The 71675-nt window shown below is 36.2% G+C and overlaps 7 protein-coding genes and 1 non-coding gene across 10 annotated transcripts; 5 read left to right on the top strand and 3 right to left on the bottom strand.

Annotated features, from left to right (window-relative positions):
* The first annotated feature begins 2446 nt into the window (after nt 1-2446).
* On the top strand, nt 2447-4596 carry LOC141707406 (putative xyloglucan endotransglucosylase/hydrolase protein 32). Its single transcript, XM_074510547.1, has 4 exons — nt 2447-2716; nt 2967-3067; nt 3220-3440; nt 3948-4596. Exons 1-4 carry the CDS (start codon nt 2518-2520, stop codon nt 4306-4308), a joined length of 882 nt encoding a protein of 293 aa, XP_074366648.1. The 5' UTR covers nt 2447-2517; the 3' UTR covers nt 4309-4596.
* Nucleotides 4597-5003: 407 nt separating this feature from the next.
* On the top strand, nt 5004-5090 carry TRNAY-GUA (transfer RNA tyrosine (anticodon GUA)). The gene is given in 2 exon segments: nt 5004-5040; nt 5055-5090. It is a non-coding gene; the product is annotated as a tRNA-Tyr (tRNA).
* Nucleotides 5091-12706: 7616 nt separating this feature from the next.
* LOC141707407 (uncharacterized) lies at nt 12707-23792 on the top strand. 3 transcript variants are annotated; one of them, XM_074510548.1, is made up of 6 exons: nt 12707-12947; nt 15103-15175; nt 21241-22222; nt 22321-22862; nt 22964-23149; nt 23231-23792. In XM_074510548.1, the coding sequence occupies exons 4-6, from the start codon at nt 22824-22826 to the stop codon at nt 23579-23581; spliced, it is 576 nt and encodes a 191-aa protein (XP_074366649.1). In that variant the 5' UTR covers nt 12707-12947; nt 15103-15175; nt 21241-22222; nt 22321-22823; the 3' UTR covers nt 23582-23792. The 3 variants fall into 3 exon arrangements, with proteins under 3 accessions (XP_074366649.1, XP_074366650.1, XP_074366652.1); XM_074510549.1 differs by lacking the exons at nt 12707-12947; nt 15103-15175 and adding an exon at nt 18165-19091; XM_074510551.1 differs by lacking the exons at nt 12707-12947; nt 15103-15175 and adding an exon at nt 19106-19903.
* Nucleotides 23793-24276: 484 nt separating this feature from the next.
* On the bottom strand, nt 24277-24681 carry LOC141689506 (uncharacterized). The gene has a single exon (XM_074493820.1). It carries the CDS (start codon nt 24679-24681, stop codon nt 24277-24279), a length of 405 nt encoding a protein of 134 aa, XP_074349921.1.
* Nucleotides 24682-26684: 2003 nt separating this feature from the next.
* LOC141689520 (uncharacterized) lies at nt 26685-27935 on the bottom strand. Its single transcript, XM_074493841.1, has 2 exons — nt 27348-27935; nt 26685-26900 (listed from the first exon to the last, which is right to left on the bottom strand). Exons 1-2 carry the CDS (start codon nt 27933-27935, stop codon nt 26685-26687), a joined length of 804 nt encoding a protein of 267 aa, XP_074349942.1.
* On the bottom strand, nt 27936-28397 carry LOC141689526 (uncharacterized). The gene has a single exon (XM_074493852.1). The coding sequence runs from the start codon at nt 28395-28397 to the stop codon at nt 27936-27938; it is 462 nt and encodes a 153-aa protein (XP_074349953.1).
* Nucleotides 28398-33342: 4945 nt separating this feature from the next.
* On the top strand, nt 33343-34859 carry LOC141689535 (uncharacterized). Its single transcript, XM_074493865.1, has 2 exons — nt 33343-34277; nt 34331-34859. Exons 1-2 carry the CDS (start codon nt 33343-33345, stop codon nt 34857-34859), a joined length of 1464 nt encoding a protein of 487 aa, XP_074349966.1.
* Nucleotides 34860-46828: 11969 nt separating this feature from the next.
* LOC141707408 (protein NUCLEAR FUSION DEFECTIVE 4-like) lies at nt 46829-48901 on the top strand. The gene has a single exon (XM_074510552.1). It carries the CDS (start codon nt 47057-47059, stop codon nt 48749-48751), a length of 1695 nt encoding a protein of 564 aa, XP_074366653.1. The 5' UTR covers nt 46829-47056; the 3' UTR covers nt 48752-48901.
* Nucleotides 48902-71675: the final 22774 nt, after the last annotated feature.

Raw genomic sequence — 71675 nt, forward strand, 5'->3', positions numbered from 1 at the left:
AACAATTGGATGGGACATCCAAAAAAGGAAAGTGTAAACAAATGGGAGTGACAGAGGGAGTAAAAGAATATATATATATAATATACTTATATTCCTATCGGGTCATCCCACTAAATATTTACAACCCAATACTTAATTAGATTATTGTTTGCTCTTTAGTTGGCCGCACAAACACTTCCCACAAGTACCAAGATTACATTACATCCTACTGTTTCTTATGTGATTAGAATAGTTAGTCTTGAACTCAATTCATGATCATTGTTTACAAATTTATTTTTTAAACTTAATAATAAATCATGATCAAATTTTGAAGCTGCTAGTTATGTCTTTTGCTTTGCACTTTTAAGTTATTTTTGTTTTGTAATTGAATTCCTAAAAAAGTTAAAATTTCCGGTGTGTAATTTCTAACTTGTATTATTGAAAAATATTGGTGAATTTGTGTTATAACATTCAGAATTTTGATTAAATTTAAGTTTTGTATTTTTATTTAAATCTGTCGAATTTTTAAAGTGTAAACCGCGGTGAACCGCACCACACCGCACCGTATTTTCGTGGTGTGGTTTATGCGGTTTTTAAGGGTACGCGGTGCGGGTGCGGTTTGAAAATTTGATCAAACCGCATATGCAGTTTGATTTGCGGTTTGAGAAAAAAACTGCACCGCCCGCACCGCGCTAACCCCAATTCACATATATAACTTATTATAACATTTCTTATAGCATTGAATGTCAAGGAAAACCTCCGGTGAATAGCATTACAAAATCGAGTTATACTGTCCGTCGGAATTACCTCTTTTTCATGTTGAATATTATTTTCCTGAAGTCATAAATGCAAGCTTCGTACTTAGTTGCTTATTCGAAAGTTTTTTTTTTACGATTTTTTTTATATGTTCATCGGGACAGAATAAGATAGGCAGGTATCAAATTTTGATTAATTATTTTTTAATATATATTTTTTGTTAATAAGTGAAATCATATTTTATTGGTTCACAAAAATTTGAATTATCAAATTTTGATACTTAGTTAACGTAAATTGACTTCTATTTTATTTAAATTTTATTTTTATTAGTTAGTATTTATCCAAGCGCTTATTTACCTTTAATTTGAATTTTTTTATCAATAATTAAGTAATATTAAATGAACTATATCGAGAAAGTTAATTATAAAATAATTATAAGATAATATTGATTAATATTAAATTATCTAAAATAACAAATATATGATTCATAAGATAATTAAAATTATACTCTTTATTAATAAGCGCAATTATGTTTTGTTATTGCACAAAAGTAAGTATATATAGAAATACCAAATTTTGGTATTAACTTAACACAAATTAACTTATGTTCTCTTTAAACTTTATTTTCTATTAGTTAAATTAGGTGCATAACTAGAATTATAATTAGATTTATAAGTCACATTAGTAAAAAAAAAATTATATGATGACATTCTACAATTACACTCCACTTCGATTTCATTTAATTACATAATTTAACAATATTCATTTTATTTAATTTGATTTATACTTTGCAGGGATTATTATGAAATTCTGTTTATACAAATAATAACTTGATATTACTTTTAATCTTACCGACTACTATACATGATACACCATTTGCATGCAAAAAAATAAATTAACCAATAAGAATAATTAAATTAATACAATAATTATTGTTACATTGTGATCACAGGTACATATTCGTTAAAATATCTTTGCTACTCCCTAGGTTTTTTTAATAGTCACTTAACTTTTTTTAACTCAATTTTAAATATTTAGACTGCATAATTAAGAAAATTATTTTTAAATTTTATTTTCTAAATAAAAAATTTACACTTTTATTTAAAAAAGAAAATTTTAAAAATAATAATTTTTATTATATAATCAATGCATTTTGTGTGCAAAAAATTTAAAATACAATTAAAATGAAAAGATGAGCTGCAAGATTTATGTTAACGTGGCATTCTGATTAATGAGTGCGAGTTTGACTTTGATTTGATGTTTAAACGATGGATCAAATTATGATAAACGATGAATTATTAGGGACAATATACATAGAATACGCATTGTCTAGCTATCAAAACGGACGAGTAGCTAAACAACAAACATACGTGGGACGCTTGGAGGGTAGACTTTGCTTATCTTAACATGGTAAAAAAGTTTATTATAAGAGTAGCGAGGTGATGACTTTTTACCTCTTTGTATTTTATATTTCCTTTTACATACATTGCTACCTTGACTGAATGATCTAAACAACAACCTTGTCTCATGCAATTTTTGACCTTTTAATTATTTATCGATATGCATGGTCTTACTTTGTCCATTTGTTTAACTTCCCTTAACCTCCTTATCACATTAGTATATCCATTGTAGGACCATTACATATATGCACCGGTATTCTTCTATATATACATCTTATGTGCTTCCATACTCTCTTCAACAAGTCATTTACTTCTATTTATCTTCTTTAGTCCAAACACATTGTATTTTTGGAGTTCACATTGTCTATTTATCTTGTTTTTCATGGCTCTCCTTAGCTTTTTTCTTGTGGTTTTTTTGTACTCATCTACAAGTTATGCTCAGGGTCCACCTTCACCTGGATATTACCCTAGTTCTAGGGTTCGTTCTATAGGTTTTAATCAAGGCTTTAGGAGTCGTTGGGGAGCTCAGCATCAAACTATAGACCATAACTCCTTGACTGTTTGGCTTGATAGAAGCTCCGGTCTCTCTCTCTCTCTCTCTCTCTCTCTCTCTCATACACACACACACAAACATGACTTGTTTCACTTTCAACTGGACTATAAACAACAGAAATTTTCCTTCGTAAATGCTGTGTAAATTTCCTGTAGTAAAAAACCTTATGTGTTGTAGTGGTTAATGCAACATTTGCATGTGTATTTTGTCATTCTTAGTTTAAATATTTGCTGAAACATATTGTAGATTTATTTTTTTTGCTCTATTTGTGAATGTAGGAAGCGGTTTCAAATCAATTAATTCGTACAAGTGGGGTTACTTTGGTGTTGCTATGAAGCTCCAACCAGGTTATACGGCAGGAGTTATAACATGTTTTTACGTAAGTAATAATCAAATACCTACTTTTTAACTGAATAAATTATGATGAAAGTGATTGATTGAAAATCATTTTATTATATAAATAAATTTGTTATTATTAAAAAATTGATTTGAGTGATGCACGGTTGTATTGATTAATATTGGTATGGTCAGTTATCTAACAATGAAGCCTACCCGGGAGATCATGATGAGATTGATCTTGAGTTCCTAGGAACAACACCAGGCAAGCCTTATACACTTCAAACTAATGTTTGGATGAAAGGAAGTGGAGATGGAAGTACTGTTACTGGAAGGGAGATGAAGTTTCATCTTTGGTTCGATCCAACGAAAGATTTTCACAACTATGCTATTCTATGGAACCCTTCTGAAATCATGTATTATATATTCTCTATCTGTCTTTTATCCATGGCCTCCAATTTTCTTCATGTCTATATAATACTAATTTATATCCTTGCATGCAAAAGATACACGTATACGTACATGTTAACATCTGTATGATAAAACAAAAGATTTAGCAGGTAAAGGGTAGATAGAATGTAAAATTGTTAGTTTAATCATATAATTATTTTAAGATGATATTATATTAATTAGTCAATCATGTATGGTCAAATTATTGTAGTTGTCCTAACTCCTATGGACCATACAGCTTTTGTTTCTTTTCCTTTTACAAGAGTGTAAATGACAGAAGAGAAAAACATATAAAATTCATGGCGAATCCCATGAAAATGTTATTAGATTCTGAAATCACTACTTGATATTGACCTGATACATGTCGCACCATACACATATCACTTCATTAGTCTGGCTTAGTTGCTTTCACTTTCAAATTATCAGGTGCTGACAAAATAATATTTGGTGCATGGTGTATGTGTTAAATGCAGATTTTTTGTAGATGATGTGCCTATTAGAAGATATGCAAGAAAATCTGATGAAACATTCCCATTGAAGCCTATGTGGGCTTATGGTTCAATTTGGGATGCTTCATCATGGGCCACTGAAGGAGGAAAGTATAAAGCAGATTATAGATATCAACCATTCGTAGGCAAGTACAATAACTTCAAGATTGCTGGATGTGGCGTTAATGCTCCTGCATCTTGCCGCCCCGCTTCCGCGTCTCCGGCAAGAACTGGTGGTCTTAGTCGCCAGCAGTATGCAGCAATGGCATGGGTGCAGAGGAATTATAAGGTGTATGATTATTGCCGAGATTCTAGTAGAGACCATAAGCATACACCTGAGTGTTAAAAAGGTTTGTGGGGGGATGTTAAATGTGTGGTGTATTTGTGAATGTTAAAAAGTGAGAGTGTGATTGGATGGCTTGAGATGGGGCCAGTTGCTACAAAATATGAGCAAGATTTAGTTTGATCGCCCAAGCCTCCGAAATTGTAAGAGAGTTATGTTTGTGTTATTTGTTGTTTGTCAAGTGGAGCATAAGTTGGTTTCCAAATGATTGGAGCATCTCATATGGAAAATGTATGAGAATATTGTCTAACCATAAAATATATAATATATAAATCTATATATTTATTATTACTTTCTTCTCAGAAATATTTTAAAAACTTTTATTATCATAATTACTTCAATGACATATTGACATTGGTTTTAGTGATTTTAACGAGGTAGCTAGAAAGATCATGTGTCTTTAGTGAAAATGTATATAAGTATTTCTTTTATTTTGGGAGGATCTTAAATATGGTTGTAGGGTAGGTTCAAAGAAAATACTAATATTTTACATTACAATTGGGATGTACATATGAAAAATATTTTAATTTTTTTAAAAAAACTACAAAGATAAGTTGAACCCACTTCACAAGTTTGTTTAATTAATGGGCTTAATATAAAACTTCAATAGAATGTACACCCAGAAACTAAAGTCCAAATGGCCAAATCATTTAATTTATTAAAAGAGTGAATACTATGAGTTTCAATTGCAACCATGTCCGACCTTAGCTCAGTTGGTAGAGCGGAGGACTGTAGTTGTTCCAATAGTAATCCTTAGGTCGCTGGTTCGAATCCGGCAGGTCGGATTATTTTATTTTTTAAGATTTTTTTAGCGAAAAACTTTATGCATAAAATAAATTCATTACTCTTTCAACTTTTTTTTTAAAAGATTTTTTCAACAAAAAACTTAATGCATAAAATAAATTCATTACTCTTTCAACTTTTAAAACTTAATACATAAAATAAATAGGCTTTATAATATATTATTCTTTCACTTGTTCAACTTTTATAGCTAACAATGTAATGTCATTGCACAATATGATTGTCAATACTAGCATAAAATAAATTAATTACTCTTTCAACTTTTAAAACTTAATATATAAAATAAATAGGCTTTATAATATCTTATTCTTTCACTTATTCAACTTTTATAGCTAATAATGCAATGTTATTGCACAATATGATTGTCAATACTAGCCTATCAGGGGTCCCAAAATAGTTTGGGGGTTTGACAAAAAAACATTTAAAATATTTGTACCAAAACATTGTTGTTGTCTTTTCATTTTTGTGATTTTCTGTTGTGCAGAAACCTCATTTTTACAACAATTCCTCTGTTTTTTGTGTTTGGTTTCTTGATCAACTCCAACATCTTAACAACCCTTTTTTAGGAATATTGAATGAGGTTGAGTTTAGATAAAAAGGAGTTTTCAAATGTCAGAGATTGAAAGACACTGATTGGGTTCGGTGGTGGTTCATTTTTGCTTATCAAACAAAACAAGCAAGTAATGATATTGAAAAGAAGAGGGGTGTGTATATATTTTTAAATCCTATTTGCTTATGAAACATAATTAAAATAAATGTTATAATCTTCTTTTTTAAGGATATTGTATTGGTAAATGCAGGCAGTTTTGGTTGAGCTGAGTTATTTTGGAGAAAAACTAGATTTAATGGTAGAAGAACATTCATTAAATAAGAATATTTAGGAGTAAACTTAATTTGTGTACAACGACCACCTGAGCTGCAAATTCTAACAGATACAAATATTCAACTGAACATAAACGATTAGTGTTATAACATTTTTTGGTATGTATGTTAAAAAATGTAATAATTTTACTTTTTAGAATAATAATTTAAAGAATATAGAATAGAGGATTCTCTCAAATGGTGTTATTGCAATTTGCAAATATGCATAGGTATAGAAAAAACTCAGCATTTGGTGACCTAACATTTGTCATATTTTAATTTGTGGACACACGTACATGTACACATACAGAATTTTATTTTATTATCCAGAAAATTTTTAAATGTACACTTGGCACATAGGTATTTGACAACGATCAGGGGAACCGTTTCAATAACTGGGGCATATCTCCTTTTTCCCAACGTGATTAATCTGTTTTTTTTTTCATTTACATAAATGATCACATGTTATTCATCTGCTTACAATTCATTATTTGAGGATAAAAAGAATCAAAGGGTCAAAAATTAAACGTGGCCTTAGTTAATTTATTCTTGTTTTTTGAGTTATCGGTTGCTCATAATTAAGTTTTGAAGGATATACTCCAAGGAGATTAGCTTCTTTAGGCTATGATAAGAGCACATTTTTCAAGCAAATTTCCCAGGCCTCTTGACAACACTCTTCCTCTTCTGGTCATGAGTTGGTCACCTCCTTGTAGCCTTTTCTGTCCCGGGCGGGGATATTGGCATCTGTAATAATTGGATTTTCATTTCCGTTAATAATGTCTTGTAGCACTGAGCTACGTACATTGTTCGATGTAGGGTCGTTGGTTAGTTCTTACTAAACGTAAGGATCATCGGAATTTTGTATAATCACGAGGCAGTACTGAAAGATCTTTCACGCAAAAACATGCACAGATCATCAAGGGGGGGGGGGGCTGACTTGCATTAGTACTCATTGTTATAGGCAATCTTTCTTGATTCTGGCTGCTGCATGCTTTGGTGCTAAGAACTAGAGAGAGGGACATATACAAGAAGTTCCTAGAAGAAACTTAGAGAAATGAAGGATAAGATTGTCAAGCAGATTATCCTCTTTAAACCATTTTGCCCAGCTGTCAGATATTGCCGGTCACACATATGTGATTATGCAAATGTTAGTGATGATGTTTTAGTTTAAAGCTCTAATCGGAAATTCCATGAGTGACTTTCACTTTAATCTTAAGTTAAGGCTACGATTCTTAGTAGTCTTATTTTGGAGATTCTCTTCATTCAATTTTATTATAATTAATATATATATATATATTTATTATATTATTTATATTTTGTGGTTTTACATGTGTGTATAAGAAAATGTGTGGTGTTTGTCTTTGATGCATTAAGAAATTATAAGTTGGAAGGCCAGTTTATTTGATTATAGTATTTCTACTATACTTGCTATGTAAATCTTGCTTTTATTTATGCGAGGAAAAATGTTTTTCTCGTTGTGCTCACTGCTCAGTCAGCTTACGCTTTAGTTTTATGACAATGGATTGTGAATACAGTATATGGTTTTTCAAGTTTTGGTCAACTTATACAACAACTTTCAATTGTGTATAGAATTGATGACTCTCAGAGTAAGTCACGTATTAGATTGTCCTCTTTCTTTCTGACTTTTCAGTAGGGTATCATTGGGCTGTTCACACCGAGCTGTTCGTGAACAAGCTCGACTCTTAGTTCGTTCGGCTCAGCTCGTTAACGAACTGGAGCTCGAACTCGAACAGAAAAATAAGTTCGTTAAGTAAATCGAGCTCGAGCCGAACAATTAACGAACTGGAGCTCGAGCTCGAACAGAAAAATGTGTTCGTTAAGCAAATTGAGCTCGAGCCGAGTTTTGGGTTGTTCGGCTCGTGCTTGGCTCGGCTCGGCTTGGCTCGAACTCGCTCGTTAAAATTCAAAAAAATTCTAATATATCCTAAATATTTTTATATAGGTATGATTTTTTTAAAAAAATCCGACTTCACTGTTTTTTTTTATCTTCCAACGATCATTTTGCATAGCATATGTGATATATTTTGACGTGATTAAGAAATTTTATATTTTAGTTTCTAATTTTAAAAAAGGGGCTTCATAATTATATTTTAGTTAAGATTTTTTTTAAAATATTTTTCATCGATCCAACTGTATGGATGTCATAAAATATATATTTTAATGATATAACCAAAGTTTTACATCAAAAACAATTTTATTTGATTTTCTTTTTTATGGTCAAGCATTAGTTTGACTATTAGCGTTAACTAGTGTTTAGTCCGAATTTGTTGTTTCGATTTTTTTAAAAATATTTTATATCGATCCAACCGTATGGATGTCATAAAACATATATTTTATTGATATAACCAAAGTTTTGAGATCAAAATAATTTTATTTGGTTTGCTATTTTAATAGTCAAATATTAGTTTGACTAGTCTTGGTAACTAATGTTTAGTCTTGTATTGGTGTCTCGATTTATTTAAAATTATTTCTAATTGATCCAACCGTATGAATGTCATAAAATATATATTTTACTTTTATAACCAAAGTTTTAGATCAAAATAATTTTTTTTGGTTTGCTATTTTAATAGTTAAACATTAGTTTGACTAGTCCTGGTAACTAATGTTTAGTCTTGTATTGGTGTCTCGGTTTATTTAAAATTATTTCTAATTAATCCAACTGTATGGATGTCAAAATAAATATATTTTAATGATATAACCAAATTTTCAGATCAAAATAATTTTATTTGGTTTGTTATTTTAACAGTCAAGTATTAGTTTGACTATTACCGTTAACTAGTGGTTAGTCCTGATTCGTTGTTTTGATTATTTTAAATATACTTTATATTGATCCAACCGTATGGATGTCATAATATATACATTTTATTGATATAACCAAAGTTACAGATCAAAATAATTTTATTTGGTTTGTTATTTTAACAATCAAGTATTAGTTTGACTAGTACTAGTAACTAGTGTTTAGTCCTGTATTAGTATCTCGACTTGTTTAAAATTAATTCGAATTGATCCAACCGTATGGATGTCAAAATAAATATATTTTAATGATATAACCAAATTTTCAGACCAAAATAATTTAATTTGGTTTGTTATTTTAACAGTCAAGTAGTAGTTTGACTATTACCACTAAATAGTGTTTAGTACTCTTATGTATCTTCCTCCCAGTTGTACAATAAGAGAGTTTTCTAGTTTCATCTCTAACGGTATTGGTTATAATTGGTTGGCCAAACCAGACTTGTAAAACAATATGTAAAATTTGTTGAATCGGTAAGACATTGTACTTCGATGGTATTAGCTATATTGGTTAGCTATATTTTAAAAAGATTATGTTATTAAAATTTTATGTTGTTATAAATATAATATATTACTTCAATATGATAATAAATGAATAATTTTTTTTTACAGATTTATTAGAGGTTTGTGGTGGTTCAACAATTATAGTCAACATCAAAAGATTGATTATATATATAGATAAGGGGAATATACCGTTGTAGATGGATTTTGGAGATGCTATTAGGATGCAATGGTTTCTGAAAAATTGCTAAACCGTGTAGTTTATGTTCAATTTATGTTTGCTTTTTTAGGAAGAAGATCATAGGTTTGCATGATCTACTATCTGATCACTACAAGTAAAAGGGGTCACTTACTGAAAAATCAAGAAAAAGAGAAGCCAAAAAGAAGCTATAGTTTTGATGAGGATGCGGACGTGGAAGAAGCTAAGCTGTCCGATGTGTTGAAGAATGTCCGATGTATTTACACTGTACACCTGGATGATTAACATCCTTTCGTAAATGTTGAGCTGATATAAATTCCAGAAACCTCCACCAGAGTCATTCAGAAACAGGGAGCTCAATTGTTTAGTTGAACTTAACCCCGAGAAAGGTTTCACTTCACCTTCTAAAATGCCGTTTGCTCAAGCTACCGGTGTACACGGTTTGGCCAACCCGACCAATCCAAACCGAACCGACCCTATTTCGGCCGAACCGAACCGATTTTTTTCAACCAGATATATAGTTGGGTTGAAAAAATGTCAACCCGATTTAATTGGGTTGGATATGATTTTCGATAATTTTAAACCAATCCAACCCAACCCGATTAAAATATATATGTACATGCTAATAAGTTAATCCAAAATTATGTTTAAGCCATTTACATAAATCCATATATCTCTAACTTTAAATGTAACTTATAACCTCCGTGTTCATAGTTCATTTCGTAATAACAATAGATGTTTGATTAGTGTTATATTTTTTGCATTTATGATTAATTCCAATATATAAAGTGTAAACAATATTATTAGTACTTTTGATGTCGAAAATTAGATGTTTAAGATTATTCAATATGAAGGATTGTAATATTATTTTGAACTATTTTCAAGTATTTTAAACTTTAAAACCTTATGTTTTATTATAATTTTTTATATTAATTTTGTATATCTATATATTATAAATTGCTGGATAACCCTTTCCTAATGTTCGGTATCCATATTTTGGTTCAGATATGATTTTTAACTTTAATTTGACCCAGTGGACTATCCATTTTTATGTTTGGTATCCATATTAGGTTCATAAAAGATCCATGTACTTATTATGACCCATTTTAATTATTATGACCCATTTTAATTATAGAAACTTTACAATACAATTTTAAATATGAATTGTGTTATTTATGGTAAGTTTTTTTTTAAAACCACTTATGGTAAGTTTTTAATACAAATTTGAAGTAAAATTTAAATTTTAACAGATCTATTTATAGAACTAATCTCATAAATATATAACATAAAAATAACATATGTAACGGAAGTAGTTCTTAAATAAATTTATCATATTATGTAGATGTAATACACTTATTATATAGATAATTTAATCTTTCATAATCATATTATTCAATTTAAATTATAAATTTATTTTATTAAATAATTTTTGAGCTCACCGTGTGCAAAGCACGGGCTATAAACTAGTTTAATAAACCGATCAAACCGATCCAAATCGAACCAAACCGAAGTATACAAATTGGTTTGGGTTACAAATTTAAACGGTTTGGGTTGGGTTGAAATTTTGATAACCCGAATTAATTGGATTGGGTTGCTAAATTCTCCCAACCCGCCCAACCCGATCCGTGTACACCCCTGGCTCAAGCATGTTAATTACTCTTACAGTTCGTTCTAAAATCACACATTTCCAGATGAAAACACTAATGCAGTTTGTGATTGATAAAATGTATATATACTCTAACAAGAAAAATGTAGTTGTGATGATTCTAATATTGAATCATATTTAAGTGAGGAACAACACTCTTCTATTGATACTATTTTTCCAACGCCTTTCATATAGGGCAACTAGTCTCTATTTATAGGGGATCCTTAATGGGCTTTTCCCTTTACAATTGGACCCCTATTGGGCCTCTTATTACAAGATTATATATTAAAGTCCCTATCTATAGCCCTTCTTTCTCTTTCTTTATTCTCAGGCCCAACATTTGTCCCCCACGAATATTATTGCAATATCTTTAGATTTGCTGCTATAGTTCCTTATTAAAACCTGTAAAAAATACAAAATAAAGACCAAAATAGAGAATAAGCTAAAAGATAACACATTAAGATTTTTTTTTATTATATATTTTTTTACATGCTTCCTTTTATTATTTTGTTGTCATCATTTAGTTGTATGTTTAGGGGGCGTGTAATGATTAGCAATCCAATGTGTATTGATTTTAAATATGAGAAGTCTTTTCACCTTCCCTCTCTTCTATCATATCAAACAGGTGCTACAATATTTTTTTTAAAAGGACCGTGCTTTTCTTCCGGCGTCTCCACTCCTGTAAGTCTTCTGTAACTTAAAGCTTTATTCTGATTAACTCTTTAACGTTTTAGTGTCGTAATCTTGGTTTGTATCCTTTGTTTTTGAGTCTTGGCTGTCCGCGTTAACATCTTTACAGTTCCTTCTTTATTCGATTCCATGGCTAAACCGACTTCTGCTTCATCCGATCTCTTTCGCAATCCCGAGAAGCGCCCTTTAGATGAGGGCGACGAAGAATCTGCCATAAACTTAGATAATCTTGAGATTTCCAATTTGAATTCGTGTAAATCCTTCGACTTTATGAATGAAGATGAGATCTTCTCTGGCGTCGAAGTAGCTTCGAAGGAATCTCCCCCGCTCAGCCCTCATACATTGGAGTATAGAGAGAGTTCTTCGCGAAAGCTTAGAACTTGGTCGTCTTGAGTTCCTCCAGGGTAGCAGCCTTGATTAAATAAGCCTTTTTACTAACCATAGATTAAATATGACCAAACTAGAGTCTTGGGTTGACTTAAACAATGGGTATAGATTATGTATCCCGACCTCCGAAGAGCGGATGTGGGTTATGCCAGAATTTGGTATGCACGGTATGTCACATCTCCTCCCAAATATTTAATTTTTATTATTTATAAAATTGAAATATTTGAAATTATTTTCGGTTTCTCGGAGAAATTATTTAATTACGTGATATCGACCCGAGAATGGATAACTGGGATTTTAAAGTCGAATGAGAGAATAAGACTTTGGAATAGGTTTGAATATTATTTTATGAAGTTTATGGGGTAGTAAATTATTTAGTATATAATTATAGAATAAAAGGAGAGTAAGTTATAATTGGTTATTTATTAAAATGAAAGGCACTTTGTTAAATATTATATAAATTATTGGGTTTTAAGATAATAATAAAAAAAACACGGCTTCCTCTTTATTTTTCCTGGGGCACGAGCAACTGTTATAGAGAGAAAAGAGAGGGAGAAACCATATATCAATAAATTCTCCATCATATCTTTTGATCCAAGCTTCAATTTCGCTTGGAAATCATCGGGTAGCTCGTGTCTTTAGCGTAATCGAGCTTTCGTTAGAGTTGGGGAAGAAGGTGCTAGGGTTTGATTTGGGGGAAATCTAATTTTGATGCTCTTACGAATTGAGATTCTAGTTGTAAGCAAGGTATGATCCTCTTTGATCATATATATATATGTGTGTGTGTGTGTCATAATGTTTATAGTTTGTTTCTTCTGATTTCTGTTCTGTTCTATTTTGTTGTGCTGGGGTAAATATCAGTTGTGCTGAGTGGTGATCCTATATTGAGATTGTTCTATTTGATTTCTTGTTTATTTGACCGCTAATTTCAAGTCATTTGAATAAACGGGTAAAAAGCTATCTCAATTTTAGTGAAAGTAGAGTAGCGCAGAAATTTCTGCGTGCTACCTCAAGGTGTTTATATTCGTTATGGGGTTGATGAACTCTTTTTGTTTTGAAATTTTTATGGAATCTTAATGGGAGAATTAAGATAATATCTGGAAAATTTTGTATTAAAAAAAGAACATCTTTTAGTTTATGAAAATTGTTTAAGTGATGTGTGCGTAGTGGTGTATTATAATAAATGTTTGTATGTCCTGTTTTGAGATGCAATTTTGGACACCTTAAAGAATGAATTACTTGATTGATAAAGAATAAATATTTTTCCAAATCATGTGATATAAAGGTCTGCCAAGTTTGGTGAATTATAATATTCAATTGTAGAATTTATAGCCATACAATTAACATTAATGTCTGCAGATTCAGATTTTCTGAAATGTTGCCCTGTTTTGGACGAATATTTTGAGGAGTTTAAACACCTAATTACTTGATGGCTAAAGAATAGAAATTGTAATTTTATGCCTGAAGTATATGTCCGCAAAATATTGTGATCACCAGGTATGTATAAGTTTAGATAGAGCTAATTGTTGAAGGCACGCCAATGTGGTTCTGATCAGCACATAAAGGTTGACTTCAAACCTATGGCATAAATTGTAAATTTCAGGTTATATAGTGTATGCTTGATATATTATCACCCATGGTTCTGAGTTTGCTCGAAAAAAAGAATTAGTTAATTTAAGTAAGTGTGTAATAAGTTATAATTTTTATAGTGAAGGGATATTTGGCAATCCAAAGTCTAGACAACCTAAATATAGTACTTGAGTACAATTCTAATGTAGTAGAAACATATATGCATTAAAATATACGGCCACTTGTGATCTTTTGTTAATGATTGTGTTACTAATATAATATCGCGGCATTTTTAAATGGTTTGTGACGAAAAGCTTTATAATGAAAATCTCCTGTTTAAGTTACATTACAAGAGCCAAGGTGAGTATAAATTTGAGATCTTTCGTACATATATGTGCTAAATTATATATTTCTCTTTATCTATAAATTTGAGATGATCACCTGAAAATGGTTATATGTAGTTAACACGTTTTCGTATACAAAGGTTAATATGCTATATGACCTCGACCATTATCAGTATATTATAGTATGTAAATTATATGGAATCAATTGTTATCGGGAATCATATGTGATTAGATGATAGATGACATGAATTTCAGATCATCGAATATATGTATGTGAATAGATAGTTGATATGTAATATACATGTCATGCATTTGCATACCGACTAAATAAAAGAGTTGTGACTGCCACTACTTTAGTATCGGAAATAAGAATTAATGGCCTAGCTAGCCATCAACGTGAAAATAAGGGAAAGTCCTGCGAGACTATAAACAAGAAAACACTGAGACCAAGATCCTAAAAGTATATAGACCTAATACGTGAGGTCATCGAATGATGAACCAAGATCTTAAAAGTCTATAGACCTAATACGTGAGGTCATCGAGAATGTGTATTAAAGGAAAAACCTTGGACCAAGATCCTAACAGTCCATAGACCTAATACATGAGGCCATCATATGATGGACCAAGATTCTAAAAGTCTATTAGACCTAATACGTGAGGCCAAAGAAATGAGTTCCGGGAGATGCTAAAGTGCAGTTGGTCAGTCACAACAAAGTAAAAGAAAATGAAGTCACGGGCATATGTCGTATTCATAGTAAAAGATTACTTGGGTTTATTGGATGATTATCTGAAATGATTATTATGTTAATTACAGGTATATTTATATGATATTATGAGTTTTACGAGTTAACATGTACACATACAAGTGTCTTTATAGAATGCGAAATACTAGATTATCACTTTAGAAATATGTAAATCTTACTAGAGTATATTATATGATGATATATGTACACTGGGTCGCGACTCATTAAAATCGCTCATGTTTTCAGGTTAAGTTGCATGGTCGGCCAGCTGGATCTTCAGAGTCTCTCGTCCTCAGCATTTGCACATATATATAATATGGTTGTGTTTTTATTTCCGCTATTAATATTTAATGTTGAGTTATCGTGTTGTATTGTCTAGTTGTTCACCTGATCGGTTAGGACAGGTTGAACTTGTGTTTTTTTTAAGGTTAGATTTGTTGATTTGCTGTTAAATGGATTGGGATGGATTTGGATTACAGGAGGATAGTCCGATTTACGAATACTACATGCCGAAATTTTCTAAAAATCCTTTGTATCAAAGTCTATATTATATAATAAATTCCAATAGTTGCAAGCATGTTTTGAATGCTAATTGTTATGTGTATAGTGAGTACATTTTCTAAAGTTTTCAGCTTTCGCATTACAAAAGAATTTGAAAGGGTCAATATCTACTCTTATTAAAAGAATTTTTTTATTCATGGTTATTATTCCCTAAAGTGATTTTGAGAAAATGACAAGTACACAAGGATATTCGCTTATTTTATTATATAAGGGCGTCACATTTTACTTGGTATCAGAGCAGGGATATGATCTCTAGGGAAGGTCGGGATACATATGCATAGTAGTATATATAGTTGAATACAACATACATGTGTCTACACAATTATCCATATATATATATTTGCATGACCATGATCATTTTGTATAAAGGAGGTAACGAGGAGCAGTTGGCCAAAGTCATAGTCATATTGTATTACATGTGTCAAGAATTCATTTGCATAACATGACATATATATATATAGTGATGAAAGAGAAGGTGCAAAGCTATACAGTCTTTACAATGTGATAATGCATAAAGAATGGAAGTTGCATCTTATATTGGTCCAGGAAATTGAAGCGCTTGAGGTAACTTTTAACTGCAAGATCCTTTGGTTTGATAAAGATGTGTATAAATTGTTATTTGATTATATATAAGGTATTTCGATATGTACCTAGTTTTAGTTACTTGATTTTAGAGTTTAAGAAAGTGAAAAAGTGTAGGTAATGATTTGAACATAACATGAGGAGATTTGGGAGATGACTAGGGTTTAGAAAAGACAGAGTTTTCTTATCATAAAGTATATTATCCTAAAGATTTTGATACATTATGGGTTTGTGAACAATGTATCTCGAGGAATGATTTTCATGAAGAATGATGGAAGAAATTATAGCATATAATATTTAATAAAGGATTTAACTTACTTAGAATAGTATGTGAAAATAGGTATTGAATATGTAAACTGCTTTTGAGAGTGATATTAAGAAAAGCAATGAGATTACAAATTACGGAATAGATTATGACTAGTGTAAATATAAACAAATTAAAGGATAGAGGGAGACAAACAATAGTAAAGACCTAGATTTATATAAATGTTTGAAAGTAGTTGTTCAGCAAATGGCATGAGGCTGTAAGGGGAGATAAGTTATAATTATCGACTAATAACAAATGGGTCAGAAAATATATGTTATGTGTGAATTTGACAAGAATTGTAATTATTCTATGAACTCTACTTGAATAGAACTTGATCAATGATATGACTGATAGAACTATTAGCAAAAGAATATATCCACCCCAAATGTTCTTGAAAATTAATTTGGGATTAGGTGGTAACCAGTTGGGGATTTCAAAAGAAGGTATCTCGGAAATTGCTTTTAAAAAACAACATGGTCATTTAAAATATCTTGTTTTGCCATTTAGATAAACCAATGCCCAAATGTAGTTATGACGCTTGTGAATAATCTATTTAATTTTATTTATTTTAAAAAGTTTGTTAACAGAAGACATACTCGTTTATTGGAGGAATTCACCTGATTATGAGTGACGATGGACAATGGCTTTATAAACCTTCTTTGGGAAACAATTATAGGCTAAAATTAGTTAGTGTGAGTTTAATTTGGAATTTTTGTTTTCAAATAAGGTCGTAGAAATATAATTTCTGAATGTTGGTTGACAATTGAGTATTTTGAGGAATACATTAGTTCTGATGTTAAGGTTGAACTATATTTGATCGATGAGTATATACAATGGTTAACAAAATTAATAATAATTGGAGATGTGTTAGTTGGAGATTTAGAAATATTAAAAGGCTAGGTATATGGCTAAGAATTTTAGGTGTTGCTCGAAGATGATTCCCATGATTTAAATATAAAGCATTGGAGAAAAGATTATTGTATGAGAATATATAATGCTTTCTGAGGAATAAGGCATATCCCTATGCAAATATGTTTTAACTTGAGGATGTTGATCGTTGATCTGAGATGTGAAGAGATTTAAATTATGAAATATGGATTTTGTCGGTTGAGGTTTTAGATTATACATGATTCGATATTTTAGAAACAATGGATATATGACAAGTGGAAATAATTAGAGGAATTAGAATTATATTTTTGAGGAATATGATTTGATTTATTAAATAATATGATTGCACTTCATAATAATATGATTTTGTTATTCGAGGATATGATTGTTATTTTTCGAAGATATTTAGGTAATTTGTTATAGTTTTTTTTTGTGAATACAAATATTTTACGAATATGGTCTATATAATGAAGTGGAAGAATTAAGTTGAAGTTTATGATTGATTGAACATAAGGCTTTAATTCAAATCTTGTATTGAGAATGTTGAGGATAATTGACTCGTTGGAAAGTGTTTAATTACAATTGGAAAGATTATTTAGGATTGGGATTGAATTATTGAGCATTGCCATTGTTTTACGACTTTGTGATCCTTGAGATTTGGAGTAAAACTTAGAGTCAATACGAATATAAAATATTAAATGAATTACGATTAAAGCAATGAGACACATCTGAAACTTGCTTTTTTCATTATTTCTGAATCACATCACCTCTTGTCATGATGATACATTTATAATACCTTTTCATCAATTTGGTACTCTATTTCTCTTTTGTGTTGATCCACATAACTCTTTTACACAATCCTATACATCCTTTAACTTTCATTACACAATATTAACCATATCAATTATATCTTAAATGATCTCTGAACCTTCTACGATCATACTATATTCTGGATTTCAATACTATGGATATTTGCATTTTCTTCCATATAATGGTTCGTACGATGCTATACCAATAATGCTACTAAAATGAATATTATAGGTAAATTTCGTCAAAGATATTCATCCCAAGAACCATTAAATGTAAATTAAAAAAACATGGTAAAAACTTGAGATATATGGAAGAACCTGTGAAAATTACTAGCTATGCATAAAACCAAACGGTTAGGAATAGAGATACTTTTGATAAAAAGGTTACTGATCGAAAAGAAAGCTACCGAGGAAAACTGAGAAGAACATGAAAGCAAGTATTCTTATGTGTTCAACAATACTGGTATGGAATTTCGAGGACGAAATTCTTTAAGGAGGGGAGAACTGTCACATCTCCTCCAAAATATTTAATTTTTATTATTTATATTTATAAAATTGAAATATTTGAAATTATTTTCGGTTTCTCGGAGAAATTATTTAATTATGCGATATCGACCCGAGAATGGATAACTGGGATTTTAAAGTCGAATGAGAGAATACGACTTTGGAATATGTTTGAATATTATTTTATGAAGTTTATGGGGTAGTAAATTATTTAGTATATAATTATAGAATAAAAGGAGAGTAAGTTATAAATGGTTATTTATTAAAATGAAAGGCACTTTGTTAAATATTATATAGATTATTGGGTTTTAAGATAATAATAAAAAAAACACGGATTCCTCTTTATTTTTCCTGGGGCACGAGCAACTGTTATAGCGAGAAAAGAGAGGGAGAAACCACATATCAATCAATTCTCCATCATATCTTTTGATCCAAGCTTCAATTTCGCTTGGAAATCATCGTATAGCTCGTGTCTTTAGCGTAATCGAGCTTTCGTTGGAGTTGGGGAAGAAGGTGCTAGGGTTTGATTTGGGGGAAATCTGATTTTGATGCTCTTACGAATTGAGATTCTAGTTGTAAGCAAGGTATGATCCTCTTTGATCATATATATATGTGTGTGTGTCATAATGTTTATAGTTTGTTTCCTCTGATTTCTGTTTTGTTCTATTTTGTTGTGCTGGGGTAAGTATCAGTTGTGCTGAGTGGTGATTCTATATTGAAATTGTTCTATTTGATTTCTTGTTTATTTGACCGCTAATTTCAAGTCATTTGAATAAACGGGTAAAAAGCTATCTCAATTTTAGTGAAAGTAGAGTAGCGCAGAAATTTCTGCGTGCTACCTCAAGGTGTTTATATTCGTTATGGGGTTGATGAACTCTTTTTGTTTTGAAATTTTTATGGAATCTTAATGGGAGAATTAAGATAATATCTGGAAAATTTGGTATTAAAAAAAGAACATCTTTTAGTTTATGAAAATTGTTTAAGTGATGTGTGCGTAGTGGTGTATTATACTAAATGTTTGTATGTCCTGTTTTGAGATGCAATTTTGGACACCTTAAAGAATGAATTACTTGATTGATAAAGAATAAATATTTTTCCAAATCATGTGATATAAAGGTCTGCCAAGTTTGGTGAATTATAATATTCAATTGTAGAAGTTATAGCCATACAATTAACATTAATGTCTGCAGATTCAGATTTTCTGAAATGTTGCCCTGTTTTGGACGAATATTTTGAGAAGTTTAAACACCTAATTACTTGATGGCTAAAGAATAGAAATTGTAATTTTATGCCTGAAGTATATGTTCGCAAAATATTGTGATCACCAGGTATGTAGAAGTTTAGATAGAGCTAATTGTTGAAGGCACGCCAATGTGGTTCTGATCAGCACATAAAGGTTGACTTCAAACCTATGGCATAAATTGTAAATTTCAGGTTATATAGTGTATTTTTGATATATTATCACCCATGATTCTGAGTTTGCTCGAAAAAAAGAATTAGTTAATTTAAGTAAGTGTGTAATAAGTTATGATTTTTATAGTGAATGGATATTTGGCAATCTAAAGTCTAGACAACCTAAATATAGTACTTGAGTACAATTCTAATGTAGTAGAAACATATATGCATTAAAATATACGGCCAGTTGTGATCTTTTGTTAATGATTGTGTTACTAATATAACATCGCGGCATTTTTAAATGGTTTGTGATGAAAAGCTTTATAATGAAAATCTCCTGTTTAAGTTATATTACAAGAGCCAAGGTGAGTATAAATTTGAGATCTTTCGTACATATATGTGCTAAATTATATATTTCTCTTTATCTATAAATTTGAGATGATCACCTGGAAATGGTTATATGTAGTTAACACGTATTCGTGTACAAATGTTAATATGCTATATGACCTCGACCATTATCAGTATATTATAGTATGTAAATTATATGGAATCAATTGTTATCGGGAATCATATGTGATTAGATGATAGATGACATGAATTTCAGATCATCGGATATATGTATGTGAATAGATAGTTGATATGTAATATACATGTCATGCATTTGCATACCGACTAAATAAAGGAGTTGTGACTGCCACTACTTTAATATCGGAAATAAGAATTAATGGCCTAGCTAGCCATCAACGTGAAAACAAGGGAAAGTCCTTCGAGACTATAAACAAGAAAACACCGAGACCAAGATCCTAAAAGTGTAGAGACCTAATACGTGAGGTCATCGAATGATGAACCAAGATCTTAAAAGTCTATAGACCTAATACGTGAGGTCATCGAGAATGTGTATTAAAGGAAAAACCTTGGACCAAGATCCTAACAGTCTATAGACCTAATACATGAGGCCATCATATGATGGACCAAGATTCTAAAAGTCTATTAGACCTAATACGTGAGGCCAAGGAAATGAGTTCCGAGAGATGCTAAAGTGAAGTTGGTCAGTCACAACAAAGTAAAAGAAAATGGAGTCACAGGCATATGTCGCATTCATAGTAAATGATTACTTGGGTTTATTGGATGATTATCTGAAATGATTATTATGTTAATTACAGGTATATTTATATGATATTATGAGTTTTACGAGTTAACATGTACACATACAAGTGTCTTTATAGAATGCGAAATACTAGATTATCACTTTAGAAATATGTAAATCTTACTAGAGTATATTATATGATGATATATGTTCACTGGGTTGCGACTCATTAAAATCGCTCATGTTTTCAGGTTAAGTTGCATGGTCGGCCAGCTGGATCTTCAGAGTCTCTCCTCCTCAACATTTGCACATATATATAATATGGTTGTGTTTTTATTTCCGCTATTAATATTTAATGTTGAGTTATCGTGTTGTATTGTCTAGTTGTTCACCTAATCGGTTAGGACAGGTTGAACTTGTGTTTTTTTAAGGTTAGATTTGTTGATTTGCTGTTAAATGGATTGGGATGGATTTGGATTACAGGCGGATAGTCCGATTTACGAATACTACATGCCGAAATTTTCTAAAAATCCTTTGTATTAAAGTCTATATTATATAATAAATTCCAATAGTAGCAAGCATGTTTTGAATGCTAATTGTTATGTGTATAGTGAGTACATTTTCTAAAGTTTTCAGCTTTCGCATTACAAAAGAATTTGAAAGGGTCAATATCTACTCTTATTAAAAGAATATTTTTATTCATGGTTATTATTCCCTAAAGTGATTTTGAGAAAATGACAGGTACACAAGGATATTCGCTTATGTTATTATATAAGGGCGTCACACGGTATCCCCTTAATTATGTTCGAGTATGGTCTTCGACTCCCGATATCTTCGACTCCCGATGCACCCCTTCCACTTAGCTATGTACGAGGCTATAGGGTGTGGGGTCGCCCAGTTGTCGCCTAACTCGGTAGCTCAGATTAGTGGTTTTATAGCTTTGTGTAACGAGAAGGAAATGATTCCTTCTGTGAAACTGTTTTTTTTTATTTATTGTGTTCGATACCATAACGGTCAGGTCTATTTCGATACCCAAAGTAAGCGACCTAAGATTGTAAGTGTGAATATCATCCTAAGTGGGTTTATATCGGGGGTAAGGATTTAGAATTTGTGAGGTCTTATCGTAAAGTAACTCAGTCTATGATAGTGAATATCTTGATAGATTTCAGGGGTCGAGACTCGTTTTTACGCATAACGATTTAAAGGACTCTAAGTTTCTTGAAGGGCATAACCGTAAGCTTTTTGCTACTTGTCCTTTTAAGTTTCCTCCTCTCCCTTTCTTTTTCTTTATATACTTCTGCTAATGTGATTTTATATGTGTTTTATTTCAGTTGCTGGAAGTTCCTTGAGAAAGCTTTTGGACCGTGGAGTTTCGGTGGAAATGGACAAGGCCATGATGATGTTGGTTAAGAAATCCAAGGCTGGAGCTGTCGATGCACCGAGGGTTGATGAGAATACTTCATCAAAAACAATTTCTATTGAGCTGCTGGATGAGAACGGTAACAAGGTGGTCGGGGGGTCTGAACGTGTCCCTTGTGAGGGGGTCGAGACACCTTCTCGGAAGAGGGCGAGGACTGTAGCTGTTGAGATTCCAGATGACACAGAAAAAGAGGCTCGTGAAGATGCTGCGGGGTCTGGCGTGAACAGGACTTTGACGATAATTGGGAATCGGAGGATTATACAGCCTATCGTTGACCCTGAGGTGAACAAGGAAGTTATTCGTGTTGAGATTCGCCCCACCGAGAGATGAGTTGGTGGCTCGACAGTTCCTCTTCGAACTTTCCGAGTTTTTAACCTGCCTCAAGATTCCAGTGCTTATGCTAAGAGATCCAGAATGGATCTCGTTGATCGATGTTTAGGGAGAGATGGAAGGGTATGCGTTTCTTTTTTAGATGCTTATTTAATCTATTTCTTAGATACTGTGATTATAGATCTCGTTGGTCGAAGCATTTATTATTGTTTATGTTTTGACAGTTTTTATCCGATATGGTGCACCTTCTTGAGGATTATAGAGCTGATGAGAGCGGAAACTCTTCTTCAAAGCTTGAAGAAGAGAGGGATATTTTAAAGGGTGAGAAAAAGAAGCTTGAAAATGATTTGATTGATGCCAGGAGTTGCATTGCCGAGATTTCGAAGGCAAACTCAGCTTTTCGAACTAAGGTGTGCGAATTACATATTTTTTCTCTTAAATTATCTTTAATTATATGCTCGTTTTATAACTACATATTTTGTTTAATGTAGATAAGTGAATTGGAGTTGACTAATGATTCCTTAAAAAAGGAATCAGAGGGTGTCGGGTCCCGACTGGTGAGCGCTGAAACTTCTCTTGGTGAGGAGAAGAAGAAGCGTGAGGCCCTGGAAGTTGAAGTCGTCGCTCTTCATGAGAAAAACGAAGCTTTGGAGACGGACAATTTGAACTTAAAACTGGAGGTAGAGAAGGGTGTGGAGGAAATAGCTGGGGCCCTCGGTAACGGGTATGGTCGATGCCTTAACCGTATGAAGATGGTTGGCTATGACGTCGAAGGACATGGTTTTGATGATTATATCCGAGACTTTGCTGAGGAGACTAGGGAGAAAGGTGCCGACCCCTGAAGGCGAGGGATGTCTCGTTTGTCTATGTATTTTTTAAACTGTCTCTTTTTTTAATTTGAGTACGTTATGTATTTGTTATGGATTTGTGTTGGCCAACTCATTTGAAGCAGATGCTCGGTTTATCTTGTTTTTGTATGCATAATTCTGACTTCAGTCTGAATTAGCCTTAAGGCTAACTGTTGATTTTTGAAGATATTGAAACTTGTTATTTCGTTCAACAGAGGGGTTCTTTAACTATGTAATGGTCATTATTGTCTTGCAATTGTGTTTGATTTTGTGATAGTATTGTTACGCTTGTTTATCTTTCCTTTCTTTTCTTTTTTCGTTGGTGTATTTGTTTACCGATTTTCCCTTATCTTGATATTCTAACTTTGCTTAAAAAGTGTGTTTGTTTCTTTTCTCTCTTTTTTTTATTTATAGTCTCGATAGATGATGGTTTTCCTTGTGCTGCAACCCTCGTTGCTGGATTTGATCCTTTGAACTTGTAGGACTTAGATCTCCTTTCTTAGGCTAATTAAACTTGTTTTTACACAAGAGCTTTTATACTTACGAAATACACAATATCTTCAACAAAATAGATTGCATTGATAATTTAGGGTGATGTCTTAGCGGGGATCTCATATCAACCCCTTTTCGCTAAAACTGCTTTTGCATAATTAAAGGTAGTTCTGATTCATACATTTCAAACAAACTGATTACTGATAAAACTTCTTCAAGTGAATTGCGTTCCATGCATTCTTGATGGGAGTTCCATCGAGTGTCGACAGACGATAGGTTCCTGGTGCAACAACCTCTGTTACTTGATAAGGTCCCTCCCACGGGGCTTTGAGCTTTCCTGTTATGGAGGGCTGGGATGTTGCTGACTCTCGGAGAACTAGATCTCCCACCAAGAATTCCTTAACCTTCACCTTCTTGTTGAAGTAAGATGTTATACGCGCTTGTTGCTGGAGGACTCTCTTAGATGCTTCATCCCTGATTTCTTCCATAAGGACATTGTGAAGTTGAATTCCTTCCTGTGATGCTTTGGAATCAAAGTATTCGACCCTCGGGGTATTGAGGGACACTTCGACTGGTGAGACCGCTTCTAAACCAAAGGCCATCTTAAAGGGAGATACTCCTGTTGAGCTCCTGGGGGTCGTTCTATAAGACCAGAGCACATTAGGCAGTTCCTCGACCCATGGCCTTGGCAACTCGTCGACCCTTTTTTGATCCCCTGTAGGATTATCCTGTTGGTTACTTCAACCTGTCCGTTGGCTTGGGGGTAGGCTACCGAAGATTTGATGTGCTTAATTTTGAGTTGTGAGAGTGTTTCTGTGAACTTATCCCCCACAAATTGAGTTCCGTTATCGGCTACAATGATTCTTGGTACCCCAAATCTGAACACAATGTATTCCATCAAAAACTCGATCATCTCTTTCTCGCGAATCTTAGCTAAAGGTCGGGCTTCGACCCATTTTGTTGCATAGTCGACGGCCACGATGATATATTGGGCTTGGTTCTTAGACTTTGGGAAAGGTCCCACGATGTATATGCCCCACTGAAAGAAAGGGCATGGGTTGGTTACTGGAATCATTTTTACTGATGGTTGATGTGACACCGACCCGTATAGTTGACATGACTTACACTTCCGCACAAAATTTTCACAATCACTTCGCATTGTAGGCCAAAAAAGACCCTGCCTCACTATTTTGAGGGCTAGGTTTTTACCCCCTAAATGATCTCCACAGATACCCGTATGGACTTCAACCATCGACAGGCGAGTGTCTTCTGGGCCTATGCATAGGAATAACAGGTCTACAAGTCCCCGACGGTATAGCTTGTTTTCTAGCACACAATAGTTTTTTGCCTTGTATGATATGGATCTAGCTTCATTTTAATCTTGCGGCAGCTTGTTCTGCAAAATATATTCCAAAAAGGGTTGACGCCAATCCGCCATAAAGGATATATCATCGACTCTCAACATGTTGGGGAATGGAGAGTCTAAGTCAATGGATGGGACCTTTCTTTCCTCGACATAAATTGCCTCAGACGTTGTCAAAACAGATGAGGCTAATTTAGATAGTGCGTCGGCCCATTGGTTGTCCTTCCTGCAAATATTCTTGATTGTCCATGACTGAACTTTCTCCAACAAGGACATGGCCAATTTTAAATATGTCGACATTCGAGCGTCGTGCGCTTTGAACTCACCCTGTAACTGTTTTGCTACAAGTTGTGAATCCCCAAATATCTCTAAAATCTTTACCTCTAGTTCAATTGCCAGTCGCAATCCTGCTAACAAAGCCTCGTACTCAGCTACATTGTTTGTTACTGGAAATGAGAATTTTAAGGCCTGTTGTATTTTGAAACCTTCTGGACTGATTAAAATGACACCTGCACCCCCTGATGATGATGCTGATGAGCCGTCGACGTAAAGAACCCAAGCCTTTTGTGGAAACGATGTTTCTTCAATTATAGGATTGTCAAATTGACATTCTGCAACAAAGTCTGATAAGACTTGAGACTTTACTGCATTCCGGGGTGAATATTCAATGTGGAATTGGCTTAGTTCGACCGTCCAAGCAGCAAGACGCCCTGTCATGTCGGGCTTATGTAAGATACGTTTCAGGGGTTGATCAGTCATGAATTTTATCATACGGCCTTGGAAGTAGTGTCGGAGTTTCCTGCTTGCTACCACGAGAGCATAAATTAATTTTTCAATATGGGGGTAACGAGTTTCAGCGTCTTTCAGTGTGTGACTGACGTAGTAGACTGGAGCTTCCCGTTCTTCGACATCTTTAACCAATACAGAAGCTACTGATCCATCGGAGGCCGAGATGTGTACTTTCAAAGTCTCACGAGGCAATGCTCTTGCTAAGACTGGGGGGCTTGTTAAAAATGCTTTTATAGCTTCAAAGCTTTCTTTACATTGATCGTCCCATATCAACTTTTTGTTTCTTGATGCTTCTTTGATGACCTTAAAGAAAGAACTGCACTTTTTGGAGGCTTGTGGTATGAAGCGTCGAAGAGCCGCTATGTAACCCGTAAGACGTTGAACCTCTTTGATGGTCGACGAATCTTTCATTTCAGATATTGCTCTGATCTGTGAGGGGCCGGCTTCGATCCCTCATTGGGAAACAAGAAAACCTAGGAATTTCCCAGATGTTAAGCCAAAAGAGCACTTTAACAGATTCAATCTCATGTTACTGCGCCTGACATTCTCAAAAGTCTCTCGAAGGTCACTGCAATGATTATTTGAAGATTTTGATTTCGCTATCATATCGTCGACGTACACCTCAAGGTTTCCACCCAATTGTTTCTTAAATATTTCATCCATCATGCACTGAAATGTTACACCAACATAAATTAACCCAAAAGGCATGTTTCGATATGCAAAGACCCCTCGATGTGTGATAAACGCTGTTTGCTCCTAATCTTGATCATCCATCCTGATTTGGTTATATCCTGAGAAGGCGTCCATGAAAGACAGCAGTTCGTGGCCGGCCGTGGCGTCGATAAGTTGATCTATATTCGACAAAGGGTAATAATCCTTCGGACATGCTCTGTTAAGGTCTGAATAATCAACACACATTCGCCATTTCCCATTACTTTTCTTCACCAGGACAACATTAGTAATCCATGTTGGAAATTTTACCGGCTCGATGAAATGTGCCATTAAAATCCGATCAAGCTCCTCCTCTATTGCTCGTCATTTTTCTTCTGAGAACGTGCACCTCTTTTGCTTGATTGGGTTTCTCTGTCGGTCGACATGTAAGGAGTGTCTTGCTACGTCAACGGGGATTCCTGGCATATCGGAAGGCGACCATGCGAAAATATCCAAAAATTCTCGGAGTAACTTTGTTAATTCCTCCTTTATCTCGATGTCTAGATCTTTTCCCACATTAACTGTTTTATCCGGCGAATTTTTAACTATCGACACCTCGACAGTCTCACCGACGGGAGAGAACGAGGGTTCCCTCGGGATATCGATGATGTTATCGGGGTCCATCTGGACAACCTCGTTAAATGTTTGAGAATCGCAATCTTGCTTTTTGGGTACAACAGTAGTAAAGTAGCATTGTCTCGAGACCGCTTGGTAACCGCACATCTCCCCCACTCTAAACTCAGTTGGGAATTTCATCTTCAAATGGGGTATTGACGTGATGGCTTTAAGTGCCGATATAGTCATTCGGCCTAGAATGGCATTATGACTTGAGTTTGCACTAATTACATGAAATTTAACTATCTTCCATACTTGACAAGGCATTGTGCCAAAAAGAACCGGGAGATCAATTGTGCCAACAACCTTTACCTCATTACCCGTGAAGCCATATAGAGGCGAATGGGTATTTTCTAATTTTCGTTCCCCTGTATCCATTCACGCTAAGGCATGATAATATAGAATGTCAACAGAACTGCCATTATCGACAAGGATTTTTTTTACTGTATTGGTGCCTATTTTTGCTGTGATGACCAGCGCATCTTGATGTCCTCTTATGATGTTTGGAGAGTAATCTTCATCTGAGAAGGATATGACAAGAGGTGGAGATGGTTTATATCTCTTGGGATATGATGGGTTAACATTACACACCTCTCGGGCGTAGGACTTACGAGAATTGTTAGACATACCTCCAGCGGCGTAACCACCGAAGATCACGTCGACTATTCTGTCATCTTTCCTTTGCTGATTTTGGCCCTGTCCTTCGATGTAATGGACGAAATGGCCTCTTCTGATTTTGGATTCGATGAGATTGCTTAACTGATAGCATTGTTCTGTAGTGTGTCTCGTATCTTCGTGGTAGTCACAATACCGAGAGCTTGGCGGGCGACCCGGCTTCATCGGCCTCAGGGGTCGAAAGTCGGGTTCTGTCTTTAGAATTGCCAAGATTGTTTCTTTGTCGACTGTAAGCTTAGTAAACTCTTTGTCTTTTCTGTCACGGGGCTGCCATTTTCTATCTGATACGGTCTGTCACTGGTATTCTCGACCTCTCGGGCTTTGATATTTCTCTTTTCCAGTATCCCTCCTCGGCGATGAACGTCGAGGAGATTTGGAATCGTATCTTCGAGACTTCGGAGTCCGAGGGCTATGAGTTCTTATCCTGTCGTACTTGTATCTAGAGCGTCGAGGAGACCTTATGCTTCCCACAGCCTCCTGGAGCGTCATCCGATGCTCGACAATCTGGAAAGCCGCGTGGAGATATTGCGGATGTTTTTCAATGAGCTCTTCTAGCAGAATGCCATGTCTGCTTCCATCGATGCCTACTGCTAAATAGTTTACTGCCAAAGGTTCCTCCAGGTCTGTTATTTCAGATATAGCTTGACGAAAGCATCCTAAATAGCTTCTCAAGGATTCGTTAGGTCTTTGACGCATCGTGATCAAAGATGCCGTGATCTTGCCCCCTTTGTAGTTGCTTGAAAACCTCGTCTGAAATTTAGTTTTCAATGTAGTCCAGGAGTCGATCGATCTAGATGGGAGATTGTTGTACCAACGTAAGGCTGTTCCCTGTAGACATGTAGAGAAGAATTGGCAACGAGCGACTTCTGAGTGTCCGTAGAACGCCATTCGACCATTGAAAGTATTGTGAAAGCCTGATGGGTCTGTTGATCCATCGAATTGGTCGAGCGCGGGGGTTTTTAAAGTCCTGTCTATCTTTGCTTTTTCGATACTTCGAGATAAGGGGCTTTCCACCGGGGATTCAAATCTCGATTGCATTTTAACTAGGTCACGAAGTTGAGCCATATCTTCCTGTATCTTAAGAAACTCCTCTTGTGATATCGAGTCTGTTGACATCGACCCTTGCGGGGTACCGCCTGAAGAAACTGTCTTTGGGCGTCGAGGCCTGGAATATATAGATTCTGTGAATACTTCCTCCTCATCATAGTAGTAATCTTCATCGTCCTCTAACAGCTCTACATATCCCATCTCTTCATCACCCCCTTCTTTAATTGATGCCTGCTTCAACTCCTGTTGTAAACGATGGATTTCTTTTATTTTTTCTAGCTTTGCTTCTAGTCTTTTAGTTTCAGCTTCTAACAACTTAAGCTCTTCATCTGAACCATCCGTGCCCTCTATTTCCTGCTCCCGTAAAAGTTTTTTCTGTCTCAATTTCTGCAAATATAACCTAGCATCACTGGAGAGGACTTGCTTTCCTTTCTCCGTTAAAACACGGGAACGGGTATCTTTAGTGATCCTCCTTTTACGCTTAACATGTGGTTTCTGCAACTGAGAGCCTTCAGGTGGGGGATTATCCTCCACTGAAAACAGCCTTCTTGGCCTGAGGGTCGACGGTTCTTTTTCTTTTCCTGTTGGATTGATTTGCTCTGATTTTTGGACAGTTTGAATTTATGCCGTGTTTCCGCATTTCTCTGGATCTTCTTCCTCAATTATCATGTTGGAGTATCAAATTTCAGAGCTCCTTCTGAAAGGAATATGTCCTAAGTCCAATCATGTATGAGGATTTAGGAATAACTTTTATGTAATCTGTTTTGATTTCATTGATATTAATAAAAGACTTGTTTTGTTTTTATTACGGGCTCTATCTATTTAAGTGTTTAAATAAGATATACCATAGTTTAGAGTAAAGCTTTTTATGGACTATGATGAGATCATAATAGTGAGACCTAAAAAGATGATAACTCTAAACTTAAATAGTTCCTGGTCATAGGATTACTAACTGGTAATTAATAATCCGCAAAGATCGGTACATACTATGCTTGCTTTATTATAAAGGATGTCTGTTCTCATAGACATTTGTGTGGTGACACTATAGCTAGTATGTAGGTGCTTATTATAGAATAAGTTCACTAAACATGACTCGCCCAGCTGAACAACTGATGGAGTTCACTCACGTGTCAGCAGTTGTTCACATAGTGATAGTTGTACAAGTATCCTTAGACTTGAGGTCATCATAGTCATCTTGTGTACACTGAACTATGCTTTGGTTTAGTTCTTAGTCTCCAGGGATAATTATTAGGGCTCTTCTGGGTATAGGAATTTGTACACGAAGATAGTGTATGATCAATAAAGGATCTACCCCTTCCAGTGAAGGAAGCGAATGTTCAAGGCTGATCCATTTATGCTAGTTCAGGAATCTCTGGCCAGAGTAAATGTAATTAGAAAGGAGTTTCTAATTTGCATAGAACTACGCATAGTAAATGGTAAGCAAAGTGATTGAATTAGATAGGCTTGACACGAGATCCATGCCTTGTATTTAATCGGGACATTGTAGGGTAGAAGGAGTTTATTGTACGGTAACTATTCACTGAATAGGTTCTTGGTATTCTAAGCAGTGAATTCATATTATCCGGATAGTCGCGATATGCTGAGAAGTATCCCTCACGATGTAGAATAAATGTGATTAATTAATTAATCATATTTAATAAATTAGAGAATTTATATAAATAATGATAATATAGTTTTATTATTATTTATTTCTACTACCGGCTTAACATTGAACCTACAGGGTCACACCATAAAAAGAGAATGATTTAATGGTGGAGGAATTAATTAATAATGGCTAATAATTATTTATTTATGATATAAATAATTAATTGGCAAATTTAATAATTGATTAAATGAGATTTAATTGATTATAAATTAATTAAGAAAAGTTCTTAATATTATTAATTAAAGGATTTAATTTTTGGAAATTAAATCAAGAGAGAGAATTATTTCTAAAGTGTTTAGAAAAAGGATTAATGATTAAAAGGTGTTTTAATTATTAATGAGAATAATAAATGGGATAATAATAATATTATTTATGGGAAAATATCAGCTGAAAATTTTGCCTATAAATACACTATTATAGACCCTAATTTTATTCTAACCCACATCGAACCCGAAAACCCAAAAAGTTTGGAAAACCCAATTCTCTCCACCTCCTTCCTCCTCCTTAACATCGTTTTCTTGGTGGATACCGGTGGAGTGCTTCACACTTGAGGAGCAACTGCTAAGGATCTCTGATCGTTGTCTCCGAATTATTTTTAAAGGTTAGATTCGATCCCTCGAATTTTTATTCATGATCTGTATGCTTTTATTTGGATTTTATATGTGTAAAAGTGTTTTGCCATGTCCCCGCTGCGTTAAAAATCCAACACCTTCTAGCGCCAAATGTCATAAAATATATATTTTATTGATATAACCAAAATTTTAGATCAAAATAATTTTACTTGTTTTGATATTTTAATAGTCAAACATTAGTTTGACTTGTCTTGGTAACTAATGTTTAGTCTTGTATTGGTGTCTCGATTTATTTAAAATTATTTCTAATTTATCCAACCGTATGGATGTCAAAATAAATATATTTTAATGATATAACCAAATTTTCAGATCAAAATAATTTTATTTGGTTTGTTATTTTAACAGTCAAGTATTAGTTTGACTATTACCGTTAACTAGTGGTTAGTCCTGATTCGTTGTTTTGATTATTTTAAAAATACTTTATATTGATCCAACCGTATGGATGTCATAATATATACATTTTATTGATATAACCAAACTTACAGATCAAAATAATTTTATTTGGTTTGCTATTTTAACAATCACACATTAGTTTGACTAGTACTAGTAACTAGTGTTTAGTCATGTATTAGTATCTCGACTTGTTTAAAATTATTTCGAATTGATCCAACCGTATGGATGTCAAAATAAATATATTTTAATGATATAACCAAATTTTCAGACCAAAATAATTTAATTTGGTTTGTTATTTTAACAGTCAAGTAGTAGTTTGACTATTACCACTAAATAGTGTTTAGTACTCTTATGTATCTTCCTCCCAATTGTACAATAAGAGAGTTTTCTAGTTTCATCTCCAACGGTATTGGTTATAATTGGTTGGACAAACCGGACTTGTAAAATAATATGTAAAATTTGTTGAATCGGTAAGACATTGTACTTCGATGGTATTAGCTATATTGGTTAGCTATATTTAAAAAATATTATGTTATTAAAATTTTATGTTATTATAAATAGAATATATTACTTCAATATGATAATAAATGAATAATTTTTTTTACAGATTTGTTAGAGGTTTGTGGTGGTTCAACAATTATAGCCAACATCAAAAGATTGACTATATTTATAGACAAGGGGAATGTACCGTTGTAGATGGATTTTGGAGATGCTCTTAGGATGCAATGGTTTCTAAATAATTGCTAAACCGTGTAGTTTATGTTCGGTTTATGTTTGCTTTTTCAGGAAGAAGATCATAGGTTTGCATGATCTACTATTTGATCACTACAAGTAAAAGGGGTCACTTACTGAAAAATCAAGAAAAAGAGAAGCCAAAAAGAAGCTATAGTTTTTGTTGGTTATTGGCCCAACCAGGCCCATTGAACGAAGGCCCAATAAGCAGTTAAGATACTGGGCCGAAGGACCTCCATGCCCGAGAAACGAAGGCCCACGAAAGTCCAGGCCGAGGCCCATGACTTGCAGACCGTTGGACAGAACAAGGGACATAACGCCCCCATTTCACTCCCTCCTTAATGATTGGTAACGGCTGAAATTCAAAGCAGAATTGGGTATAAAAACCCTTGTGAAGTAAGACAAAAAAGAAAGACACATTCTCGTAAACACTCCGCTTTTCTTGTATTATTACCGTACTTTTACAGCCAGATTCTGATTCTCACACCGGAGGTGAATCGGGGGTACAAACCCTCGCATTCTCTTCACTTTCAGGTACGGCCGAAGCCACCTCGAAGGCAGCCGAAGCCTGTTCAAGTTACCGAAAGCATCTGGGCGTAACATTTTGCGTCGTCTGTGGGAAGAGAGACAATTCCCCAAGATGAGCGAGTTCAATGGGAAGGGAGACCCCGAGGACCACTGTGAAAAGTATGAACTCCTGATGGTTGGGATGGGCCACAATGATATCATGCTGTGTAAAATGTTCAATACTTATCTCAAAGGGTCTGCTTCGATGTGGTACAAATCCCTGAAACCTCGGTCCATCGGGTCTTACGAGCAGTTAAAGAGGAAGTTTTTAAAGTACTACTCGCACCTATGTCAAAAGGCGAAGGATACCGAAGCCTTGGTCCACTGTCGACAGAGGGCGAATGAAGAGCTGGGAGATTATCTCGCTCGGTTCAAGGAAGAAGCGGGGATGGTCACTAACCTGGACAAAATCAAAGCAACGGGCTTCCTAACGGCGGGGCTAGACCCCTATAAAGGTAAAAAGCTTCGCTCATCTCTTTACGATTTTCCCCCAAAATCCCTGAATGATATATATGTAAGAGGCGAGAACATTCGCCGAAAGATGGAAAGTATTGGAGGATATAAAGATTCAAGAAGGGACGACCGATCAAAGCGAGCCGATAAATATGAGGGCCCAAGATCAGGATCTGACCGGAGGGATAGCAAGAAAGAAGGAAGGAAAGAAACAGATCGTGGGGCCGAACGGCGTCGAGATAGAGATTCGGCCGTGTTCACTCCTTTGAATGCGCCGATCTCCAAGATTCTCCATGAGATAAAGGGCAAGCCAGGGTTTGTTCGCCCCGCCAAGATAAAGGTCCCGAACCACAAGAAAAACCCCGATAAGTACTGCGACTATCACAGGGACAAGGGGCATAACACCGATGAATGCTATCACCTCAAAAAGCTCATCGAGCGCATGATCAAAGACGGAGAGCTTAATCAGTTCGTCCAAGATCTGAGAGATAGGTTGGGGCCGAAGAAGAACCAAGAGGAGGAAGTAGAGGCCGACGAGCCAGAGCGAAGGGACAGGTAAGGGGCGAAGTAAAAACTATATCTGGGGGAAGCATTCTGGATAAGGATAGCAAGACAGCAAAGAAGAAGTATGCCCGACAGGTGTACAATCTGTATCAATTCGGACAGGCAAAGCCCCACATGCCCATGACCTTCAACACTGAAGATTACGAGGACGTCATTCGCCCGCACGAGGACCCTCTAATTATCAATCCCATCATCGGGCAGAACAAGATATGGAAAGTGATGGTGGATACAGGCAGCTCGACCAATATACTGTTCCATAAAACCTACTGCAAGATGAACTTGGCGGGAGAGCAACTAGAGCCCTGTAACGAGGCTCCCCTTTATGCCATCGGAGGATATCCTATTCAGTTCGAAGGAACGATTACTCTTCCGGTCCTCCTGGGCAAGTTGCCGTATACCGTCGAAAAGCTGGTGAAGTTCTATGTGGTTCGGATTGAAAGCTCGTACAATACAATATTTGGCAAGCCCTTCTTATCAACCTTTGAAGCAGTGGAGTCTATACCCCACCTCAAACTCAAGTTCCCCACTGAAAAAGGGATAGGAGAAATGAGGGGCGATCAGAAAACCGCCTGAATCATAATGCTCGAAGACCTTGAGAAGGATCAGGAATATGAAGGACCAGATGGAACCGGGAAGAGGAAGCGGGCAGAATCTGAACCCAGCGGAAGCCGTGAAACGTTGAATATCGAGCTGGAAAAATTTGGGGCCGATCTCTCGATCCCAATTGTCGAACCCACAGCAGAGACCGAAGAAGTGGAATTGTACGCGGGCCATTCGGGAAAGATGATTCAAATTGGAAAAAACATGGGGGCGGATCTGAAGGCAAAGGTAATAGCTGTCATCCGACAATACCATGATGTGTTCACCTGGGGGCCGGAAGATATGCCCGGATTGGATCCCCAAACGGTAACGCACTGCTTGAATGTGCAGCCCGAGGCCAAGCCGGTAAAGCAGAAGAAGAGGACATTTGCAGTCAAACGACAGAAGGTAATAGAAGCCGAAGTTAAAAAATTGTTAGAAGCCAAATTTATTGAAGAAATCGAGTATCCCGACTGGCTAGCCAATGTGGTGGTTGTGAAGAAGTCGAATGGGAAATGGAGAATGTGCGTGGATTACACGGATCTCAATAAGGCATGTTCGAATGATCACTACCCCTCGCCTAACATCGATCAACTGATAGACGCAACGGCAGGATATGAGGTACTTAGTTTTTTGGACGTTTTTTCTGGTTATCATCAAATTGCTATGAATGATAGGGATGTGCCCAAGACAGCATTCATAACTCCGAAGGGGACTTATGCTTATATTAAAATGCCCTTCGGACTGAAGAACGCTGGAGCCACATTCCAGCGAATGGTGAACAAGGTCTTTAAAGAGCAGATCGGGAGGAACATGGAAGCATACATGGATGATATGATAGTAAAATCACTATTCCGAGATCATGCCGAAGACTTAAAGGAATGCTTCGAAACGCTCCGAAAGAACAACATGAGGATCAATCCGAACAAATGTACCTTCGGAGTCTCTAGTGGAAAGTTTCTCGGGTACATGGTCAGCGCCCGGGGAATAGAGGCGAACCCAGAGAAGATCGAAGCAGTTATCAATATGGAACCTCCCAAATGCATCAGAGATATACAAAAATTGACAGGCCGGCTCGCCGCTCTTCGGCGTTTCATTTCTCGGTCAGCCGAGAAAGCACTTCCCTTCTTCGCCGTGCTCAAAGGGTCAAAGAATTTTGAGTGGGGGCCCGAATGCCAAAGGGCGTTCGAAGAAGTAAAAGAATATTTGACAAAGGCACCACTCTTGATGAGGCCCGATCCGAAGGAAACTCTTCAGCTTTATCTAGCTGTGTCCGACAGAACTCTGGGGGCCGTCCTTGTGAAAAACTATGAAGGTAATCAACATCCTGTGTTCTACGTGTCCCATGTCCTCAAGGACGCAGAGACAAGGTACCCCAATGCCGAAAAATTCGCATATGGGTTGGTTATGGCCTCTCGAAAATTGCGGCATTATTTCCAAGGCCGGACTGTCGAAGTTGTCACCAGCCAACCTTTGAAGAAGATTTTGACTAGGCCCGAAGCCTCTGGGAGAGTCGTAGCATGGTCCATCGAACTCGGGGAATTTGATCTCGTATACGTTCCCCGAACGGCAATTAAGGCCCAGGCTTTGGCCGACTTCACGGTTGAATGCACATTCTCGGGCCCGAAGGATCTTTTACCTGATGAACAATTAATCCGGATCCCAAGAAAGTGGAAGCTTTTTGTAGATGGGTCGGTAGCCGGAAAAAAGTGCGGGGCTGGCTTGATCCTCTCCAGCCCCGAAGGATTTGAGATATGCCAAGCCATAAGGTTCGACTTCCCTTTGACAAATAATGAGGACAAATATGAGGCCCTCCTCGCAGGGATGAAGTTGGTCCGAAGCCTTGAGGCAAAACACCTAAGGGCCTTCAGCGACTTCATGTTGGTCGTGAAACACTTCACATAGGAATATGAGCAAAGGGATCCCCGAACGAAAGCCTATGTTGCCAAGGTACGTGATGCTTCTTTATCATTTGAAACCTTTGAACTAAGTCAAATTGGCAGAGAGAACAATTCTAGGGCAGATGCCCTTTCCAGGCTAGCTTCGGCCGAGACACAGAACTTAACTGGTTCTATTTACCTCACCAAAGCCAAGATGCCTTCGATCGAAAAGAAAGAATGTCTTGAAATCCACCAGGGGAGCGACTGGATGACCCCCCTCAGGAACTTTCTGGAGAAAAGCATTCTACCACCCGACCGAAAGGAGGCGCTGAAAATTAAATACAAAGCATCGAACTATACAGTAATCAATGGGCGGATGTATCGCCGATCAGTCAGTCAACCCCTTCTACGCTGTTCGAACAACGAAGAACAGCAACAAGCTCTGGAGGCAGTGCACGAAGGAATTTGCGTCGAGCACCTGGATGGTCGGTCGCTCGCCTTTAAAATTCTCCGACAGGGATTCTTCTGGCCCACTCTGAGGGCCGACGTCAGCGACTATGCAAAAAGGTGTGTACAGTGCCAGCTGTTCGCCACCGTCCCGAAACAGCCCCCAGAAGAAATGACCTCTGTACTAAGCCCTATTCCATTCGCCGTATGGGCCGTGGACATAGTTGGCATACTGCCCACTAGCACGAAGTAAGCGAAGTACTTCATAATCGCCATCGACTACATGACCAAATGGGTCGAAGCCCGTCCTCTGTCATCCATCACCGAAGAAACCGCGAAAAAGTTCTTCCTGGAACAGGTCATCCTCCGATTTGGAATTCCAAAAACATGCATCTCAGATAATGGAACTCAGTTTATTGGAAACAAATTCTGCAAGTTTCCGCACCATTTCGGAATTGAACAGAAATTTAGCTCAGTCGCCCACCCGCAAGGAAATGGGGCAATCGAGGCGGCAAACAAAGTGATATTCCGAGGAATAAAAAAGAGGCTGGGCGAGGCCAAAGGAAGATGGGCGGAAGAACTCCCTTGGATCTTATGGGTCTACCGAACCACCCCTAGCACATCAACGGGAGAAACTCCTTTTAGAATGGCCTATGGAACCGAGGCCCTAGTTCCTGTCGAAGTGGGCTTGGAATCGTACCGAACTGAAACCTACAATGTGGAAACTAATAGCTTCGGGTTGAAGGCGAATGTAGACTTACTGGAGGAAGAAAGAGAAGCTGCACATCAAAGAAACATGAGGTATTTACTACAAACGGCACAACATTACGACTCCAACGTGAAGAAAAGGTCTTTCGGAGTCGGAGACCTAGTCCTAAGGGAGTTGGCCGCATCTATGCCGGCCAAACAAGGAAAGCTTCAGCCCAACTGGGATGGGCCTTATAAGATGATCGAGGTCATTCGCCCGGGAACGTACAAGCTTGAAATGTTGTCCGGCGAGGCAATCAAAAACACTTGGCATGCGAGTCGCCTTCGAAAATTTTATCAGTAAGAAATTTCTTTAAAAGTTTGTATTTGAATTCTATTCGAAAAATGTAAACAATTCGGCTAAATAAAGAAGCATATTATGTCACATTTCTTTATTTGCACATGCCGCGGCCGGCCGAGTATTATCTGAGGGCGATCCTGAAAAAGATAAACCATTCGGCCGCCACCCTTATCCAATTTGATAATTAAACATGTAACAAAATGGGCAATGGATAAACACGAATTAAGGGCCTTAAGGGGCCATCCTGGAATAACGCCCTATCATTCGTCTTCCCTTAATCATTTGATATTAAAAAGGCCTAGGGAACCCTTGTCCCGGGGCAATCAAAAGAAGAACATGGTCCTTCGGCCTCAAACAGGTATTCAAAATTAAACTAAAAACCAGGTCTAGGGGCAATCCCGAAGAAGACCTCCTCTGGGACGAACGAACCATGACATGCTGATCTAGGGGCAATCACTGAAAGATCAGCATCCTTGTTCCTTCGCCTACATCCAGTAAAAAGGATTAACAGCCCGAAGTCAACTTCGGCATTTAACCCTTGGGGCCGTAGGGGATAATAAGGCAGCAATTCGATAAAATCGTTAAGGCGAATAAATAAGACGAAGATACGATTCATTTTATTAAAATTAAATTGTTAAGGCAGATAAAGCCGAAGATACAATTCACTTTATTAAAATTGTTAGGGCAGATAAAGCCGATGATACAATTCGATAAGATCGTTAAGGCGAATGAATAAGCCGAAGATACGATTCATTTTATTCACAATTATTAAAATTGTTAAGGCGAATGAAGCCAAAAATACAATTCATTTCATTAAAATCGTTAAGGCATCAATAATGCCGAAGTGGCGATTCGTTTTAATTGTTAAGGCGAATGAAGCCAAAGATACAACTATTAAATGCAGTAAGACAATGTTGACGAAAGACGAAAGATGCATTAAAATATAAAAACCCGAAGGCTAGTTAAATTACAAAAGCTCGAAGGCAGGAGTACCAATTACAAAATGAGTACCGATTACAAAAAATAATAATACAAGAAGATGAACGAAGAATGCCGCTGCAAGAGTTGGGTACGACCATGGAAACACCAACGGCAAACTTCGCAACAAGATCATTTTGCGTCATGTCAAGCACCTCAGTGCTGAAGGCTTAGGCTTGAGGGTCTTCATCCAAAAGCTATTCGTCTTCGCCGGAGGAGACAGGAGGGACTTCGACTGCTGGCCGGCCGATAGGATCCTCCAGGCTGTCGTTCAGCAACTGCTTATAATCCCAGTTCAAGCCATGGGCCCTCTCCAGGACATAGTCAGCGCCGAACTAAAAGCAGCGCTCCTCCGTCCGGTCCAGCTGCTTCTGCTTTTTCCGAAGCTCCTTTCAGGACCTCTTCAGCTGGACGTTCCGGTGGGAGATCCTCCGGTTCGCCTTCTCCGGTTCAGTCTCCAACCGAGATCTATCCTCCTTCAACGCGGTGGCCTCGACCTCGTTCTAGGCTTTCACCCTTACGAGTTCCTCCTCGGCCGCCGTGGCCCTCCTCTCCAACTCCTTCACCTCAGCCATTCGAGTCTCCATGTCCTTAACTTTATCCTCCACAGCTGCGACCCAAGGAGCAGCCTACAAAAAGACAAGACAAGAAATATTACTAAAAGGAGCCGAAGGGAAAAAGATGGACGAAAAATAAAAAGGAGAGATTAAAAAATGTACCAGGGACAGGAAGGACAGAAGCTCCGTGCAGGCCTCGGTAGCAGAGGCCGAAGCAAAGGTCGGAAGATCGACCGGAAGCTGGAGGCCATGGCATAGGTCCTAAGCCACCTCCTTTGTGGATTGCCGGGCTAGATACACAATGTGGTCGGACGTGAGCACGCCCCACCCTAGGAGATAAGATCGCGCAATCCCCTCCTTGCTCCGGGTCCTCTTGGAAGGGTTTCCCTCTCCCATGTACTCCAGGTCGTCCCCCTCCTCGGCCTCAGAAGCCGCATGAGATTGGCGAGGCGACGGAGCCCTCTCGGCCTGAGCCCTCTCGTCTGTGCCCTCCGAAGGATCTGGCATAGCCCCCTGATCGGTGACCTTCTTCGCCGCCTCCTCAGCCGCCCTCTTTTTGGCCGCCCTAGCCTTTTTCCTCTCGATCAAAGCCTCTCTCGAAGACACTGAAATACAAAGGGGAAACAAGTTAGTCCGAGTGTATATAATCGAATGCATAACAAGGAAAAATAAATACACAGGTGATGGGATAAAACTAGTGAAAGAAAAAATAAAGGAAGAAGTTTTGTTACCCCACCCCACAAGCTGAAGAGCCAGTCCTTGTCCCGAAACTCTCCGGGACCCAGCTTCTTCACGTTGACGTCTAATAACGCCGTGTAATTCTCCTTCTCCTCCAAGGTCAGACTCGACATAAGAAGCAGAGAGGGATTCACATCTCGCCAAACCGACATGGCCGCCAACTTTGGACCACTCACATAATACCAATGAGTGTGAGTGAATTTATTGTTCGAATTGGTCGCCGTCCAATCAGGTCGCCCTGCTCGACGGGCGATGGTGTAGAAACCGGGACTCTTCGGATTCTTCCGAAAGTCGTAATGATACCAGAATAGACGAGTGTTGGGTGCGATCCCGGCGTGAAGACATCTATTCTGGAAATAGTTAATATGGATGAACCCATTTGGGTCCATCTGTCCGAGGGTGATGCCCATCTGGAAGAAAAGGTGCTTGATCAACTTCAACGGAGGCACCCGCAAGCCACACTTGAAGGCCGCTTCCGAAACCCCTACGGCGCAGCCTCCATATCCATCTGGCACCCCGGGAGTATCGTAGATCCTTTCGCCCTCCCTTGGTGCATACAGCCAACAAAACCCTCGAGGGACGGAATAATCCTCGTTCATCTGAACTACGCGTCCCTTCGTCAGTTCTGATCGATTATTGGCTGCAAGATAGTCGGCAGCCGAACCAAAAAGGGCCCGTCCAGTCCGCTCGGGGCGAATGGAAGACGTTCCCTCCAAGCTGTTCGACAAGGGGTCCCAAGAATCTGGGGGGCGGTTTGCTCGGTCCATGTCCCTGTATCAGGAACAGAGAGACATTAGTCCATGTACTCAGATTAGCAGACAGAAAAGAAAAAATAAAAAACCGAGTACACGTCCCAGGACCGAACAAACCAGAACCCCGGAGGCGGTTTTCGAAGGCTGCTCCTGGGGCAAGCCATCCCGAAGGATGTTCTTGCCTACAGAACCTTTCGCAAACATCTCAGACTCCGGACCACATGTTTACGCCCTGGGTCGGCTCCCGAAAGACGTTCTAAAACCAAGAAATCCCGAAGAACGTTCTTGGTCAGAAAACACCCTGCATGCCATTTTTAAACCCATGGGGCCCCCTCAAATTGGTAAAACCCGGTGAAACTTCTATTACCTACCCAGAAATTCCCAAAAACCCCAAAAAACACAATGGCACACGCACAAAACCCAGAAAAACCCCATGAACCCAGAACAAAACCTCTAAGTCCACATGCAAACATCCTAAAACACAGGAAACCGGCATGCAAATTCAAAACTGGAAAACAAGAAAAAGGACTTACTTATCTGGAGATGTTCTTGGATTGAAATGGGATGATCTGGGAAGACGGAGTTGCTGTTGCCCGTGATTGGAAGATTCACCGCAATTTGTCACTGTGTATGGAGAAACTAAAAGTGATGAAAAGAAAAGAAAATGCACAAATGGGCTTATATAGGCGCCTAAAATGAATTCAGAAAAGCGACGTTTGAGGGTTTTTGAAATAGACGTCCCAGATCAAAACGGTTGATATTCAACGGCTGGGATTGAGCCATGGAACGACGTGCCAACAGCTGTCACATTAATGCACTGCAAGTCCCCACAAGTTTGCCACGTGTACGACCGAAGATCGAGGCGGAACTGAAGCGATCGCCCTAGGGTTTCTTTGCCCCAATATGGGCCGAAACCGGTGTCCGTCGGCCAGCCCGAAGGCCCAGCCGAAGGACAGGGACATGTTGGTTATTGGCCCAACCAGGCCCATTGAACGAAGGCCCAATAAGCAGTTAAGATACTGGGCCGAAGGACCTCCAGGCCCGAGAAACGAAGGCCCACGAAAGTCCAGGCCGCGGCCCACGACTTGCAGACCGTTGGACAAAACAAGGGACATAACGCCCCCATTTCACTCCCTCCTTAATGATTGGTAACGGCTGACATTCAAAGCAGAATTGGGTATAAAAACCCTTGTGAAGTAAGACAAAAAAGACAGACACATTCTCGTAAACACTCCGCTTTTCTTGTATTATTACCCTACTTTTACAGCCAGATTCTGATTCTCACACCGGAGGTGAATCGGGGGTACAAACCCTCGCATTCTCTTCACTTTCAGGTACGGCCGAAGCCACCTCGAAGGCAGTCGAAGCCTGTTCAAGTTTCCGAAAGGATCTAGCCGTAACAGTTTTGATGAGGATGCGGACGTGGGAGAAGCTAAGCTGTCCGATGTGTTGAAGAATGTCCGATATATTTACACTGTACACCTGGATGATTAACATCCTTTCGTAAATGTTGAGCTGATATAAATTCCAGAAACCTCCACCAGAGTCATTCAGAAACAGGGAGCTCAATTGTTTAGTTGAAGTTAACCCCGAGAAAGGTTTCACTTCACCTTCTAAAATGCCGTTTGCTCAAGCATGTTAATTATTCTTACAGTTCGTTCTAAAATCACACATTTCCAGATGAAAACACTAATGCAGTTTGTGATTGATAAAATGTATATATACTCTAACAAGAAAAATGTAGTTGCTTGACAAAGATCTGTAGTAATGAGTTTGCTATTTTGTTGCAGGATAAAACTTCCTTGAAAGATTACTGGTAGACGAATGGCTTTTGAAGTTAGCTCTAGTTAAAGGTCATCTAGAAGAATCCATGGCGATATGGACATTTAATACAAGGAAACATACTACTATTTGTTTTAGATGAACGATCCAAGTCTTGTAGTGCTAAGCGTGCCTGACTTTTGGTGTGCTATTTTATCTCGGGAAAATAATGTAAATAGTTACAATGTTTAATACAACTGTAGTTGGTTTTTGACTAAAACATTGTATATGATGAGGATTGATTGTAATTTTTAGGCCTGTGTCTGTCATTGTGACTTTCCAGACTGATTTATCTATTAGAATTTAGAATTGAGTGGAGGCCAAAAGCTCTTGAATTTCTATCGTTTCCTAATTAATACACCATCAAAACTTTCTTCCACTGTGAAGCTTGGGGGTAAGCTCCTTTGGCTAAAAGATGGGACTCAATGAACTCAACACTGATTCCACCGAGAATAAATCGGTTTAGTTTGGTTCGGTTCATTGCCCTTAACAGGACAATGAGGCTCAAATTTTGTTGGCAAGTTTACATATCAATACTTCTGCAGCATCTTGAAAAAGCACAAAGATTTCATGTGAAGATTGCACAATCCTGCAAGCACGTCACACTGATATGTTGATTTATTTTACAGGATCAAAAGCTTAATTGCTGTTGAAAATTTGCTTACCAAGGTCTTAGCTAAGCTTTATAAACAAATATCTTCAAAGGATTATTAAAGGTATGTTTCCGTTCCTACTTTTAGTAAAGGTCATACATCATGAGCATGGTCCAGAAATGTCTGATGTTACATACGAATTTCCTAAGCCACTTGTGATGACATTAGTTCTACGTCTGTCATGTATGGATCACCTTTCATTGCCCTTCGGTCACCCTTATCATTGCCTTTCCAATTCCTGGATCAGTCTATGTTGCTGTTGTTCGTCACAAGGCGCACAGCTTCCACTAATTTTTGCCACATTTCTCAGTGTTGTTTGGGCTAAATATTATTCTACACTATACAGTTGCGGGAAATTGGCTAGCCTACCTATATGTGAATGTAAAGCTTATAGGGCCTCTGTATGATACATAAGCATTTAAAAGAGCATGCAAAGCAAGGAATCAAAAAATTATATCAAGTTGAATTTTAATGCTGTTAAGTTACCAGATTTCCTAAAATCTTTAAATTTTGAATGGAGATTCTTTTCAATATACTTATAAGCTAATAAGCCAGTGTCCGTTCTTAAAGTAAGTCTAATAAATCTCAGGATGAGTGAGAATCGGACTTAGGATCTGCTACGACAGAAGATAAGACCATTTAGACCTTGTTTATGAGTTAATCATTCAGTTACTGCGAATTTAAGAGATGGCGAAGAAATATGTTATCAGGTTTTACGTCTGTCATGTATCGGTCACCCTTTCATTGTCATTCCAATTACTGGATCAGAGTATGTTGCACCAATACTGATTACTGGTTCATCATTAGGCGCACAGCTTCCACTAATTTTTGCCACATTTCACAAGTGTTTAGGTTTAATTACCATTCTACACTAAACAATGGTCTAGTCTACATACCAACTTCACTTTAATTCAACTTGTCTCCCAGTATCCTCACCATGGTCTATATTTATCATAGACGGTGGTGGATCTAGGCTTTCTTTAGACATTTGTTAGTCTTTCTAGGATATAATTTGTTAATAAATAGTTTCTTCACGTGTACCTATAGCTAATTAAAAACAAAAAGATAGCAAGTTGCTAACAAGATGCAAAATGAGTAATAATCAAGTTGCATTATGAAAATCACATTGCGCCATTGAAACTGTTAAAGTAACATTATTCTACTAAGTACAGTTTACTAAAATGGGTGAACAGTTATGTTTCAGAAGAGCATCCGATGAATCTAACAACTGTTAGTTCATAATTAAATGTCTTAATTAATCGGTAATGATTCTCCTCCTAGTCTCTTCAAAACTAATATATTTTGAATTTTAACAGGTTAAGCACCAGGCTACTGCTCTGATAGTTCAGTTCATACAAAATTGTAATTATGCAACTTATTTCCAGAATCAGGTTTCAGACCTTCATAGATTGAGTAAAAATACGCCAAGTTGACACGAAGACACGAGATGATGTGATTGTTTTTCTGCCTAATGATTAGATGGTTAGGTATCTGCGAGGAAGAATTACACTTAGCTTGTAAAAATTCTTGCTTTGGATATGAAGCCTTGGCTTAAGTGACAGTTTTGAATTTGGATAGAATACGTGTTAGTAAACATGAGTCCGAGATTCAGATTGTTTTGGTTTAGTAAACATGTTAATTCGTCCAAGTTAATTTCAAATTTCATTAACTTAAACATGTCGGTAATCAAGTCAGATTCCTTGCTAGATTGCCAGTGTCCCAACTTTCAAGTAGGAAATATAATGAGTCTCGGATTTCGCAAAACTGTTGCATACTCTATCCTTCTAATGGGTCGTTGGCTACATAAAATCACATGGTTAACAGATACTACTTGTACAGTGACTCGGTGAGTCAACTATTAGTGGAATCTATAAAACAAAGGTAGGTCTAGTTTACCACATTGCAGGACCTGAAAGTAGCGCCACGCTTTGTGTGATTTGATTCCACTTGCCATTGTTGATGTTAAGTTCAGAAGATACAGATGAATTATTAATTGTAGGTAGCAAATATAATCAGAATAAATCCTTCTGTTTCTAGAGTAAAATTTGATGATTGCGAATTGATGGATGGGGTCGCACTCTACTGAAGAACTGGCATTACACCAAGTTAAGTGATCAAACATATAATGATACCAATGAGTGATGAGAATAATTCTTCACAGCCAAGAAACTGGATGAGACAGTATCACAATGAGGGGTCTGAGGTTTAATTTTACAAATGCTAATGATTCATGTGTTTAGAAGTTTATCTATGTCTTCTGTGAATGGAGATTAGAGTTTTTTATAATGGCATTTGATATATCACATTTTTAAAATTATGCCCTTTAGCAGGAGGGAGAGATAAATTCAAAATTCTAATCAACATCGTCACTATGCTATCAATAAATCCTCGAGTAAAATGCTTGTTATAACTTAGGTACCGGTGCCATAGTTCAGAAAACTGAGCAATCATAGTTCAATGGTTGGGTAAAAATGGGTGTGAATGGAACAAAGGAATCATTATTGTGATGAGATGGTGCCTAGGACCACCTGGTGACCGCAGATCTGTTGGAAGTCAATTTCGAATTAATTTGGAAAGGGAGTTTCATCCTTACCTAAAACTGCACACGCATATCCTTAACTCTTTTACATGTCTAGAAGACTATGGAAACAAAAAGGCTACTTACTTTGCGATGCGATAGGAGTTTGCGTGTAGCCCCACTCCCCCAAGCTATATAGGAAATCAAATAGCAGGCACCAACGGTTAACCGGGCTCATTAACCATAAATCAAACGTCCCTTATAATCAATTCAATAACACCTATTACTGATATTCTAGGATTATTAGCCTAACCGAAAATAGATGTGCAATCAAGCAAGTGGAGTGATAGTACTTTAAATAATGCCCCCTCCCCAAGGAGAATGCAGGATGTGTGACTAGGGAGTGGAGGATGTGTGACCGCATAGGCACTAATTTATAAGGGGCTCATTTCAATGTCGCCCCTTTTTATTTTTAAAAATATAATTCCGATTCATGAGTTCTGAACCCTCAAACCGTCTTTAATAGGAAAATTGAAAGAAGAATTGAATTATTAATCTCAAAACAAGGCAGTACCTCATGACAGGGGTTTCAAAAATTTTAAGACAGGCCCTTTGTCGTTGCCCATCATTTTAATGAAAAGGATTCTAAACTTTACCCCTAAACACTTCAAAAAGGTGCTAGATTTCAGCCACACACAGATATATCATGTGGTGCTTAATGAGCTTTTCAATTTTCTATATATAAGAGGAGGTCATGCTGGTTAGACTGTAACTTATCTTCTTGTGACACACTAGAAACATGACTCTAGAGCTAACAATGACAGAAAACTTAAGTTCAGCTGCTAAAGGTAGCATCCTTGAGTTTGCATTGCACGTTTTTCGTGGTCGATGGCTCTCGCTTTTTGCATCTTTTACAATCATGGCTGGTGTAGGAGGTACTTACATATTTGGGATTTACTCCAAGGAGATTAAAGCTTCTTTGGGATATGATCAGAGCACGCTCAATCTTATTGGATTCTTCAAGGATCTCGGCTCAAATGTTGGGATTTTCTCTGGCCTAATCGCTGAGGTAACGCCAACTTGGTTCCTTCTGATAATTGGTTCGTCTCTGAATTTTGTTGGTTACTTTGTGATATGGCTTGCTGTTACCGGCAAGATAGCCAAGCCAAAAGTGTGGCAGATGTGTACTTATATGTGCATTGCAGCCAATTCCCTTAACTTTGCAAATACTGGAGTTCTTGTCACCTGTGTGAAGAACTTCCCTGAGAATCGTGGCGTACTGCTAGGCCTCTTGAAGGGGTTTGCAGGACTAAGTGGAGCTATCATGACTCAGATTTACTTGGCTTTCTATGGCAATGACCCTCAGTCTCTTATCTTTCTTATTGCATGGCTCCCGGCTGCAGTTTCAATGGCTTTTGTTTATACGATTCGAACTATAAGCGCTGGTAGACAGCCAAATGAGGTCAGAGTTCTGTATCAGTTTTTTTATGTATCACTTGTGTTAGCATTGTTTCTGATGGCCATGACCATAACTCAGAAACTAGTAACTTTTCCAGCAGTTGCTTATGATGCAAGTGCCACTATAGTTTGTGGTCTGCTCTTTTTCCCTCTGTTTATCGTTTTTCGAGAAGAGCTATCTCTCTGGAATCAAAAGAAAATTCCCAGTAATGATGTGAAGATTGAGATACCAGCACAATACACTACAAGATCAGAAGAAGTACCAAGAATTTCGTGTTTTTCTGAGATATGCAATAAACCACCAAGAGGGGAAGATTACACAATCCTTCAAGCACTATTTAGTGTAGACATGCTAATTTTGCTTATCTCAACAGCTTGTGGAATCGGCTCAAACTTGACTGCCATAGATAACTTGGGTCAAATCGGAGAGTCACTGGGATATCCAATGAAAAACGTGAACTCATTCGTGTCTCTAGTAAGCATATGGAACTACTTTGGAAGAATATTTGCTGGTCTGATCTCCGAGAAACTTCTAGTTAAATACAAATTTCCCAGGCCTCTTATGACAACACTATTCCTCTTCTTGTCATGTGTTGGTCACCTCCTTATAGCCTTTCCTGTCCCAGGATCAGTGTACGTAGCATCTGTAATCATTGGATTTTCATTTGGAGCACAGTTTCCCTTGCTCAATGCCATAATATCTGAAATATTTGGGCTAAAGCACTACGCTACATTGTTCAATGTGGGGCAGTTGGCAAGTCCTGTTGGTTCGTACTTACTAAACGTAAGGATCACCGGAGTTTTGTATGATCACGAGGCACTAAAAGATCTTTCACGAAAAAACATGCACCGATCATCAAGCGGGGAACTGACTTGCATTGGTACTCATTGTTACAGGCAATCATTCATAATTCTAGCTGCTGCTGCATGTTTTGGGGCTTTTGCTTCCTTCATTTTGGTGCTAAGAACTAGAGAGTTCTATAAGGGGGACATATACAAGAAGTTCCGAGAAGAAACTGAGGCAACTGAAGGATAAGATTGTGAAGCAGATTATCCTCTTTCGAATGTTGTGCTCAGTTGTCTGATCTTGTCACTCACAAATATGTGTTTATGCAGTATTAGTGATCGTAATATAAGTTTAAAGCTATGATTAAAGTTCTTAAGGCTACGATTTTTAGAGGTTTTCTATTGCTAATCTGAATTTCTAAAGTTATAAATAAGATTAGGACAAAGTGCAGTAGCTTTCTATGCAGAGAAGTAAGGATGAGTCATGACATGATCTTTAAGACTTTAACTACCCAAAAATAACGAGTCACGTACACAATGGAAAGTTTGGCGTCATGTAAAATTTACCATATTTAAGAGATTTAATTTAAATGATTCAATTCTGCAGACTTTGTACATTATTTATAAATGCATAATGCACAAGCAGATAATGAAACAAATTGCAGTCACGGATGATCGAAATGTTGTTGAATTTACAAAAATAATCAAAAAATATTTATTTCAGTTATAAACAAAGGTTCAAAGTAAATATATTTGACAAAAAAAATAGGTTCAAAGTAGAACTTTGTTATAGTTATTATTTTTTCATTCTTATGATACCATTTTTTTAACAGACTGCACTTATCTGTAATACCCGTCTATCCATCTATATATTATAAATTGCGGGATAAAACTTTTCTAATATTTAGTATCCAATATGGCTATGATATAATTTTTAACTTTAATTTGACCCAATGGACTATCCATTTTTAGGTTTGGTATCCATATTAGGTTTATAAAAGATCCATATATTTATTATGACCCGTTTTAATTATAGAAATTTTGCGATACAATTATAAATATGAATTGTGTTACTTACGGTAAGTTTTAAATACAAATTTGAAGTAAACTTTTAATTTTAAAGATCTATTTATAGAAATAATCTCATAAAATATATAACATAAAAATAACTTATGTAACAAAATTAGTTCTTAAATAAATTTATCATAATATGTAGATGTAATACACTTATTATATAAATAAATTAATCTTTCAGAATTATATTATTCAATTTTAATTATAAATTTATTTATTTATTTTATTAAATAATTTTTGAAATACCCGTGTGCAAAGTACGGGCTATAAACTAGTATATTATAAATTGCTTCCTAAGGTTTGGTATCCATATTTTAGCTCGGATATAATTTTTAACTTTAATTTGATCCAGTTTGGTATTCATATTAGGTTTATAAAAGATTCATATATTTATTATGACCCATTTTAATTATAGAAACTTTGCAATACAATTATAAATATGAATTGTGTTACTTATGGTAAGTTTTTAATACAAATTTGAAGTAAATTTTAAATTTTGACAAATCTATTTATAGAAATAATCTCATAAAATATATAAAATAAAGTAACTTATGTAACGAAAGTAGTTCTTAAATAAATTTATCATAATATGTAGATACAATACACTTATTATATAAATAACTTAATCTTTCAGAATTATATTATTCAATTTTAATTATAAATTTATTTATTTATTTTATTAAATAATTTTTGAAATACCCGTGTGCAAAGCACAGGCTATAAACTAGTATTTATAAATTGCAGGATAACCCGTTCCTAAGGTTTGGTATCCATATTTTGGTTCAGATATAATTTTTAATTTTAATTTGACCCAGCGGACTATCCATTTTTAGGTTTGGTATTCATATTAGATTTATAAAAGATCCATATATTTATTTTGACCTATTTTAATTATAGAAACTTTACAATACAATTTTAAATATGAATTGTGTTACTTATGGTAAGTTTTTAATACAAATTTGAAGTAAACTTTAAATTTTGACAGATCTATTTATAGAAATAATCTCATAAAATATATAACATAAAAATAACTTATGTAACGAAAGTAGTTCTTAAATAAATTTATCATAATATGCATATGCAATACACTTATTATATAGATAACTTAATCTTTCTGAATTATATTATTCAATTTTAATTATAAATTTATTTATTTATTTTATTGAATAATTTTTTAAATACCCGTGTGCAAAGCACGCGCTATAAACTAGTATATTATAAATTGCTGAATAACCCTTTCCTAAGGTTTGATATCCATATTTTGGCTCGGATATAATTTTTAACTTTAATTTGACCCAGTGGACTATCCATTTTGGTTTTGTATCCATATTAAGTTTATAAAAGATCTATGTACTTATTATAACTCATTTTAATTATAGAAACTTTGCAATATAATTTTAAATATGAATTGTGCTACTTATGGTAAGTTTTTAATACAAATTTGAAGTAAAGTTTAAATTTTAATAGATCTATTTATAGAAATAATCTCATAAAATATATAATATAAAAATAACATATGTAACGAAAGTAGTTCTTAAATAAATTTATCATAATATGTAAATGCAATACACTTATTATCTAGATAATTTAATCTTTCATAATCATATTATTCAATTTGAATTATAAATTTATTTATTTATTTTATTAAATAATTTTTGAGATTCCCGTGTGCGTAGCACGGGCTATAAACTAGTTACTATATAATTTGCTATATATATGGACTATCCAGTTAAATTTAATTGACCCATCTTAATTAATATGGTTATTATTTGAATTTTAAAAATAAAGCTATCTATGGAAAACAATTTTGAACAAATCGAATCATGCATGATTTGCTCCAATTTGTTACATCATTTTTTCTCTCTTTTTCCAAATCATCATGCCCCTCTCTCTCCCCTCAATCGACAGATTACAATGGAGTTACACTACTTCTGAAATTAAAAACTTTGCTTGGAGTTTACAATGCAATCTCAAGGTATTGCTTCTAAACCTTGGTGGCTCCAGAACTGTTTGGTTAGATTGTTTGATATTTTCCCTTGGTGGCTTCAGAACTGTTTGGTTAGATTGTTTGATGTTTTCATAATAGAAACGGTACATGACATTCTTTTGATTATGTTCAATTTCAGGATTCAAGCGTGTTCGTGGACGTAAAATTGAGAAAACCTTGAATCCATCTGATGTGTCGGGTGAACAAGGTATTAATTCTCATGTTGATGCAGCATGTAAATATTTCCCTATTTATTTTTAACTGATTTATTGATTTTGTCGAACCAGATACAAAACGTCACGTTCGTGGGAGAAATGCCAATTCTATTCTGTTAGGAATATGTTGTGTACTTGATGATAAACTAAACAAAACACCTTAGTAGATTTAACTTAGTGAATTTTGTAGCACCCGACGGATGATCAATTATAGTCCCGACGGATGATTCAATATAGTCCCGACGGATGACTAATTGATATCCATTGGGTGAGTAGCTTATGTAACAATAAGTCATGCAGCACATTTCTGCAAACAACTTTGTATAGTTTCTGTAGTAGCTTATGAGTCATGGAGACTGCTAGTAGATGTGCAGAATAGGTTGATTAAATATAAATATAAGATGTCTTGTAATTCTGCACAAATGATATAGAGTCAAGTGATAAATGGCTACCCGACGAATGATTAACAAAGTTACCCGACGGATGATAACAAAGCAACCCGACGGATAACAAGCATGTACCCGACGGATGATCAATTCAAACATCTGTTGACATTGACAACACAGTCACATGCGTTGGGTGTTTGCAAAAGTAATGTGGCAGTCTGTTTAACAGGAAATGAAGAACAAAGAAGTATTACCGTTTCCATGCAATTTAGGAAGATTTTCAAAGATGTTGGAATAGAGTAGTGAAGCAGCATGGAGTTTGACTAGATATTTTTATTTTATTATCATGTCTTATTACCATGTAAACTTGGTGGTATATAAACCAAGTGTAGCTAGTAGAACAAATAACTAAGCAAACACTTTTTGAAGAGAAATAGAAAAAGCTGTAACTGTTAAGAATTTCTCTGCAGTTTTGTTTGTTCACTTGTAAAACAGCTGTGAGACAATTTGTTCTTCACAGAGTTCTTAATTCGATATATATATATATATATATATATATATATATATATATATATATATATATGGTGGATACTTTCAAATCCACCAGAAAGTTTTAAAGACTTGTGTTTTTATTACTTTGTGTTTTTGATTTATTTAACTTGTGATTCCGCACCTTGCAAATCAAAACACTTATATATATATTTTGAGTTAGAACATTTTATAGTTCAAGAACAAGTTTACTAGAATTACATTCAACCCCCCTTCTGTAATTCTTGCTGCATTGTTAGGGACTAACAATTGGTATCAGAGCAAGCTTTTGAAGCACAAAGAGTTTAAAGATCACAACAAACAACAAGATGAACAAGAAGGATGTTGGAGTCAAGATTCCTTTCCTGGACAAAAATAATTACCATCACTGGAAGGTAAAGATGCATCTTCATTTACTTTCTCAAGATGAGGCCTATGTGGATTGCATAGAGAGAGGTCCTCATGTACCAATGAGAGCTGCAACTGGAAATGAGCCATCAGTTCCCAAGCCAACGCATGAATGGTTAGATCCTGATATTAAACAAGTCAGGAAAGACAAGAAGGCCATGAATATTCTGTTCAATGGAGTTGATGGTGACATGTTTGATAACATCATTAATAGCAAGGAAGTTTTAGATACCATTCAAATAATCTGTGATGGCACTGAACAAGTTAGAGAAAACAAGATGCGGTTACTAATTCAGCAATATGAGCATTTCCACTGTGAAGAAGGTGAAACTCTCACTGATATCTTTAGTAGATTTCAAAAGCTACTAAATGCTCTGAAACTGCATGGAAGAGTCTACCAAACCAAAGATTCTAACCTCAAATTCCTGAGATCCCTTCCAAAAGAATGGAAACCAATGACAGTCTCCTTGAGAAATTCACAAGAATACAAGGAGTTTACACTAGAGAGACTGTATGGCATTCTAAAGACTTATGAGCTTGAAATAGAGTAAGATGAAAGAATGGAGAAACGGAGGAAGAAAGGAGGGTCCATTGCACTGGTTTCTGAGTTAGAGAAAGAGAAGGAGATGAAGATGGAAGTTGTTGAATCTACATCAAAGGTCTGTGAAAGCAAGGGAAAAGGGTTGGTAGTTGATAATGAAGATCCATTGAGTCAAGATGACATGGATGATATTGATGAACACTTAGCATTCTTAACCAGGAGGTTTTCCAAGCTCAAGTTCAAAAAGAACTTTGGAGCTGCTAAGCCAAATAGAAATATGGTGGATAAATCAAAATTCAAATGTTTCAAATGTGGTTTAGCTGGTCATTTTGCAAATGAATGCAGAAAGTCAGATTCCAAGAAAAATTTTGAGCCTGTTGATTATAAACAGAATTATTGTTAGGTCCCAATATGTTTGTAGAAGGGGGGGTTGAATACAAACTATATCGTTTAATCGAATATAATGCGGAATAAAAAAGTGAAACAAAATTCAAGTTAAATAAAACTATTATTAAACTTAAAAGGTGTTACAACAATGGTATCGTTTACAAGGGATTAATCTCAAATTAATTATCACAAATCTAGAATAAATTTGACATGAACTTTTTCTATTTTTGTAATAAAAAGATCAAATGCTAAAAGCAATTTGAGATTAAGTTCTAGGGATTTTGATCCGCTAGATAGTTACACAAGAACAATATAATGATTTCTAGTGGTTTGGATTTAACTGGAATAACTAGAAATTAATGGTCTTGAAATTTGCAGTTGCAGATGAAATATTTTTGGGCGGCTGCTTCTGTGTTCTTGGTTGGTTAAAGATTATTGAATAAATCTGCTGCTTCTGTCTTTTATAATTCAATCAACAGAATCCACTTGAACTGGCATGACAATCCCATAGCTGGTAGAACTTTCGGTGAGACAATCTGTTGTACTACCATGACAATCAGTATGACTATCTCCTGAACTAGCAAGACAATCGGCATGACAATTGATTGAACTAGCAAGACAATCCCATAGCTGGTAGAACTTTCGGTATGACAATCAATTTGAATTAGTATGACTTTCGGTATGAAAATCTGATTGTCATACCAGTTCAATTGATTGTCATGCTGAATTAATATTGAATATAAATTCAAAATCAATTCTGAAAATTCATAATATTAATTCAGAATTAGTTAATCAATTAATCAATAAATTAATCTTTGCAGATACAATTTATTTTCTTAATTAAATTATATGACTTAATTAATTAATAGAGAATTAATACTACTCTTGAACATCAACCATTCTTCTGAAAATCTTCTGAAAATCACTGTCAATTATGATTCAATTCCACCACTTCAATGTTGACACTCGATGTACTGTGTGGTTCATGAGTGACTAACTTTCATGACGTTTCTTCATGTCTTGACTTTGATAACTTGATTTTCTTCAGATTAAATCTCTGTAATTATCTGATACCCTGACAAGATCTCTGTCACTTGATTAAATCCACAATCTTGATTTATATCACTGAGGCTTGATCAATTTCTTGAACTTCTACCAGTGAAGTAATTCCTCAAGTTTGTAGATGAACATTGTTTTTGAATCCTTTGACAGATGTTACTTTGTGAGATCTCTTTGACGGTAGATCCACTATTTACTTGTTACATTCTTATTTGAGTTGAGTTACATCCTCGAATAAACAAATAGGCTATGACATATGCCTTTCAATCTCCCCTTATTTGTTTGTTAGACAATAACAACAAATACCTAGAGGATAACTCAACTAACAAATAAGAAAAAGATGTAAATAGAAATGCAAAGTAAATAGCATAAAAGTTCTGGATAACATTTAACATTTTCCAGATTACAAATAGATGTTCCTCTAGACTGAACATATCTTCAAGTAGTTTCATCTTCTTTTGTACAACCACATTTCCTGTTGAGAAGCTCATATCTCTCTTGCTTCTCCCCCTCTGAGAATCAACTGCTTAAAGGAGATCACCTTATGTTTACCACCTCTCCCGTATAATAGGATCTGTACTTACAAACAACAATGGTGTGGTGTAGTGTACATATGCTTTACCTTTTTCTTTCCTCCTGCTATTTCTCCCCCTTAGTTGAGGAATCCTCCAAACTATTACTTAAGCTTTTATCTCCCCCTTAGAGAAGGAATGTATGTCGTTGTCTGAAGAAGTTCTCATGTTTCACTTGGTTGGAAAAGAAAGAACAAGTAGTTTCTCTTTCTTCCTCACTGTGAGTGTGTGATTCTGTTTAGTGTACCTCACATGTGTTTCACTCTTCTCTCCACTCGTGTTTACACGTATTCTCACAATTGTATTATGTAGGATTTTATACATCACAGAAGCATGGTAAAACATTTTCTTGATATAAAATCCATATAATACGCATACAAATTGTGAATAAATCGAGGGATCGATTACTAACTTTTAATAGCGATCCAAGAACGATGAACGGAGATCCCTAGCAGCTGCTCCTCAATTGTGAAGCACTCCACCGGTATCCACCAAGAGATCAAAGTAATGGAGGGAGGAAGAGGTTGAGAGAATTAGGGTTTTTCTTATTCTTTTTTTTTGGGTTGAGGCAAATAGGGTTTATAATAGTATATTTATAGGAAAAAATTTCAGCTGAAAATTTTTCCCATAAAATATTATTATTATTAACCTTCTAATTGATTATTCTTATTAACCAATTAAAAAATAATTAAAACACCTTTTAATCATTAATCCCTTTTCTAAACACTTTAGAAAAATAATTCTCTCACTTGATTTAATTTCCAAAATTAAATTCTTAATTAATAATATTAAGAATTTTTCTTAATTAATTTATAATTAATTAAATCTCATTTAATCAATTATTAATTTTTTTAATTAATTATTTATTTCACAAATAAATAATTACCGACCATTATTAATTAATTTCTCCACCATTAAATCATTCTCTTCTATGGTGTGACCCTGTAGGTTCAATATTAAGCCGGTAGTAGAAATAAATAATAATAAAACTATTTTATCATTATTTATATAAATTCTCTAATTCATTAAATATGATTAATTAATAAATTAATCATATTTATTCTACATCGTGAGGGATACTTCTCAGCATATCGCGACTATCCGGATAATACGAATTCACTGCTTAGAATACCAAGAACCTATTCAGTGAATAGTTACCGTACAATTAATTCCTTCTACCCTGCAATGTCACGATTAAATACAAGGCATGAAACTCGTGTCAAGCCTATCTTATTTAATCATGTGCTTTCCCATTCACCATGCTTAGTTCTAATTAATGTGAATTAGAAACTCCTTTCTAATTTCATTCACTCTGGCCAGAGATTCCTGAACTAGCATAAGTGGATCAGCATTGAACATTCTCTTCCTTCACTGGAAGGGGTAGATCCTTTATTGATCATACAATATCTTCGTGTACAAATTCCTACACCCAGTAGAGCCCTTATTATTGTCCCTGGAGACTAAGAACTAAACCAAAGTATAGTTCAGTGTACACAAGATGACTATGATGACCTCAAGTCTAAGGATACTTGTACAACTATCACTATGTGAACATCTGCTGACACGTTAGTGAACTCCATCAGTTGTTCAGATGTGTGAGTCATGTTCAGTGAACTTATTCTATAATAAGCACCTACATACTAGCTATAGTGTCACCACACAAATGTCTATGAGAACAGACATCCTTCATAATGATGCAAGCATAGTATGTATCGATTTTTGTGGATTACTAATTACCAGTTAGTAATCCTACGACCAGGAAATATTTAAGTTCAGAGTTATCATCTTTTAGGTCTCATTATTATGATCTCATCATAATCCATAAAAGGCTTTACTCTAAACTATGGTATATCTTATTTAAACACTTAAATAGATAAAGCCCACAATAAAACCAAAACAAGTCTTTTATTAATATCAATGAAATCAAAACAGATTACATAAAAGTTATTCCTAAATCATCATACATGATTGGACTTAGGACACATCTCTTTCAATCTCCCACTTTTACTAAAGCCAATCACTCTGGTATCTAATACACATCTTGTCTTTATGATGATCAAAGTGACTTTGAGAAAGTGGTTTTGTTAAAGGGTCTGCTATGTTGTTATGTGTGTCAACTCTCTTGACGTTGACATCTCCTCTTTCAACAATCTCCCTAATCAGATGAAAGCGTCGCAAAATATTTCCTATAAGAAGTATGTCATCCGCATACAATACAAGAAATGTTACCGCGCTCCCACTAACCTTCTTGTAGACACATGGTTCATCTATGTTTTTTTGATAAAACCAAACTCTTTGATTGTCTCATCAAAATGGATGTTCCATCTATGAGAAGCTTGCTTTAAACCATATATGGTTCGCAGCAGCTTACACACTAGGTGTTCATTTCTCTTGGAAAGAAAACCCTCTGGCTGTGTCATATACACTTCCTCTTCAAGTTTCCCATTGAGGAAGGGCGTTTTCACGTCCATTTGCCAGATCTCATAGTCGTAGTAAGCAGCAATCGCAGGCAAAATCCGAATTAATTTTAACAGGGCTAGAGGTGAAAAAGTTTCATCAAAGTCTATCCCTTGCCTTTATTTGAATCCTTTTGTCACGAGCCTGGCCTTATAGGTCTCAACCTGGCCATCTGCTCCAATATTTCTTTTGTATACCCATTTGCACTCAATAGGCTTCACACCCTCAGGTGCTTCAACCAAAGTCCATACTTAGTTGGTATACATAGATTCCATTTCGGATTTCATGGCACTTTACCATTTCTCTGAGTCAACACTACTCATAGCCTCATTATAGGTCATAGGGTCGTCATCATCAATGATTGACAACTCATTGTCATTCTCAATGACAAGGCCATAATACCTCTCAGATTGGCGAGACACTCTCCCTGTCCTACGAATGGGCTGTTCCACAGAAGGTTGTTCAGTCTGAATAGGTGTTTCCACTTGAACCGTAGTAGTTTGTGCTTCTTGAACTTCATCAAGTTCAATCTTGCTCCCACTGTTTCCTTCAAGGATAAACTGCTTTTCCAAGAAGGTAGCATGTCTGGAGACAAACACCCTATGATCGGTGTAAAAGTAATACCCTAAAGTCTCTTTAGGATATCCCAAAAAATTACATTTTATGGATCGAGATTCCAGCTTATCTGGGTCAACTTTCTTGACATAAGTTGGACATCCCCAAATCTTAACGTGTTTAAGACTCGGTTTCCTTTCTTTCCATATCTCATATGGAGTTTGAGGAACAGATTTGGAAGGCACCTTATTCGGTAAATATGCTGAGGTTTCCAATGCATAACCCCACAGGAATACGGGAAGATTCACATAGCTCATCATGGACCGAACCATGTCTAACAAAGTTCGATTTCTCCTTTCAAATACCCCATTCAACTGTGGAGTATATGGAGGAGTCCACTGGGAGACTATACCATTTTCTTTGAGATAAGCTAGAAACTCTCCATTCAAGTATTCACCACCTCGATCTGATCGAAGAGTTATAATACTATGTTTGGTTTGTTTCTCCACTTCATACTTATAGTCTTTGAACTTTTCAAAGGCTTCAGACTTGTGTTTCATCAAATACACATATCTGAATCTAGATCGATCATCTATGAAAGTAATGAAGTATGAAAATCCACCCATGGCTTGCGTAGACATTGGTCCACATACATATGTGTGTACCAATCCTAGCAAATCTGCAGCCCTCTCTCCATGTCCACTAAATGGAGATTTGGTCATTTTACCCAATAGACAAGACTCACATGTAGGATATGATTCAAAATTAAAGGGGTCAAGTAACCCTTCCTTATGCAATGTTCGCAGTCTATTTTCACTAATATGACCAAGTCTACAGTGCCACAAGAAAGTGAGATTTTCATCATCCCTTTTTCTTTTATTAGTATGTTCAATTTGTAGTAAATTATGCTCTATGTCACATACATACAGACCATTGTTTAAAATACCACTTCCATAAAGAACGTTATCTCTAAGAATTGAACATTTATTATTCTGAATAACAAACGAAAATCCAGCCAAGTCTAACATGGGAATAGAAATTATATTCCTCACAATCGAGGGAAAAAATAACAATTATTTAAAACAATAGTCTTGCCCGTAGGCATATGTAAATGAAATGATCCTACATCTTCAGCAGCAACTCTTGCTCCATTTCTCATCCGTAGAATCACCTCCTCTTCTTCAAGAGTCGTACTTCTCCTTAGTCCCTGCAACGAATTACAAATATGAGAACCACAGGCGGTATCTAATACCCAAGTAGAAATTTGATTTAATGACATATTCAATTCAATCATGAACATACCTGAAACAGAAGTGGTAGTCTCACTACCCTTCTTCTTCTTCAATTCTGCAAGGTAAACCTTGCACTTTCTCTTCTAGTGCCCCACCTTGTTACAGTGAAAGCAAACAGCTTTGCTCTTGGGGTCTTCAGCTTTTGGTGGAACCGGCTTTTTCTCAACTACTTTCTTCTTCTTGGAAGGGTTATTCTTCCTTTTCTTAGGATTGGAACCTTCACCAATTAGAAGAACATAACTCTTCTTAGGAGGAAAATTCGATTCCACAGTCTTCAACATGTTGTGGAGTTCAGGCAGGCTGACATCCAGCTTATTCATGTGAAAGTTCACAACAAACTGCGAGAACGAACCCGGAAGTGATTGCAAGACCAAGTCTTGGCTCAGCTCCCCATCCATGGCAAAACCAAGTTGTCCAAGACGTTCAATCAAATTGATCATCTTAAGTACATGGTCATTCACAGATGATCCCTCAGACATCCTACAACCGAACAGCTCCTTCGATATCTCATATCGAGCTGTCCTCCCTGCCACATCATACAACTCTTGTGGATGCATAAGGATAGTATGAGCATCCATATGCTCATGCTGCTTCTGTAGCTCAATGTTCATGGAAGCTAGCATGATGTGTTAGGTCACACTTTCACTGTAGAGGGGGTGAATACAGTGTTTATCACAATCAAATCAAACTTCAATAACTTATGTAACAGAAAACAAACTTTATTTAAACAATAAACTCTGTTACAATCTGGAACTGTTATCTCTCAGTGATGAACAAAATATCACGAGAGCTGCTAGAGTTATACTAAATAATATTCTCGATAATGATAACACATATAGTGTAAACTCTATTTCTGTGTTTATATACTACACAGTTACAAGATATTCGCTAATTGATATGGAATATAATTCTGCTTCCTAAAATATATCAATCAGATATCTTCTATTCCAAGTATTCCATTCTTCACGGAATTCCTTCTTCATGCATATCTCTTCTCATGTTTATCTTGATCTTCTTAACTTTAATCAGCTACTGTCCTTATCTGATCGTCCTTCAGCACTTAAGTTCTGATATCTATCTCCTGATAACATAAGTACTGATATCCCTTAAGTTCTGACTTCCAGTATAAGTACTGATCAGTTAAGTACTGATTTGTTCTGTTCAAATAAGATCTGAAATCTAAACATAAAACATATTAGCCATGACATTATCAAATATATCTAACAATCTCCCCCAACTTGTAAATTAACAAAATATACAAGTTTAACAGATATTTGATGATGTCAAAAACATTAAGTACAAATGCATGAGAAATAGACAAGATAACTACAACTTACAGTCCTTAAAGTTTTTACCACTTCAACTTCTGATAACAACTTCAATCTGTATAAATATCAGAATTTAAGCAGTTGTAGATCTTCGACTTGGCTTCATCATTTTCTGATCTCTCTGATGTCAGGAGTTGTTCTGAGATAATTCTTCAACAAACATTTCTCAGCATATCTGAGTTCATCAATCATTCTCCGTTTGACATCTTTAAGCTCTGCAGTATCTTCACCAGTTTGAAATATTGCAGCTCTGAGATCATTAATCTTTGCTTTTCTCAACTCCCGATCTAGTCTTATGACATAAGCTTTATTAGACTCTAGATTGAATTCAAGCCCCTTAATACCAAGATATGTTCTGATCTGTGCAGTATTAGGCTTCATATCAACAATATCACCATTGTGATTTCTGTACTTTGGAACATATCTGCTGTCAGACTTAACAGAATAAAGTCTTTTCTGTCTCTGAATCTGTTCCTTTAAGTAGTTTGCAGCAGTCTCTGTTATTCTGTCATCCACTTGAAGTAAGAACAATACATGCTCCAATTCTTCAAAATACTTCAACGGAATGGCATTTTGTCTTATATGATAAACCCTACCATCTGTCATGAAATACAACATGATGTATTCTTTCAAGTAGGTATGGTAAACCATCTGTACAGATTCTAGTTGATTCAATCTTTCAGGAGTTGCTCCAATACCTGGTTCACACAAGGAAGTTGGATCATCAGTAGTGTTGTGTACTCTTCTTTCATCAGCACTTCCCAATCCAGTTTTATCTCTAGCTTCCTTTCCAGTAACTACTCTTGCTTCAAAACCACTTGAAGTAGTCTTCAAAGATTGAGTCTGTTTTGCTTTAGTGAATCCTGGTAGGAGTGTTTTAGATTTATTTTCTGATATCAAGTTAACTTGAGCACTGTCAGAGGTTACTTGCTTCTTCTGAATATCAGAACTTACAATTTCTTGACTCTGAACAACTTGAGCCATGTCAGAGGTTGTTTTAAGAACTTTTCTTGAAGTCAGAGCAATATTATCTTTTCCATCAGTAATTTCTTCTTTCTCAGGAGGTACATAAGGCTTGATAGGTTCACCAACCTTTTCTTTACCCTTGGATCTTGGATCTATCTGTGGTTGTGATCTAGCCAAAGTTTCTTCAGTATGTATCATTTCTTTGATCACAATGCCTTTAGGTTTTGGAAGTAACTTTTTACCAGAAGCTTCAGATTTAGATGTGACTTTCTCTGATTTAAGTCTGGCTTCTTCTTCCTTTAAACTTTCCAAGTCCATCCCTGGATTTTCTTGAAGAAATAACTGTCTTGACATTTCCTCATCAAGATCTAGAAGTTCATCAGAACTTATTCTTTTACCAGCAGCAGAACTTATTCTTTTCCCAGTATCAGAACTTGTTCTGTGACTAGCTTGTCTTGATGTAAACCTTCTACCTTGACTATGACCACTACCCATTCCAGAGTTTCCTTGGTCATCTTTTCCATCATCCTTTCCTTGCAGTGACTTGTTGGTTTTGCATTTGGACTTAATTACCTTCTCCCCCTTTTTGGCATCAGCAGGTAATAAAAGAGAGATAAGTAGTTCCACTGAGGTCTGGATTTCAGTAAGTTGCGATTGCTGAGAAGCTTGATTTGTCAGAATTTGATCAATCTGAGCTTGTTGTTTCTCTTGAGTTTTCTCAATATAAGCAACCCTGTCAATGGTAGGTTGGAAGAACTTTTTCTTATCAAGTTTCCAAACTTGTTCCTGTTTAATAAAGTTCTCCTGAATCTTGTGTAGCTCTGCATGAGTATTGGAATGAAGACCTTGTAGATGTTTAGTACTCAATGCAGTGACTCTAAGCTGGGTTTTACAATCATCAGAATTTAACATTTCATCAGCTTTAGTCAAGTGCTCAGCAAGATGTAAAGCATTTGGAACACATGAAACTGAGTTCCATTCCTTAGTCCACTCCTGACCTGCAGGAGTTTCACTCCAAGGTACTGGTGCATCCCTGATAACAAACTCCTTTAGCAGTTCAGACTTAGGAAGAGTCAATGGAGGAGTATGTCCTGAAGGACCTGCTGCATCAGCATCTACAGTTGTAGCAGCTTCACCAGTATCTCCAACATTTGCAGCATCAGAACTTAAAGAATCAGTATCTTCTGATAAGACAACTGTGTGAGTAGCAATGGAGGCTTCAACATCCTCTAATTGCTGATCGGATACTAAGTTCTGATCAACAGCCATATCCTGATGCTCACCTAAAAACTGATCATCATCTTGATGCAGAGAAGGTGATAGTGATAACTCAGGAGTTTGAACAGCATCAGTAACAGGTGTTGTGGAGGGATTATTTGTTGTTGGAGCTTCTAACAAAAGTATTTCAGGCACAACCAAGTTCTGAATATCAATTTCAGCACTTGTGCCTGGATCAACAAGAGATATAGAAGGTGAATTAGCCTTGTCAGATACAGGTTCCTGAGATTGAGTTGACGGAGAAGAAGTGACTGGAGCAAATTCCTTGTCTTGCGAGATCAGAGATTCCTGATCCCCTTCCTTAGCTGCTTCCTCCTCATCATCTGAAACTGGCCTCTGTGCCCTCTGTTTCTTGTACTTCCTTGTTGATGTGGATTCCTTGGGAGTTGCAGGAACCGTCATACGTCTAAGCCTCTTGAGAAGCCTAGAACCCCCAATTGCAGAATCCTTCTGAGAAGTTGCCTTCTCAGCTTCATATATCATAGGTTCTGAAGATGGAATCTGATCCTCAGAATCTGATTCATCTCTCAAAGTAATCCTCCGCTTCTTCTGAGATGTTTGAGGAACAGTCTTTGTTCTCTTTGGCTTAGAGGATGTAGTCTTCACAGTAGGTGCTGAAGAAGAAGGTTGAGCATTCCGATGTGCTGACTTAGAATTGGGATGGCATCAAAATTTGAACACTTGTTGCCAAAGGCCTTGGTGATGCAATCGAAGAAGAAACTCCATTCTCTTCTGATATTAGCCCGTTTCAATTGTCCAAGTTTCGTCAGACTCTTTTCATATCCCAATTCAGCCATTAACTCCCGAAGGGCTGAGTCCTCTGGAACTGAGAAAGTACAATCCTCTGGAAGATGTAAAGCCCTGCGTACTGTACCAGGAGTGACTACAAAAGATGAATCACCCACTTGGAAAATAATACTGGGAGTTCCACGGTTACCACCATCATCAAAAACGCCAGTCCTCCAGAACCTCAGAACTTGTTGACTTGAAAAGAATTCAGGCTGAGTTAAGGCGTACCCAACCTCACTATGTGCAAGAAGATCTTGCACAAAATGCAATTCAGATGGAGCTTCAGCATGATCAAGAATTGCAGCATAGTTGTTTGGAACGAACTTTGCTCCATCAATGATTAAATCCTTTGGTGCCATGAAAAAAATATTGAAATTCAAGTATGCCTGTTAGGTGTTTGAGATAATATCTGTATGAAAACAACGGAAATAGTAAAGTGAAAGAGAGTAAAAGTAAGAAGAGAGATAGAAGATGAAGAAATTAAAAAGATTAAAGAAATCTTCTCTCTGCTGTACTTATACAAAAAAATGTTACCGTTGGACACCTGTCAGACATGCAGTAATAACGGATAGTTACTGGGCTCGAGAAAACAGTAATCATGACTTACCCATTTGCCGAGTTTCAAGGAAAAAAAAAACTGTTCCTTTTATCAAGGGAAACAATTCAAATTTTAACCCGTTATCACTGATTGGATTGTTTTTCACTGCAACATTAATATTCTGAAAATGAATCATGTTAAAAATGACCGAGATAATTTCTATGAATAAGTGCTGACGGAGAATCAGAACTTAAATAAAAACAAAATTTAAATGGTCATCAGAATATCAATCAGGATTTATCAACACAAGATAAAATAACTCAGAGACAAAATCTTGAAGTAAAGACAGTTTTCATTAATATATCAAGTCAATACATATATGAAATAGAAATTACATCAATACAAGATTTTCCCTAAGCTTCGAATCCTAACATCAACAGCTTTAGTCCTAGCTAAGAAGCCTGACAAAGCTGAGGATGAAGAAGAACAGGAAGAAGATGAGATTAAGTCATCTTCCTCTTCCTATCTTCGACAAACAAGATAGCGAGTCGAATGATTCGCTCTTGCTGACGGATAGCTTCCCGCCTTTCCTCCTCCAGGCGCTCCAGATGGCGATGATAATCCATCTCGAAGAATAGAAGGTGAGCCAGCACCTCCTGTGGGACAGAGTCCCAGATCTCCTCAGGAATGGCTGTTATATGCCACTCCTGCCGCCACTCGGCACAACTGAGTTCCATTGTGAAGGTTTGTGTGTTCAAAAACATGTTGAATCGAACCATTTTATTTTTGACAGAAGAAGGAGGATAAGTGTGTGAGAAGAATGTGATGGAAAGACTGATGTGAAGTGGTTGTATATATAGGCAAGAGAATGCCAAGAGACGCAAAGAAATTGAATGCTGACAGGTAGAATTAATTCTACCTCGTCTCCCTAGACCTTGAAAAAGAATAACAGTCATTGGAAAAGGAATGTGCACATGTAACAAGAGTGATCTGTTCAAGGACGAGTGCCATTATGTTTTAACCATAGACTATTAATCTTCCACTTCAACATTTCGAAATTAATCTGAGACTGTTACCAAATTTTATTCACAGATAAGTCAAGTAAAGGGTTAGACTGAAAAATCAGAACTTAGACCTATACCAGAACTTAACAGTCATCAGAACATAATGTCTTAACTCGAACAAGGAATATCTATCTTAGTAAATACTCATACAAGTTCTTAGTTATGAACGTCAGAACTTGTCCTCAGAATTTGTGCAGAAATGACACAATGACTGTTTATCTAAAATAACATAGACCACCACAGAAATTTCATCATTCATATGGAGTGATGTGTGTGTGCATTAAGCTAAATAACAGACAAAGAGTAAAGTCTGATCTACTTCAGTACATCTTAGAAATAAGTCATAATTAAAATTTTGCTAAAGAGCTGTCATTATCCTGAAACCTACTGATAAATGAGTTCATGCATGAGTCCACCTCTACTGTTTTTGTGCTAATTTTATGCATCTTTTGAAATTCTATTTTACAGAGGCTTCTCAGTGTAAGTGAGTCACGACTGTTTATTAGAATTTATGCTATTATCAGAGTATTTCTCCAGTAATCATAGAGTGTGAAAAGTCACCAAGAAAAATATTTTGCTTTTCTAATGCATATTTACTTAATACCAGCAATGCACTTGGGTCGTCCCATTCACATTTTTACTCTAGATCTCAAAGGAGTACCTGATATTATTCTTTGATTCTTTTTCTTTTTCTTTTGATAAGTGAGGTTTATCAGCACTTAGTACATTCAGCAGTTTTACTAGAATCAGAACTTAAACAGATGAGTAGCATTATTCTAATTTGTGACTTAGTAATAAGATATACAAAGTAAACTTAACTAAGCTCAGTTATCAGAATTTGCTTGTGTCATAAGATTTCCACAGAAATAATTACTTCTTTCATGGGATCATTTGTTTATTGAAGACTAGTAGGTCAGTATCTAGCACAGTTATCCTCATAGGATTAAATAGTTACTGAAACAGACATATCACTTATCAGAGTTTAGAAACATATATCAGACAACAGTCAGTACTTAAAGACATTTATCAATTAATGCACAGAATATACAAAGAGATTAATTCTGTAAATACTGATCATAAAGTCTGATAACATAGAACAAGTTTAAGCAGATTTAGAGAAAGAACCTGAAATCATTCCAAGTTCATTTACCAATTTTGAAAAGGTAGCTTCACACAGTGGTTTTGTGAAGATATCTGCTACTTGTTGATCTGTGGGAACAAAATGCAATTCCACTGTACCTTCATCCACATGTTCCCTGATGAAATGGTACCTGATGCTGATGTGCTTTGTCATAGAGTGTTGAACTGGATTACCTGTCATAGCAATAGCACTTTGATTATCACAGTAAATAGGGATTTTGAAATATGTTAACCCATAATCCAGTAACTGATTCTTCATCCAGAGAATCTGTGCACAGCAGCTTCCTGCAGCAATATACTCTGCTTCTGCAGTTGATGTGGAAATTGACTTTTGTTTCTTGCTATACCAAGAAATCAACCTGCCTCCAAGAAATTGGCAGCTTCCACTTGTGCTTTTCCTGTCAATTTTGCAACCTGCAAAATCTGCATCTGAGTAACCTATTAATTTAAAATCTGATTCTCTAGGATACCATAATCCTAGATCAGCTGTTCCTTTAAGATACTTAAAGATTCTTTTTACAACTGTTAAGTGAGGTTCTCTTGGATCTGCTTGAAATCTTGCACAAAGACAGGTAGCAAACATGATATCTGGTCTACTAGCAGTTAGATAGAGAAGTGAGCCAATCATACCTCTGTAATCAGTAATATCTACTGAATTACCAGTATCCTTATCCAGTTTTGTTGCAGTGGCCATGGGAGTGGATGCACTTGAACAGTCTTGCATTCCAAATTTCTTCAGCAAGTTTCTGGTATACTTAGATTGACAAATAAAAGTTCCTTCTTCAGTCTGCTTGACTTGAAGGCCCAGAAAATAACTAAGTTCTCCCATCATACTCATCTGATATCTTGACTGCATTAGGTTGGCAAACTTTTTGCAAAGTTTGTCATTTGGAGACCCAAAAATAATATCATCAACATAAATCTGGATCAAAAGTAAGTCCTTGCCATGATTGAGATAGAACAATGTTTTGTCAATAGTTCCTCTGTTGAATCCACTTTCCAGAAGAAACTGAGCTAAAGTCTCATACCATGCTCTTGGAGCTTGCTTAAGTCCATAAAGTGCTTTATCAAGCCTGTAGACATAATCTGGATGTTTGGAATCTACAAAGCCTGGAGGTTGTTCAACATATACTTCCTCTTCCAATTCTCCATTGAGAAAAGCACTTTTCACATCCATTTGAAAGACAGTAAACTTTTTGTGAGCAGCATAAGCCATGAATATCCTTATGGCTTCTAACCTAGCAACTGGAGCAAATGTTTCATCATAGTCAATTCCCTCCTGTTGAGAATATCCTTTTGCAACCAGCCTTGCCTTGTTCCTTACAATTATGCCATCACTGTCAGTTTTGTTTCTGAATACCCACTTTGTACCAACAACCGATCTATTCTTGGGTCTTGGCACTAAGGTCCAGACTTTGTTTCTTTCAAATTCATTCAACTCTTCTTACATTGCTTGCACCCAATCAGCATCTTGAAGAGCTTCTTCCACTTTCTTTGGCTCAGACTGAGAGAGAAAAGAATTGTAAAGACATTCATTCGAAGTACCTGTTCTAGTTCTGACACCTGCCTCAGGATTTCCAATTATTAAATCAGGTGTATGTGATTTTGTCCACTTCCTTGCAGATGGAAGATTTTCTCTAGAACTGGATGCTCCCCCATGATTCATGCTATCTTCGGTTTCATTTTCTGATGCTCCCCCTGAAACTATGCTCTCTGAGTTGGATTCTTCAGTATTTAGATTTTCAGTACTGTCAGTACTTGGCTTATCAGAACTTGACGAATCAGAATTTGAAGAGCCAGATGTATGTTCTGATGCTTCTTGAGATGTGATAATATCTTGAGTATGCTCCCCCTGCATTGGTGCATCTTCCTTTGACGTAGTCACCACAGTTTCAATAACATCAGAGTTTAATCCATCAAAATTTACAGTATCAGGACTTAGACTGTCAGGACTTGAGATATCAGAATATGAATCTTCATTTTCAAATCTCAGCTTATCATGATCAATGCAATCTTCAAGTCCAGTGATCTTCTTGTCATCAAAAGAGACATTGATAGATTCCATGACCACTTTTGTTCTCAAATTATAGACTCTGAAGGCTTTTGTAGAAAGTGGATATCCTACAAAGATTCCCTCATCAGCTTTTAGATCAAACTTGGATAGCTGTTCAGGATGAGTCTTGAGAACAAAACATTTACATCCAAATACATGAAAGTATTTGAGATTTGGCTTCTTGTTCTTCACCATCTCATATGGTGTTTTTCCATGCTTGTTAATTAGTGTTGCATTTTGAGTAAAACAAGCAGTCTGCACAGCTTCAGCCCAGAAATAGGTTGGAAGCTTTGCTTCTTCAAGCATTGTTCGTGCAGCTTCAATTAGAGTTCTATTCTTCCTTTCAACAACTCCATTTTGCTGTGGAGTTCCAGGAGCAGAAAATTCTTGCTTTATTCCATGATTTTTGCAGAACTCTTCCATTATCAAATTCTTGAATTCAGTGCCATTATCACTCCTCAAAATTTTCACAGAATCTTTGATCAATTTATCCAGATGTTTGACATGATCAATCAGAATAGATGCAGTTTCACTTTTTGTGTGCAAGAAATACACCCATGTGTATCTGGTGAACTCATCTACTATGACCAACGCATATTTCTTCTTTGTAATAGACATGACATTCACTGGACCAAATAGATCAACATGAAGTAGATAATAAGGCTCAAGAATTGATGATTCAGTCTTGCTCTTGAACGAAGATTTTCTTTGTTTAGCCTTCTGACATGAGTCACAAAGACCATCAGGAACAAACACTGATTTTGGCAGTCCTCTCACAAGATCTTTCTTGATCAGTTCATTTATCTTGTTGAAGTTTAAATGAGAGAGTTTCTTGTGCCAATTCCAGCTTTCTTCAGTTGAGGCTCTACTCACTAAACAGATTGCAGAACCATCAGAACTTGTTGAAAGCTTAGCTTCATAAATGTTACCACGCCTGAATCCCTTCAGAACAATTTTTCCTTTAGATTTACTAACTATTTCACAATGTTCTGCAAAGAAATCAACATGATAACCTCTGTCACAGATTTGACTTATACTCAGTAAGTTGTGTTTAAGTCCTGAGACTAGAGCTACATCTTTAATGATGACATTCCCAAGATTGATATTGCCATATCCCAAAGTTTTTCCAATGTTGCCATCTCCATAAGAAACACTTGGGCCAGCTTTCTCCACAAAGTCTGATAGCAGGGCCTTATTTCCAGTCATGTGTCCTGAACATCCACTGTCCAGAACTAAAATATTTTTCCTGTTGCCCTGCAATCAAAAAGACCACTAATTATTAGTTTTAAGGACCCAGACTTGCTTGGATCCTTTGGCCTTTTTAGGTTTGTTAACATTTGCAGCGGATTTAACATCAGATTTTATGTTAACAGTTTTCTTATCAGAACTTATACTAGAAGGAACAACAGAAACTTTCTTTAAAGAAGGTTTTATTTGATAATAATCATAGTACAAACTATGATATTCCTTACAAGTATAAATGGAATGCCATAAACTACCACAATGAAAACAAGGATTTTGTGGTTTGTATCTAACAGACTGACTCTTAACTCCTGACTTTGTAGATAAGGAGTTAATATTCTTATTCTTCCTGCAAAAAGAAGCCAGATGGTTAGAACTTCCACAGTTATAACATGCTTTCCTAGGAGCATCAGGAACAGATTTATAGTTATTGCTTTTATTCACACCTTCCTTTCCATTCCTGTTTTTCCTAGGTGATTTTACCTTGTTTGCATTCTTAACATCTTTCAGCTTATGCTTAAGCTGCTTCTTTGTCATTAAGCCTATGTTAACTTCAGCTGTCTTTTCCTGTTTTAGTTTGTTAGAAGTTAATTCCTTTTTAACTTCTGATTTCTCAGTTTCGGATTTTTCAGTTACAAACTTAACAGGTTTTAACTTCGGCTTTTGCTTATCAACAGGCTTAATTTCTTCAGTTCCTTTTTCATTATTTTCTTCATAACCTAAGCCCTCTTTCCAGTTTCCACTGCTCAGCAAATTTTGAGTTGCTTTGCTAGAGTTAGTCCAAGTTCTGATAATCTCTCTCTCCTTTTCTAACTCAGTTTTTAGAGATTCATTCATTTTTAGCACTTCATCCCTAACATAAAAAGCATCATCTCTATCCTTCTGAGTTTGATGAAACATGACTAACTCTTTTTCTAAGAAATTGTTTCTTTTCTTAAAAGCAAGATTTTCAGAAGTTAATCTTTCACATGTTAAAGTTTGATCTCTATAACTAACAAACATGGTTTTAAGATATCTTCTCAACTCATTAATATCATCAGTATGAAAAGCATAAGTAGTCTGAGGTACCTTTGTTTCAGCAGTTTCAGAACTGCTCTCAGAACTTGATTTTTCAGCATTTGCCATCAATGCATAGTTCTCCTCACTTTCAGAGTCTGAGGTGTCTGTCCAGCTTTTCTGCTTTGTGACAAGAGCTTTGCCTTTGTCATTCTTGGTCTTCTTGCACTCAGGAGATATGTGGCCTTTCTCGCCACAATTATAACATTTAACATTAGCATAATCTCCTCTGTCAGACTTTCCTCCTTTTCCTTCAGAT

Source organism: Apium graveolens, chromosome 2 (assembly GCF_009905375.1).
Source record: "Apium graveolens cultivar Ventura chromosome 2, ASM990537v1, whole genome shotgun sequence".
Lineage (NCBI taxonomy): Eukaryota > Viridiplantae > Streptophyta > Magnoliopsida > Apiales > Apiaceae > Apium > Apium graveolens.

What these genes read in the sequence shown, in the direction of transcription:
- LOC141707408 (XM_074510552.1), top strand. Translation starts at nt 47,057, where the DNA reads ATGACTCTAGAGCTAACAATGACAGAAAACTTAAGTTCAGCTGCTAAA.
- LOC141689526 (XM_074493852.1), bottom strand. Translation starts at nt 28,397, where the DNA reads ATGAAGCCGGGTCGCCCGCCAAGCTCTCGGTATTGTGACTACCACGAA.
- LOC141689535 (XM_074493865.1), top strand. Translation starts at nt 33,343, where the DNA reads ATGAGCGAGTTCAATGGGAAGGGAGACCCCGAGGACCACTGTGAAAAG. An exon ending in GAGCCAGAGCGAAGGGACAG is followed by an intron (nt 34,278 to 34,330) that starts GTAAGGGGCGAA and finishes GGATAAGGATAG; the next exon opens with CAAGACAGCAAAGAAGAAGT.
- LOC141707407 (XM_074510548.1), top strand. Translation starts at nt 22,824, where the DNA reads ATGGATCTCGTTGATCGATGTTTAGGGAGAGATGGAAGG. An exon ending in GTTTAGGGAGAGATGGAAGG is followed by an intron (nt 22,863 to 22,963) that starts GTATGCGTTTCT and finishes ATGTTTTGACAG; the next exon opens with TTTTTATCCGATATGGTGCA. An exon ending in ACTCAGCTTTTCGAACTAAG is followed by an intron (nt 23,150 to 23,230) that starts GTGTGCGAATTA and finishes TGTTTAATGTAG; the next exon opens with ATAAGTGAATTGGAGTTGAC.
- LOC141707406 (XM_074510547.1), top strand. Translation starts at nt 2,518, where the DNA reads ATGGCTCTCCTTAGCTTTTTTCTTGTGGTTTTTTTGTACTCATCTACA. An exon ending in TTGGCTTGATAGAAGCTCCG is followed by an intron (nt 2,717 to 2,966) that starts GTCTCTCTCTCT and finishes TTGTGAATGTAG; the next exon opens with GAAGCGGTTTCAAATCAATT. An exon ending in TGGAACCCTTCTGAAATCAT is followed by an intron (nt 3,441 to 3,947) that starts GTATTATATATT and finishes TGTTAAATGCAG; the next exon opens with ATTTTTTGTAGATGATGTGC.
- LOC141689520 (XM_074493841.1), bottom strand. Translation starts at nt 27,935, where the DNA reads ATGGATACAGGGGAACGAAAATTAGAAAATACCCATTCGCCTCTATAT. An exon ending in TGCCAGGAATCCCCGTTGAC is followed by an intron (nt 26,901 to 27,347) that starts GTAGCAAGACAC and finishes GTAACATTTCAG; the next exon opens with TGCATGATGGATGAAATATT.
- LOC141689506 (XM_074493820.1), bottom strand. Translation starts at nt 24,681, where the DNA reads ATGGCCTTTGGTTTAGAAGCGGTCTCACCAGTCGAAGTGTCCCTCAAT.